Source organism: Apium graveolens, chromosome 11, assembly GCF_009905375.1.
Source record: "Apium graveolens cultivar Ventura chromosome 11, ASM990537v1, whole genome shotgun sequence".
Classification (NCBI taxonomy): Eukaryota; Viridiplantae; Streptophyta; class Magnoliopsida; order Apiales; family Apiaceae; genus Apium; species Apium graveolens.
The window spans coordinates 151,800,788-151,872,876 of NC_133657.1; the positions used below are offsets into that span (position 1 = coordinate 151,800,788).

The window sequence follows — 72,089 nt, forward strand, 5'->3', positions numbered from 1 at the left end:
CCACAGGAGGTGCTAACTCACCTCCTATTCTTCTATATGGACTACCATCGCCATCTGGAGCGATTGGAGGAGGAAAGGCGGGAAGCTATCCGTCAGCAAGAGCAAATCATACGACTCACCATCTTGTTCGTCGAAGATAGGAAGAGGAAGATGACTTAATCTCGTCTTCTTCCTGTTCTTCTTCATCCTCAGCTTTGTCAGGCTTCTTAGCTAGGACTAAAGCTGTTGACGTTAGGATTAGAAGCTTAGGGAAAATCTTGTCTTGATGTAATTTCTATTTCATATATGTATTGACTTGATATATTAATGAAAACTATTTTTACTTCAAGATTTTGTCTCTGAGTTATTTTATCTTGTGTTGTTAAATCCTGCTTGATATTCTGATGACCATTTAAATTTTGTCTTTATTTAAGTTCTGATTCTCTGTCAGCACTTATTCATCGAAATTATCTCGGTCATTTTTAACATGATTCATTTTCAGAATATTAATGTTGCAGTGAAAAATAATTCAATCAGTGCTAACGGTTTAAATTTTGAATTAAAACTGTGTCTCTTGATAAATGGAACAGTTTTTTCCTTGAAACAAAGCAACTGGGTAAGTAATCATTCCTGTTTTCTCGAGCCCAGTAACTATCCGTTATTACTGCATGTCTGACAGGTGTCCAACGGTAACATTTTTTTTCAGAGTATAAGAACAACAGAGAGAAGATTTCTTTAATCTTTTATTTTCTTTATACTTTATCTCTCTTCTTACTTTTACTCTATTTCTCATTCTTTCTCACGTTGGTTTTTCATACAGACATTATCTCAAACACCTAACAGGCATACTTGAATCTCAATATTTTTTCACATGGCACCAAAGGATTTAATCATTGATGGAGCAAAGTTTGTTCCAAACAACTATGCTGCAATTCTTGATCATGCTGAAGCTCCATCTGAATTGCACTTTGTGCAAGATCTTCTTGCACATAGTGAGGTTGGGTACGCCTTAACTCAGCCTGAATTATTTTCAAGTCAACAAGTTCTACGGTTCTGGAGGACTGGAGTTTTTGATGATGGTGGTAAACGAGGAACTCCCAGTATTATCTTCCAAGTGGGTGATTCATCCTATGTAGTCACTCCTGGTACAGTACGAAGAGCATTACATCTTCCAGAAGATTGTACCTTCTCTATACCAGAGGAATCAGAACTTCGGGGGTTAATGACTGATTTGGGATATGAAAAGAGTCTGACGAAACTTGGACAGTTGAAACGGGCTAATATCAGAAGAGAATGGAGTTTCTTCTTCGATTGCATCACCAAGGCTTTTGGCAACAAGTGTTCAAATTTTGATGCCATCCCAATTCTGAGTCAGCACATCGGGTATGCTATTATCCATCAAACTCATTTTGATTTTGCAACTGGAATAATTGGTTTTATTGGGGATAGGATGACAGAGGATCGAGATGTTGTTTATTTTGCTAGATTCTGTCAACTTATTTATACGTATTGTACTGCTGAACCCCAGTTAGTCAGCACTCAAACCCCACCTTTTGAGGTTGCAAAAAGGTACTTTAACGACCTGATAAATGCTGACATAAAGAAATCAATGGTGAGACAATTACAGATTCCTCAGTCTATGAAACAGATTCTGGTAAATGCTGATCCTGCTACTTACAAATCTGTTTACTCAAATGTTCAACCAACTCACCATAACCAAAATCCATCAACCTCAGTACCTACCTCTCATTCTACTCAACCTACCCTCAGAACTTATCTCATATCCTATCTCTCCACTTCACAGACTGCTCAACCTTCTTCTTCAGCACCTACTGTGAAGCCTACATCCTCTAAGCCAAAGAGAACAAAGACTGTTCCTCAAACACCTCAAAAGAGGAGAAGCATTACTTTGAGAGATGAATCAGATTCTGAGGATCAGATTCCCTCTTCAGAACCTGTGGTAAATGAAGCTGAGAAGGCAACTTCTCAGAAGGATTCTGCAATTGGGGGTTCTAGGCTTCTCAAGAGGCTTAGACGTATGACGGTTCCTGAAACTCCCAAGGAATCCAAATTAACAAGGAAGTACAAGAAACAGAGGGCACAAAGGCCAGTTTCAGATGATGAGGAGGAAGCAACTAAGGAAGGGGATCAGGAATCTCTGATCTCACAAGACAAGGAATTTGCTCCAGTCACTTCTTCTCCATAACTCCATCTCAGGAACCTGTATCTGACAAGGCTAATTCACCTTCTGTGTCTCTTGTTGATCCAGGCACAAGTGCTGAAATTGATATTCAGAACCTGGTTGTGCCTGAAATACTTTTCTTAGAAGCTCCAACAGCAAATAATCCTTCCACAACACCTGTTACTGATGCTATTCAAACTCCTGAGTTATCACTAACACCTTCTCTGCATCAAGATGCTGATGATCAGATTTTAGGTGAGCATCAAGATATGGCTGTTGATCAGAACTTAGTATCAGATCAGCAATTAGAGGATGCTGAAGCCTCCATTGCTACTCACACTGTTGTCTTATCAGAAGATACTGATTCTCTAAGTTCTGATGCTGCAAATGTTGGAGATACTGGTGAGGCTGCTACAACTGTAGATGCTGATGAAGCAGGTCCTTCAGGACATACTCCTCCACTGACTCTTCCTAAGTCTGAACTGGTAAAGGAGTTTGTTATCAGGGATGCACCAGTACCTTGGAGTGAAACTCCTGCAGGTCAGGAGTGGACTAAGGAATGGAACTCAGTTTTATGTGTTCCAAATGCTTTACATCTTGCTGAGCACTTGACTAAAGCTGATGAAATGTTACATTCTGATGATTTTAAAACCCAGCTTAGAGTCACTGCATTGAGTACTAAACATCTACAAGGTCTTCATTCCAACACTCATGCAGAGCTACACAAGATTCAGGAGAACTTTATCAAACAGGAACAAGTTTGGAAAATTGATAAGAAAAAGTTCTTCCAACCTACCATTGACAGGGTTGCTTATATTGAGAAAACTCAAGAGAAGCAACAAGCTCAGATTGATCAAATTCTGACAAATCAAGCTTCTCAGCAATCGCAACTTACTGAAATCCAGACCTCAGTGGAACTACTTATCTCTCTTTTATTACCTGCTGATGCCAAAAAGGGGGAGAAGGTAATTAAGTCCAAATGCAAAACCAACAAGACACTGCAAGGAAAGGATGATGGAAAAGATGACCAAGGAAACTCTGGAATGGGTAGTGGTCATAGTCAAGGTAGAAGGTTTACATCAAGACAAGCTAGTCACAGAACAAGTTCTGATACTGGGAAAAAGAATAAGTTCTGCTGGTGGTAAAAGGATAAGTTCTGATGAACTTCTAGATCTTGATGAGGAAATGTCAAGACAGTTATTTCTTCAAGAAAATCCAGGGATGGACTTGGAAAGTTTAAAGGAAGAAGAAGCCAGACTTAAATCAGAGAAAGTCACATCTAAATCTGAAGCTTCTGGTAAAAAGTTACTTCCAAAACCTAAAGGCATTGTGATCAAAGAAAGGATACATACTGAAGAAACTTTGGCTAGATCACAACCACAGATAGATCCAAGATCCAAGGGTAAAGAAAAGGTTGGTGAACCTATCAAGCCTTATGTACCTCCTGAGGAAGAAGAAATTACTGATGGAAAAGATGATCTTGCTCTGACTTCAAGAAAAGTTCTTAAAACAACCTCTGACATGGCTCAAGTTGTTCAGAGTCAAGAAATTGTAAGTTCTGATATTCAGAAGAAGCAAGTAACCTCTGACAGTGCTCAAGTTAACTTGATATCAGAAAATAGATCTAAAACACTCCTACCAGGATTCACTAAAGCAAAACAGACTCAATCTTTGAAGACTACTCCAAGTGGTTTTGAAGCAAGAGTAGTTACTAGAAAGGAAGCTAGAGATAAAACTGGATTGGGAAGTGCTGATGAAAGAAGAGTACACAACACTACCGATGATCCAACTTCCTTGAGTGAACCAGGTATTGGAGCAACTCCTGAGAGATTGAATCAACTAGAATCTGTACAGATGGTTTACCATATCTACTTGAAAGAATACATCATGTTGTATTTCATGACAGATGGTAGGGTTTATCATATAAGACAAAATGCCATTCCTTTGAAGTATTTTGAAGAATTGGAGCATGTACTTTTCTTACTTCAAGTGGATGACAGAATAACAGAGACTGCTGCAAACTACTTAAAAGAACAGATTCAGAGACAGAAAAGGCTTTATTCTGTTAAGTCTGACAGCAGATATGTTCCAAAGTACAGAGATCACAATGGGGATATTGTTGATATGAAGCCTAATACTGCATAGATCAGAACGTATCTTGGTATTAAGGGACTTGAATTCAATCTTGAATCTGACAAAGCTTATGTCATAAGACTAGACCAGGAGTTAAGGAAAGCAAAGATTAATGATCTCAGAGCTGCAATCTTTCAAACTGGTGAAGATACTGCAGAGCTTAAAGGTGTTAAAAGGAGAATGATTGATGAACTAAGATATGCTGAGAAATGTTTGTTGAAGAACTATCTCAGAACAACTCCTGACATCAGAGAGATCAGAAGATGATGAAGCCAAGTCAAAGATCTACAACTGCTTAAATTCTGATATTTATGCAGATTGAAGTTGTTATCAGAAGTTGAAATTGGTAAAACTTTAAGGACTGTAAGTTGTAGTTATCTAGTCTATTTCTCATGCATTTGTACTTAATGTTTTTGACATCATCAAATATCTGTTTAACTTGTATATTTTGTTAATTTACAAGTTGGGGGAGATTGTTAGATATATTTGATAATGTCATGGCTAATATGTTTTATGTTAAGCTTTCAGATCTTGTGTGAACAGGATAGATCAGTACTTAACTGTTGATCAGTACTTATACTGGAAGTCAGGACTTAAGGATATCAGTACTTATATTATCGGGAGATAATCATCAGAAGATAGATATCAGAACTTAAGTGCTGAAGGACAATCAGATAAGGACAGTAGCTGATTAAAGGAAAGAAGATAGAGATAAAACATAAGAAGAGATATGCATGAAGAAGGAATTCCGTGAAGAATGGAATACTTGGAATAGAAGATATCTGATTGATATATTTTAGGAAGCAGAATTATATTCCATATCAATTAGCGATTATCTTGTAACTGTGTAGTATATAAACACAGGCATAGGGTTTACACTATAAGTGTTATCATTATCGAAGTTATTATTCTTTATAACCCTAGCAGCTCTCGTGATATTTGTTCATCACTGAGAGGTAACAGTTCTATATTGTAACAGAGTTTATTGTTTCAATAAAGGTTGTTTTCTGTTACTCAAGTTCTTTAAGTTCGATTTGAGTGTACTATACACTGTATTCACCCCCTCTACAGTGTGTGTGTGACCTAACATGGAAGATGAAGGCTGCACTGTAGGTTCTGAAAGTTGAGGTTGAGAAGTTTTTGGTATTTGAGTAGAGGTGGTAGATGCTGATGGATGAGGTTCAGATGGTTGAACATCAGGATATAATGTAGTGTACTTAACAGGATCATAGGTTATTAAAGCTTGTTTGACAGATAAAGAAATTAAGAGGGGTCTTAACACAACCTTCTTATTATCAATAGATAATGAGTCAGTAAAAGCTCTTTTAGCTATTCTGAATGATGAAATTAATTCACCATAACCTTGGGGCTTATTATCATAATAGAAACTATAAATAAGCTGACAGAATCTAGCAAAATAAACAGTAGATCTATCTTCATGCATTCTATCTCCAATAAAACCTAACACAACACTTGCATAGTCAAAATCAGTTCGATTTATGAGAGCATACCCGATTTATTGGCTGAATATGGGAATTGCATCAAAATTGGAACATTTGTTTGCAAAAGCTTTAGTTATGCAATCAAAGAAGAAACTCAAAAATTGTTTCACTTACCAAGTAATACCATTAATCAAGGTTGTTCAGTTTTATTTTAAATTTTAAAATTGTTCCCACTTAAAATTATTACTGCCTTACCAATATTCTGTAAAATTATAACCAATGAGAGAATGACCATTAATAAACCAAGTAAACAAATACTGTCATGTCAGAATCAGAACTTGATTTGTATCAGAGCTAAAAAGGTCATCAGAATATGGTTAGTATCAGGATTTAAAATGTTATTAGAATATCAAACGACTCAGAGATAAAATCTTGCATAAATATAAAATTTCATTAATATATTGAACAAATACATTTCATAAAATATAAATTACAAGCTTAAAAGTACAAGATTGTCCTAAGCTACAATTATTTCTTCTTCCTACTCTCAACAAGAAGAACAGCGAGATGAATGATTCACTCCTGCTGTCCGAGAGCTTCCCTCCATTCCTCTTCCAGACGCTCAATATGGCGATGGTAGTCCATGTAGAAGAACAAGAGGTCTGTGAGGACCTCTTGGGGAACTGAGTCCCAGACATCATCAGGAATGGCAGTGACATGCCATTCCTGCTGCCATTCAGTACACCTCAAATCTATAGTGAAAGTGTCATAGTTTAGAACTAAGTTAAAGTGAACTATGGTTGTGATGAGTGAAAAAGAAATGAGTTTGAGAGTTTGAGAGAAAATGAGAGATGTGTTGGCTGGAATATGGTGTTGGTTTATATAGCCAATAGAATTCCAAGAGACGCAAGGAAAATTGAATGGTTATAGGTAAAAATAATTCTACCTCGTGTCCCTGGACTGATGAGAATAAAAACAGCCATTGGAAGTTTAAAACAGGATTTAATGCGCACACGAAACAAGTAAAAATTACTGTGCATAGACGTGTACCACTAACCCAAATTATGTTGACTGTTAATATCTCACCCAAACATATTCTGATTTTAAATAAGACTATTTCAGATTTTAATCACAAATAAGTCAAGTAAAGAATCAGAGTTTATTATCAGAACTTAGACTTATATTAGAACTTAACAGTCATCAGAACATGATTCCTTAACTCGAAAAGTGAATGCCTGTTTCTGTAATTCTTCACACAAATTCTGATTTTGTTTCTTCAGAACTTAATCATCAGAACTTCCATCAGAACTTGTCCTCATAATTTATGCAACTGACACTTAACGTTCATCTAAAACAACATTTATCACCACAGTAATTTTCATCATTCATATGGAGTGTATGTGTGTGCAGTAAGCTAAATATCAGATAAAGATTAAAGTCTGATTCACTTCATTACATCTTACAGATAAGGCATAACTAAGAACTTTACTCAAAATCTGTCATGATTCTGAAGTCTACTTTAGAATGAGTTCATGCATGAGTCCACCTCAACTGTTTTGTGCTCATTTTATACATCTTTTAAAATTCTATTTTACAGTGGCTTCTCAGTGTAAGTGAGTCACGACTGCTTATCAGAATTTATGCTATTTATCAGAGTATTTCTCTAGTAATCATAGAGTGTGAAAAGTCACCAAGAAAAATATTTATTTTTGCTTTTCTGATGCATATTACTTAATACCAGTAATGCACTTGGGTCTTCCCTTCCACATTTTTTACTCTAGATCTCAAAGGAGTACCTGATTTTTATTTCTTTTTCTTTTCCTTTTCTTTTGATAAGTGAGGCTTATCAGCACTTAGTACATTCACCAGATTTACTAACATCAGAACTTAACAGATAAGAAGCATTATTCTAGTTTTTGACTTAGTAATAAGATAGACAAAGTAAACATAACTAAGCTCAATATCAGAATTTGCTTGTGTCAACAGATTTCCACATAAACAATTACTTCAAACATGGGATTTGTTGGTATATTAAAGACTACTAGGTCATCATCTAGCATATTTATCCTCATTGGATTGAATAATCACATAAATATTTATATCACTATCAGAGTTTAGAAATTCACATCAGACTACAATCAGTACTTAAGCAATTTTCAATTAAGCACAGAATACACAAAGATAGTAATATCTGTAAATACTGATCATAAAATCTGATGCATCAGAACAAAAACTAAGCAGATTTAGAGAAAGAACCTGAAACCATGCCAAGTTCATTTACCAATCTTGTAAAAGTAGCTTCACACAGTGGTTTTGTGAAGATATCTGCTAGTTGTTGATCTGTGGGAACAAAGTGCAAATCCACTGTACCTTCATCCACATGTTCCCTTATGAAGTGGTACCTAATGCTGTTGTGCTTTGTCATTGAGTGTTGAACTGGATTACCTGTCATAGCAATAACATTTTGATTATCACAGTAAATAGGGATTTTATAATATGTTAACCCATAATCCAGTAACTGATTCTTCATCCAAAGAATATGTGCACAACAGCTTCCTGCAGCAATGTACTCTGCTTCTACAGTTGATGTGGAAATTGACTTTTGTTTCTTGCTAAGCCAAGAAACCAATCTGCCTCCAAGAAATTAGCAGCTTCCACTTGTGCTTTTCCTGTCAATTTTACAACCTGCAAAATCTGCATCTGAGTAACCTATTAGTTTAAAGTCTGATTCTCTGGGATACCACAATCCCAGATCAGCTGTTCCCTTAAGATACTTAAAAATTCTTTTCACAGCTGTTAAGTGAGGTTCTCTTGGATCTGCTTGAAATCTTGCACAAAGACAGGTAGCATACATGATATCAGGTCTACTAGCAGTTAGATAGAGTAGTGATCCAATCATACCTCTGTAATCAGTAATATCTATTGATTTACCAGTATCCTTATCTAATTTTGTTGCAGTGGCTATGGGAGTGGATGTACTTGAAAAATCTTGCATTCCAAATTTCTTCAGCAAATTTCTGGTGTACTTGGTTTGACAAATAAAAGTGCCTTCTTCATTCTGCTTGACTTGAATGCCCAGAAAATAGCTAAGTTCCCCCATCATACTCATTTGATATCTTGACTGCATCAGTTTGGTAAACTTCTTGCAAATTCTGTCATTTGTAGAACCAAAAATGATATCATCAACATATATCTGTACCAAAAGTAAGTCATTTCCATGGTTGAGGTAGAACAGAGTTTTGTCAATAGTTCCTCTGTTAAATCCAATTTCTAGAAGAAAATGAGCTAAAGTCTCATACCATGCTCTCGGAGCTTGCTTAAGGCCATAAAGTGCTTTATCAAGCCTGTAGACATGATTTGGAAATTTGGAATCTATAAAGTCTGGAGGTTGTTCAACCTATACTTTCTCTTCCAATTCTCCATTGAGAAAAGCACTTTTCATATCCATTTGAAAGACAGTAAACTTTTTGTGAGCAGCATAAGCCAAAAATATCCTTATGGATTCCAATCTAGCAACTGGTGCAAATGTTTCATCATAATAAATTCCCTCCTGTTGAGAATATCCTTTTGCAACCAGCCTTGCTTTATTCCTTGTAATTATGCCATCACTATCAGTTTTGTTTCTGAGCACCCACTTTGTACCAACAACAGATCTGTTCTTTGGTCTTGGCACTAGGGTCCAGACTTTGTTTCTTTCAAATTCATTTAACTCTTCCTGCATAGCTTACACCCAATCAGTATCTTGAAGAGCTTCTTCCACTTTATTTGGTTCAGTCTGAGAAAGAAAAGAATTATAGAGACATTCACTTGAAGTAGCTGTTCTAGTTCTGACACCTGCATCAGGATTTCCAATAATTAAGTCAGGTGTATGTGATTTAGTCCACTTCCTTGCAGATAGAAGGTTTTCTCTAGAACTGGATGCTCCCCCATGATCCATGCTATCTTCATCAACATTTTATGATGCTCCCCTGAAACTATGCTCTCTGAGTTGGATCCTTCAGAAATTGAGTTTTCAAAATTATCAGAACTTGGCTTATCAAAACTTGATGAATCAGAACTTGAAGAGCCAGTTGTATGTTCTGATGCTTCTTGAGATGTGGTTGTATCTTCAGTATGCGTCCCCTACACAGGTGCATCTTCATTTGGCGTAGTCACCACAGTTTCAATAACATCAGAGTTTAATCCATCAGAGTTTTCAGTATCAGGATTTAGACTGTCAGGATTTTCAGTATCAGAATTTAAGTCTTCATTTTTATATCTCAGCTGATCATGATCATTGAAATCTTCAAGTCCAGTAATCTTCTTATCATCAAAGGAGACATTGATAGATTCCATGACAACCCTTGTTCTTAAATTTTAGACTCTGAAGGCTTTTGTGGAAAGTGGATATCCAACAGAAATTTCTTCATCGGCTTTTAAATCAAACTTGGATAGCTGTTCAGGGTGAGTCTTAAGAACAAAACACTTGCATCCAAATACATGAAAATACTTCAGATTTGGCTTCTTTTTCTTCACCATCTCATATGTTGTCTTTCCATGCTTGTTAAGAGTGTTGCATTCTGAGTAAAACAAGCAGTCTGCACAGCTTCAGCCCAAATATAGGTTGGTAGCTTTGCTTCATCAAGCATAGTTCGTGCAGCTTTAATAAGAGTTCTATTCTTTCTTTCAACAACTCCATTTTGCTGTGGAGTTCCAGGAGCAGAAAATTCCTGCTTTATTCCATGGTCTTTGCAGAACTCTTCCATGATCAAATTCTTAAACTCAGTGTCATTATCACTTCTTATGATCTTCATAGAATCTTTGACCAATTTATCCAGTTGCTTGACATGATCAATCAAGATAGATGCAGTTTCACTTTTTGTGTGCAAGAAATATACCCATGTGTATCTGGTGAACTCATCCACTATGACCATAGCATATTTCTTCTTTGCAATAGACATGACATTCACTGGACCAAGATCTACATGCAGTAGGTGATAAGGCTCAAGAATTGATGATTCAGTCTTGCTCTTGAATGAAGATTTTCTTTGTTTTACCTTCTGACATGAATCACAAAGGCCACCAGGAGCAAACACTGATTTTGGCAGTCCTCTCACAAGATCTTTCTTGACTAATTCATTTATATTGTTGAAATTTAAATGAGAGAGTTTCTTGTGCCAATTCCAGCTTTCTTCAATTGATGCTCTACTCAACAGACAGATTGCAGAACCATCAGTACTTGTTGAAAGCTTGGCTTCATAAATGTTACCATGCCTGTATCCTTCCAGAACAACTTTGCCTGTAGATTTGCTTACAACTTCACAGTGTTCTTCAAAGAAATCCACATGATAACCTCTATCACAGATTTGACTAACACTCAGCAGATTGTGTTTAAGTCCTGAGACCAGAGCTACATCTTTAATGATGACATTCCCAAGATTGATATTGCCGCATCCCAGTGTTTTTCCAATGTTTCCATCATCATAAGAAACACTTGGGCCATCTTTCTCCACAAAGTCTGATAGCAGGGCTTTATTTCCAGTCATATGTCCTGAACATCCACTGTCCAGAACTAGTATATTTTTCCTATTGCCCTGCAATCACAAAGACCACTAATGATTAGTTTTAAGGACCCAGACTTGCTTGGATCCTTTGGCCTTATTAAGTTTGTTAACATTTGCAGCAGATTTAGCATCAGAGTTTATGTTAACATTTTTCTTATCAGCATTTACACTATCAGACTTTGTATCAGAACTTACACTAGAAGGAACAATGCTAACTTTTTTTAAAGAAGGTTTTATTTGATAATAATCATACTACAAACTATGATATTCCTTACAAGTATAAATGTAATGCCATAAGCTACAACAATGAAAACAAGGATTTTGTGGCCTATATCTAACAGACTGACTCTTAACTCCTGACTTTGAAGATAAGGAGTTTATGTTCTTATTTTTCCTGTAAAAAGAAGCCAGATGGTTAGAACTTCCACAGTTATGACATGTTATTCTAGGAGCATTAGGGATAGGCTTATAATCATTGCTTTTATTCACACCTTCCTTTCCATTCCTATTTTTCCTAGGTGACTTTACCTTGTTTACATTCTTAACATCTTTCAGCTTATGCTTAAGCTGCTTCTTTGTCATTAAGCCTACGTTTACTTCAGTTGTCTTTTCCTGTTTTAGTTTGTCAGAAGTTAATTCCTCTTTAACTTCTGATTTCTCAGTATCAGACTTTACAGCTACAAACTTAACAGGTTTTAACTTTGGCTTTTGTTTAACAACTATAGGCATAATTTCTACAGTTCCTTTATCATTCTTATCATCTCCATAACCTAAGCCCTCTTTCCAGTTTCCACTACTTAACAAATTTTGAGTTGTTCTGCCAGAGTTAGTCCAAGTCCTGATAATCTCTCTTTCTTTTTCTAACTCAGTTTTTAGAGATTCATTCATTTTAAGTACTTCATCCCAAACATAGAAAGCATCATCTCTATCTTTCTGAGTTTGATGGAACATGACTAACTCTTTTTCTAAATAATCATTCCTCTTTTTACAGGCAAGATTTTCAGAAGTTAATCTTTCACATGTTAAAGTTTGATCTCTATAACTAATGAACATGGTTTTAAGATATCTTCTCAACTCATTAATATCATTAGTATGAAAGGCATAATTAGTTTGAGGTACCTTTAACTCAGCAGCTTCAGAACTGCTATCAGCATTTGCCATCAAGGCATAGTTCACCTCACTTTCAGAATCTGAAGTATCTGTCCACCTTTTCTTCTTTGTGACAAGAGCCTTGCCTTTGTCACTCTTCACTTTCTTGCAATCAGGAGATATGTGGCCTTTCTCACCACAGTTGTAGCATTTGACATTTATGTAATCTCCTCTGTCAGACTTCCCTCCTTTGCCTTCAGATTTTCTGAAACTCTTCTTATCAGAACTTGAACCTTTCCTGGAAAACTTCTTTCCCTTCCTGAACTTTCTGTGTGCAATCCTTGTGATTCCTTTCACCATAAGGGCACACAGCTTCATCATCTCTTCATCAACATCCATCTCAGGCAAGCTTTCAGTTTCTGAGGCATCATCACTATCAGAACTTGATGACTCAGTATCAGACATTGTGATGAGGGCTTTTCCCTTGCCTTTCCTTGAGGTAGCTGCCTTGGGGGATTCTTTTTCAGCCTTAAGAGCAACTGTCCTTGTCTTTCCTCCTTTCCTCTTGCTTCTTTGTTCCATCTTAAGTTCATGAGTCTTGAGCATCCCATAAATTTCATCAAGAGTTGTTTTTCAAGATTATAGTTGTCTCTTATAATTGTGGCCTTCAAATCCCAACTTTTAGGAAGAGCTAACAGGAATTTAAGGTTTGAATCTTCAAGATCATACTCCTTATCAACTAGTGACAAATCATTCAAGAGTTTGACAAATCTGTCATATAAATCAGTCAATGACTCATTAGGCTTTGAGTCAAAGTGTTCATACTCTTGAGTGAGTATTGTCTTCCTGTTCTTTTTAATCGAATCAGTTCCCTGGCATCTTGTCTCCAAGGCATCCCATATCTCCTTTGCAGTCTTGCAGTTAATTACCTTGTTTGACATTACATTATCAATGTCACTATGCAGCAAGTGTCGTACCTTAGCATCCTTAGCAATTGATGTGATATCTTCAGCAGTGTAATCACTCTTCTCCTTTGGTACAGACTTTGCTGCTTCACCTGCAACTACAACAGCGAGTTTTGCTGGCTTGTGAGATCCTTCATTGATTCTGTCAAGATATTCTGGATCTGTAGCTTTCAGAAACATAGTCATCATCACCTTCCATATGGGATATTTAGATGGTTTCAGTATGGGAACTCTAATAGCCTCATATCGACTATGGATTTGAGCCTTTGGGGGTTCTTCAGTTTTGGTGGGCTTGGTTGGAGTTTCTGCTTCAGACATGATTGTTTTTGGATCTTAAACTGTTTGTGTGTTAACATATAGGCTCTAATACCACTTGTTAAGTCACACACACTGTAGAAGGGGGTTGAATACAGTGTATAGCACAATCAAATCGAATTCAAAGAACACAAGTAACAGAAAACAAACTTTATTAAACTCTGTTACAATGTAGAACTGTCCTCTCTCAGTGATGAACAAATATCACGAGAGCTGCTAGGGTTACAATGAATATTATTCTCGATAATGATAACACTTATAGTGTAAGCCCTATGTATGTGTTTATATACTACACAGTTACAAGATAATCGCTAATTGATATGGAATATAATTCTGCTTCCTAAAATATATCAATCAGTTATCTTTTCTTCCAAGTATTCCATTCTTCACAGAATTCCTTCTTCATGCATATCTCTTCTTACATTTTTCTTGATCTTCTTTCCTTTCAATCAGTCGCCTTCCTTATCTGAAAGTTTCCTTTAAGTCCTGATATTATCTCCTGATAAATATCTCATGAACCTTAAGTACTGATAACTTAAGTTCTGACTTCAGTATAAGTGCTGATTTCAGTTAAGTACTGATTTGTCATGTTTAAGTAAGATCTGAAAACTAAACACAAATCATATTAGATATGACATTATCAAATATATCTAACAAATAATAATAACACGAAACAATGATTATGGAATGAATCATAAACTTTCAAAACCGAACTCTTGATATTAATACTCATTTTGTTGTCATATCAAATTAGATATCAATACGAACTTTGATGCTCACAACATCCCATACCGAAGTCAACATCAATCATCTATACTAATACCACCTTTGATATTTAACAATAACCTAAATATCCACATCAAGCAGAAACTGAATCCAAAACTGCATTTCACCATTAATCCAAAAATAGAAGCAGTTGATAAATCATTTATTCTATGATTATCAAAAACAATATGATAATTTAGATTGGAATCCTCGAACGACGGTGTGTTGCCGTCGGTGATCAGCCGTGGAGCAACACCGGTATGCCGAAGCATATCCAACTAAACAAAAGGTACCCAAGGCACATATCGGCCTAGCAAGGTGTTATATCCTGTATAACACATAGCTCACGCTGGACCGCCGCCACGGCCTCTTACGCAACCATCCAACCCATAAAATCAATTTTCCGTCAAAGGAGTCGAATCAAATGACATCCTTAACCACATAACTCCCCATTTCTCATGGTCCGGAGTTATCTCAACAACCAATGGCGAAATAACCAGAACAATTAGTTATTCCCTAATCTCAATTCAAAGCTTCACTGTATAAAGTAAGTTATAGCGAAATGTAGAAACATTTAACTATTCTGAACTTAGAATAGTAGAGAAATTGAAAGAATAAAATTCGGAGTCATTATCACTTGAACGATAAATGAAGATATAAATACTTGCATAATATGATTTGAAATAAACGTCACTTGAACGATAAGTGAAGTTAGGGTACTTGCCTTTGGGATTTAGCTGCTAGTCACACTCGTAGAAACGCATCTATTCTGACATTCTGTGTCAAAACATCTCTGTCCTTCTTTTCAACACTTTACTGATATGCTGCTCCTACGATTGGTAGAAGCCAGACATCCCATATCATTCCATCTCATTCTTTATCCAACATCTTGTCCCGATCAACTCGAGAGATCCGCATCTTTAATTAAAAGATACAACTTTAATCGTCTAAATGATAATCACTCGACGAACTGCGCATCAAAAGCCTATCGTCTACCCATACGATAGCTCATACATAAATATAACAGACAATCACAGGACTCTTGACCAACATACCCACATAATTCACATATCACATAAGCACATAACTCATGTATCACATAATTCATATCACATATGACTCGGTTCATCAAAAGGTCCGACTAGGTACGTTTAAAACTGAAATAGGGTCAAAAATATGGTTTATCAATCAAAAATTGACTCAGAATGACTCGCAAATCAAACGACCTTTCAATACAAAAGAAATTAGGTCTCAAAAGTATTTTTATTGAAAGCGGGATATTTTTCTGAGTCTATACGCGTTCGTTTCGTATTAAACGGACGAACGGTTTATTTATTACGAATAAAATAAGAATAACTGGAAATAAATCAATTAATAATAATATTAATTGATTTTTAAATACTCAAACATATTTTTTTAAGCTCAAAATAATTTTAGAATATTATTTGGCTCAATTATAAATAATTACACTCCATTTAACTATTTATAAATAAAATTAATTGATCAAATAAATTAATCAATTAATTAAATGAATAAATAATTAATCAAAATAAATTATAAATAATTGAATCAAATTATGATTTTCGAAAATAATAAAAGATAATAATTTGAAATCGAAATAAATATTTTAGAAAAAATTTGAAATAACGTCTTTGTAAAACGGACTTTTCCCGGGGTCATACCCCTCAAAATCAATCCCAAACAACACAATCCAACTGTACTCTAATAAAATCAATAAATTTAAAACATACAATAATTTCTATTTGCACATATAAACACGCTAGAAACGAAAAACACGGCCAAAAGCGACTTCCACGAAAACTTCTAAAAATTATGAAATAAATATATAAACACTGACATGCTATAATATACTCAAATATGAAAGCGGAATTTCGAAATCGTTACCCAAAATAAATTCTCACTCCGAAGAGAATATCTGATGTCCGGAAAATATCTCTAAAAAAATCCGAAATTAATAGTCATAGACATATGCATGCTGAAATGTCATGTGGAGTAATTACCGCCTCTAAACTCTTTTTCTACGCCCCGAAAATAAATTAAAACGGAAAATATGGTCCGCAAATTTTCTTCTCAAAATCTTGCAATATATATACCTATGCGTAGGTATCGAAACGCTGATCGTTTATATATATAATAATTAAAATTTGGACAGACGGTTTGAGATATATGAATTTTTGAATATTAAAAGTATATTAATATACAGAAAGAAAATAGAATAAGGAGATAGAAAAGGGAAGGTGGGTGAAGTCTCGGGGAGAAAGCAGGTGGGGGAGGGGAAGTGGCGCAAGTGAAAGAGAGATAAAATCGGAGAGAGAGAATTGGTAGAGAGAGAGAGGTGAGAGGAAGGAGAGAGAGGTGAGACAGATGCTTGGTTCTATACTTTTGTTTCATTATTTTTTTTATAAAAGCACCACAACCTGACACGTATCATAATAGAGATAATAAATAATTAAGGAAACTGCTACGCATTTTTTTTCTCATTCCAAGTCCGATTTTGTCCCGTATTTTGTTGTATTAACGAACCAATGTGCGGGTAAATAAAACACGAAAAATTACCAAAATATTTTTAAAATTATCTTAATATTTAAAAACTAATAAAATATAAATTTCGTAATTTTTAAAATATTTTTGAATCTAATATCAGTCTCGCATTTTGTGATTTAACGAACAACTTGCGAGTGAAACTAACTCGAAAAATTACCGAAATACTTTTAGAATTCTGGGAATATTTAAAAACTAATAAAGTAAAATTTTTATAATTTTTAAATCATTTTTGACTCACAACTCATACCCGTATTTAGCGATTTAACGAACAAACGTGCGGGTGAATATAATCCGAAAAATTTCCTAAACAATTTTAAAATTCTCAAAATATTCAAAACTTAAGAAAATATGAGTTTCATGATTTTTGAAACATTCTGAAATTTAATACTAAATTTACACACACACACACAGATATATATATATATATATATATATCAAAAAATAGATTACTTAGCCGCTAAGTAACTATAAAAATGATACAATTTAATATCATATTTGGATAAATATCAAAATCGAGCTTCTTATAAAATACCCTATGAGAAAATAATGTACAAATATCCCGTCTCTCGAGAATATGGGTTTTACTGATCTACCGAAATGATTATCGTATCGGAAATTGTACGCCAAGACGCGTACGGGTCAAACCGTAATCCGGATCGAAAAAGTTAAAACACGGAAAATGTTCAGAATATCCAGATTAGGTTAGAAAAGAGTTTTTGGAAGAGTTTCGAGTTGTAAAAACACAAAAACGGTTGAAATTGGACGATTCCCGGCTTTATAAAATAGTTTTATAATTACTCAGAAATTAATTAATAAATTCATAAATTATTATAAAATCATATAAAAATCCAAAAATTACCAGAAAAATATCACAATTATCTATATTTTATTCTGGACATATAAAAATTAGTATACTCAAAGAATATCATATATAAACATCCAAAGCATCAAATCCAATTACCAGATAATTCCCTAAAATTCACATAAAATCACATAAACAATTTCAAATAATAATATTTGAAAATATGGGATATTACACTTGGCATTGTCTTTTCTTCATTCCTGGCTCCAATTCTCTCATTTTCAGCTGCAAGTGCAACTGATCCACCTTTTCTCTTTCCCTTCTCCAACAGCTCATCTTGCTCCATCTCAAGTTCATAGGTCTTCAAAATTCCATATAATCTTTCAAGTGTGAAGTCCTTATAATCTTGAGAATTCCTTAGTGAAACAGTCATAGGCTTCCATTCCTTTGGCAGAGACCTTTGAAATTTTAAGTTGGAATCCTTGACTTGGTACACTCTACCATACGATCCATTCAACAGTTTCTGAAATCTATTGAAAGTATCATTCAATGATTCTCCTTCTTCAGAATGAAAATATTCATATTGTTGAATGAGAAGCTGCATTTTGTTTTCTCTAAATTGCTCAGTACCTTCACAGATAAGTTGTACAGTATCCCAAATTTCCTTAGCAGAGAGGCTGTTAATGACATTATCCAACATATCTTTGTCTAGGCCATTAAACAGAATGTTCATGGCCTTCTTGTCCTTGTGAACCTCTTCAATATCTTCATCAGTCCATTCTGCTTTTAGCTTGGGAATAGACTGTCCAACAGTAATGGTGGCAGTAGCAGCTGTGGCCACTTTATGAGGGATGTGAGGACCATTCTCAATGCATTTTATGTAGTTTTCATCTTGAGAGAGAAGATGTAGATGCATCTTCACTTTCCAGTGATGATAATTATCCCTTTTCAGGATTGGAATCTTCACTCCAATATCCTTCTTACTCATGATGTTAGTATAATAGATCTTTAAACTATTTGTATGTCAAGATATTGGTCTGATACCAATTGTTATTCCCAAGGAACTAATAATGAGATTTACAGAAGGGGGATTGAATGTAAATCTCAAAACTTTTTAAAGTTTTGAGCAGTTTCAAAGGCTAGGTGTATAATGAACAGATGTGTGTGAATTGCTTTAAGCAAGTGTAGACAGATGTATATTCAAGAACACAAATGTAAAGAACACAAAGGCTTTAAAAACTTTTCTGGTGGATTGTTGTTCCACCAGAGATGTATATTTCAGAAAATCTGTGATACAAAGAATTGTACACAGTTGCTTCCTAGTACAAACTAGATGATTTTCTCTCTAAGTTTTTCTAAACAGCACTGGAAAATTCACACTAATTGCTAGCTGCAACTTGGTTTATATATCACCAAGTTTTACAAGTGAAGGCAAAGATAAAATACAATTATAAAATAGTCCTTCACTTGTTTCTTCTCCATTTATCTATCCAATGCAATCTAAGATAATCTGTGAATCTTTGAATACTTCCTTGTTTGCACCAGAATGGAAATGCCGCTTTTTCTTGATTCCTCCAAGAGGCTACCACATTCCAATTGTCTCTGTCAACCCATGTGCCTCTGTCAGCTTAAGAATTGTCACTATCAACTGCTATGGAACTGAGCATCCATCGAAGCTTTCATCTATTGGTAGCTTTATCCGTTGATGCTCTTATCCATTGATACTTTAGCAGTTGAAGCTTTATCCGTTGATGCACTCATCCGTTGATGGATGTTATCCGTTGAAGCTTTAGAGATATCCGTTGAAACTTTATTTCTCATCCGTTGAAGGTCTTTAATTTACCAGTTGATAATACTTCATTTATACAAAATTACAAGGCATGAAATATTTACAATTAGCCCTCCTATTTGCATATCCACTAGTAGTCAACATGACTTATAACTTCCTACAATACTAAACTTATTTTTAAGTAAAGCTACTCCATCAACGGATAGCCAAAGTGGTCTTATCCGTTGAGGCTACAAACACTAGTTTTCTACTTAAGTGTTTTGTTTAACTTATCATCAAACTAATACACATATATTCCTAACAACTTTTCACAGCTCAGTAGCTACCATTCCATTAAGAAGTGAGTTCATAGCTTTAGCATTGGAATTCATTGCATTCACTTCTTCAGGAGAGAGATCCTTGAGAGATTTGGGCTTCCCATCTTTCATTGGAATTGTAAAGCCATTTTCTACATCATCCCACTCGAATGCATCACGCTGGAGAAAGATTTTCATCCGAAATTTCCAGTCATTGTAGTTTTCAGCACCTTGAAGCAGTAGTGGATAATTATTTGAATACCTATCCGGTTGAGTCATGGATCGCTAGAAAAATAAACACTAAAAAGATAATTAAATTCACCTGCTCTGATACCAATTAAAATTTAAAGGCTCGATAGATAGTATTATATTTCAACTGTCAAAGCAAATGGAACAGTCTGTTTTGCAAATGGGACAGTCCCTTTATAAATGAGACATGGTATGGGACAATCTCTTTTAACTGCAGAATGAAAATAACAGAAATGGAAATATAGTATGCTGAAAACTGAATAAGTAAAAACACCAGAAGTTTTCACTTGATTCGGCCCTTAAACCTAGTCTATGGCCTACATCCAAGTCTGTATGCCAACTAGCATAGAGAATATATTATATCAACTTTAATAAAGAACTTATAGTCTTTACTTGATTATAAATATAGCACTTGAAAGAAACCCTTTCCCAAGCTAATCTTGCTACCTAGCCAACTGCTATTACCGAGCCTTCTAGCTACCTTGCTATACTTTGAAATCAAGTTTTGCCACAACCCGGCACAAAGTCGATATAAATACACGCAATGAATATCAATGAAATATTACAACTCAAACTAGATCTTGTTCTACTGGATTTGTATCTCGGGAATAATGAACAAGAAGGTGTTTTTTAGATGAAGAGAAATTGACGTGAAAGTGTTAGTTCAATCTGAAATACTAGAGTTGTATTTATAGACAAAGTCTAACAGATATTTATTTTCAAAAAAAGATAAGATAAATGATATATTCAAAGTAGTTTTGTTTGAAAGAGATTTGAATTAATCTGTTAGAGTGTTTGTAGAAAGCTAAACTTAGTTAAAGATAGAGATTTGAAAGATTCAAACTAAGTTTAAGATAAGGTTTGTTTGAGAAGAGATTTGAATCCAGTCAAACTAAGATATACATTAAAACCCTAAACCTTATCTGCTAGACTTGCATTAATCTCGGATTGATTTTGTTGAATCATTCTGTTGCATTAATATATTCCATTCTGTTGTAACATCATCAGAAACCATGAAGCTAACATACTTTGCTCATCTATTCACTACTACGACTACTGAATGGAACCACGTGACCGGCTGTGTATTAAACAAAGTAACTAGAGCCTAGAATAATTAGATGCTAGTTGAAGTTACGGAAAAGAAGTCAAGGCAACATTTTTTAACAAGCATCTAGATGAATCCCCGAGTCTAGATGGCATGAGCCCGGGGTTTTACTAAAAGTGTTGGAACATTGTGAAAGCATACGTGGTATGTATAGTGAATTGTTTCTTCCAAACTGGATGATTAATGAAATGGTACGACCATTGCTTTCATTCCAAAAAAATTACATCCTATTTTCATGACATATATGCGCCGCCCTACATCCCTTTGTAATGTAATTTATAAAATCTTTTCCAAGGTTTTGGCAAATCGATCGAAAAAAGTCATCGATTCAATCATATATGAATCATGTAGTGCTTTTATACCTAGACGTGTAATTAAGGACAATGTTATGAAAGCCTTTTAGGTCATACATTACATGAAAAGAAAGGCGAAAGGGAAAGAATGTTGGATAGCATTAAAGCTTGATATGTTTAAAGCGTTCGATAAAGTGGAACTACTTGGAAGCTGTTTTATTGAAGGTGGGGTTTGATCAAGATGTGGTTCAACTGTTCATGAGCTGCATTTTTTCTCTGAATTAAAAAATAACTCATGCTGGCAAGAGTTTGTTGGGTAATAAACTAACACTATGCGCAACAATGAGGCAGTTATATATAATCACGATTAACAAAAATAGGCAAATTAAACCAAACAACGAAAAAAAACATGAAAGAAAAATAACAAGATATATCAGTAACTGAATTGACAAAGAGAGAAAAGAACACTTAGTTCTAACAGAAGTTTTAAGAAATCTGAAAGAACCAATAACAGCTGAGGTTTCTAGCCTTCGAGAATACCAGACTGTTCTTGAAGAGATTATTTCCCCACTTACGTTGTGTTGGGTTGCAGCAATATGACTTTCAGGATACAACAGCACAGAGCAATTCATCCACAGTTACGTAAAGTTTAACAGCGACGCCCAGAAAACCTATGTTATATTCTCTATATTATTGAGGAGAGAAAAAGAGAGATACTTACGCTATGTTGGGTTGCAACAATATGACTTCCACGATACAACAGCACAGAGCAATTCGTCCATAATGAGAAACGTAACAGTCAGTATCAATCATGTGTGTCCGCGCGAGTCACACAATAACATCATGCACACCCACATGTCTCAGTAGTTATATAATATTCTTGCACATGGTACTATATAAATCACTCCACCCCTTTATATCATATCAATGTGGGACAAAACTCACAAACTCATTTCAAACTACTAAATTCACCTCAATTTCTATATGGATTATATTAAGAAAATGACTTAAATCCAAGTATAAAAATTTAAATCCTCATTACAAGAAACAAACTCTAACAATTAATTTTAGAAAATTACATCGAGAACCTGTCTCAAACTTTCCATTTTCTAACATAATTTTGGTAATATCTGATAACTCCGGTGAGCGGATGGCTCCTTTCGACGCCGTGCCTGGACCTTCCTTCTTGGTTTGGAGTGTAGCTGTTGTTGGGTGCCTACAAAACAACACCCGAGGGGGGTTTTGACCCCGCGACGCCTCCGGTGTAAGAATAAGAGCTTGATCAGAGAGGGTCAATAGATACTGGGCTAGGGGTGGTTGTGTGTGTATAAGCCGGTGTATATGAGAGTGTGTGTAAGAAGTGACTAACTCTTAAACCCTTCATCTTTGGAGGTATATATAGCCCAAAGGTAGGGTTTAGGGGTGGGTACCTTTAGATCAGGACCGTTTCTTGTTGGAGGCGGAGGACGCCTGATTTGGGTAGATCGCTTACACGTGTCCAGGTAAGGGTCATCCTTGGGGTGCACCATAGGTAGGCTGACACGCGTCCCGCTTGTCTGAGATGTTAGTTGTGGGTAAATGTCATCGTCACGTGCCCACGTACCCCTCCCTGACGGGTTGTGCATGTGCTTTTAGGGACCCCTTCTGGTTTTTCTCTCCAGGAATGGATCCTGGTAGGAAGGGTGATCCTGGTTGGGTGGTGATCCAGGTCTTGGGTTGGCCTTGGACCTGGGTCTCTCCACCTGAAAGTTGATCAATATCATTCCAGAAAACCGTAATATTGTTAGCAGTCGTACATGGTTCTGATCTGAATTGAAGGCCTTACAGTTTTTGATTAATTATTTTGAAAGCCGTAATATTGTTAGCAGTGTGACTTCAGTTGCCCAATTTTCATATTGAATACTCACACTATCACACAGTATTTTCAATTTTGATTCGAAAATATTCAATTATCAGAGGTTGTCAATGAAGACTACAACATAGTGACACCCGCTCCAAATGGTAAAATTCTATGAATCAGTCTGTCAGAAATTCTTTGACACGTATTTTTGCAAGTGTCGTTTATTGTTCTGGGTTATGTTCATGTAACCCGTATGCATATCACAAAATAAATTTAGTTGGTGTTTGCCTTTAAAATTTAGGTCCTGATATGTGGGTGGGTGTATATTGTAGTTTACCATAGGCGTGTTAGTTAATCACAATTACTTGAGATAGAGATTTGGTGGTTGACAATATAGCAGAAAGGTTAAAGGTGGGCTAATAGATAATTGACATTGTTTATTTTTTTCACCGTAACTAAACATATGATGTGTTGGAGATATATATGAGAGATGGAGTTTATATTTTCTTAATTATTAGACACCTAATTAGAGAATTATCAGCTTTGAATTTGGTCTTTTTATATATTAAGGCCATCTGGAGTTCCAGATTTTCTAACTAGAGGGGGTATGTGACTTTATAAATCAATTAGTCCCCACCAGTCCACCATGGAGAACTAGGTCCTCTCCGCATTAGCCTTAGGAATCCTATCCTCATTTCTCTTTTCATCTGGAAGTCTCTGCTGTGTCTTATTCCTCTTGAGGATCTACAAAGCTTTAATAGCGTTGATGATTGTAGGGTCTAGGTATATTACTCCTGGGTTTTTCCGAGCCCAGGTAAACTTTTTTAAACTCATAATGAAATTATCGAATTTTAGCAAAACATAGTAAGAAGTATAGGAATTGTTTCTGTTACATTGGGATGGAAAAAATTACTGATGTATGGGTAGTTACTAGTTTACTAATGGGCACAGGTTTCGTTTAGTTGTTGTAAGAAATGAGAAATAATCTCATGTACTTCAACTACATTGTATGGGGATGAATTTGTAGAATCTGGGGTGAACAAGAATTTTTCTAAAAGTCCAAGTTTAATTATTTTTGCCAATATTATGTCTTTTCGACTGTTTCATATTTGCAAGGATTTGTTCTTGTGTTTGCACAGGAATTTATTTATGTGTTCGCCTTTCACATGAATTTATTACTTATCTAATTTATGATCTTTAAACAACAGCCAAGTGTTCATGTCATTTCCATAGTTCCGATACATTTTTAGCAAATTAATTTGAACACATTCAAAATCCATCTTGTTTTTTATAGGTACTAAACTCTCGATATCTTATAAAGGAAACCAGACGGATGCGACAAGATTAAAAGGTTATTGGTTTCCCCAAATACTTAATACAGTAAATTTTAGTCGGCAAAAAGTTGATGTTATAGTAAAAAAAATGTACCAGAAAGTAGAAATAAATTCACATAATTCAGTAACAAATGAGAATGTGTATGCTTCTGACTATAATGTCCATATGTTTTGGGACTATCTGTATCTGATCACCTCAAATGGCTTCAACTGCCACTGCTTCAACTCCTCCTTGTCTGCTCAACAACTCCTCTACTCCCCTGTTTCATAAAACCAACACCAAATCTTTGACCCTTTTCACCAAACACAAAAACCCATTTCTCAGTTTAGCCTCTTCATCATTTTCTAATCCTCACTTTTTCACATTTCAAAAATTGCCCAACTATCCTTCTGCTGCTGCTCGCAAACCCATTTTCAAGGTCAGCCCTTTAACCCCTTTATTATGCTTCTTATTAATCACATACATTTGCAATGATATGTATGTATATCTTGTTAGGTTGGAGCTTCTTCTACTTCTTCAAGTGAAGAAACCTCTGATGATGATGATGATGATGCTCAGGAGGTTTACAATTGGCCCTCTGTAATTTTGCCGTAAGTTCTTTAACTTCTTAGCTTTTCCGCTAATGATACTTCAACATCTTGTTTTATGTACGCATGTATGAATATGTATAATGTTTACAACATTGGTCAGTACTAATGGTTACATGTCTAAGTAGCATTTTAGCAGTATTAGTATTGTTAGGTTTCGAGAGATCTCTCTGATCTCCTCCTACAAGAATGTTTATTTTGTACACTACGGTGAATATTGCTCCAAAGATGAAATTCTAGTGATTTAGTTCTCGACCCAAAAATGGGCTTTCGTTTGGAGAATTTTAAGATTAAGATAAGATCCTAATAAGTCCTCCTAACATCTCGAGATTATCAGAAAAGCTGGTAATGTAACATTCATAAGTAGCAGTAATACTCATTTGAGTAAAAATCTATTATTTTGTAGTTGCTTTTGTTTTATATCTCTTACAATTTTCCTAATTTTGAAATTTACTTTCCCTAGTTTGAAATTTATATTTTCCTACACTACGGTGTATATTGCTCCAAAGACGAGATCCTAGTTGTTTTTTTTTCTGGACCCAAGAATGGGCTTTCATTTTGGGAAGGTTGAGATTAAGACATGATCCTAATAAGTCCTTCTCCTAACATATCGAGATTATTAGAAAAGCTGGTAACTTAACATTCATAAATAGCATTAGTACTCATTTGAGTAAAACTCTACTATTTTTTCCCTGTTTTGAAATTTATTTGTCTGTTGTAATTGTTATGTATGCACAAATAATCTCTGATTGTTTGCTTGGATTGGCTACTTTTGCTCGGATATTTTTCTTTATATGTTCTCTTCTAATTGTAATAACCTAATATTCTGTTTGGTTGGAAGCAATGAAATGTGATAGGAATGGAGTGAATAGATATGAAGCCAACTAATGGTGGAAGAGAAGGATGAAACATAGAAGATTAAAAAAAACGGGTGTAAATTATCAGCTTTGTGAAGGATATGAGTAGGAGTGAAAAATGAGCATTATTTTTTAGACGAAATTCGAATCTATTTTAAATTTCTTCAAATAAATTGGGGGAGTGTTTGGGATCATCCATATATGACCAATAGATAATAAAAAATTCATTCCTTCCGACCAATTTGCCTAAAAAATTAAACAACATACTAGTGCGGCACTTAAGTAGCTCACTTTGAGGACCTGCATATATCTCTGGTGATTACTGCTTAGATTTGTTTTCGCTTCTTTATCCCAAACCTTACTAGCTTGTCTTCTATTAGGGATCTGTGTAGCCTTATTGCGGAGCATGATTGTCCTCTACATGTATAACTAAGTGTTTCTTGCAAGTAGCATTTAGTTTTTGTTTGCATTCTTAGCATACCACTCCTCTGTTTCTATTATGCTTGCACATAAACCCCTGAACTGTTCCATATATCCTGACCTTAAGTCTGTTGCATATTTATCAAGACTCAAGAGCCCTTATACTGAATTGCTGATCAGTTTGTCAAATTTTGTTCCTTCCGACTAAAATACGCATAAGAGGTGGAACCGAAAAAAACATACTAGTGCAGTTGTTGGGTAGGTCACATGGAGGAAACACATAAATATCAATCTGCTGTAATCACTGCTTAGAGTTGTTTACACCTCTTTATCACAAACAGTACTAGCTCATCATGGATTAGAGATCTGCAGCCATTCTTCTTAGCGCGATTCTTTTCTATAATTTTTGCTGAGTGTTTCTTGCAACTAGCATTTGATTGGTGTTAGCAATTTAAGCATACAAGTCTTCAATTTCTATTATGCTTAAACATAAATCCTTGAACAAAAGTTTTTTATATCCCCAACCATTTAAGGCTGTCAAACTTTATCCCGACCCTTAAGGCAGCCAATTTGTCCAAAAAAATCATTATGTGCTGAAAGTTATGGCTGGAAATTATATTATGTTTAAGCTTCGAAAGTATCATTCATATTGTTTTTATAGTTAGTACTTTTATTCATCAGATAAGAGATAAATAAACAATATTTTCCATTTAAAATAGATAATAATATTTTCAAAAAAAAAAAATTGTTTTCACGGTTTGTATTTTCTCCCCTCCCTCTCTCTCTCTTTGCCTCCCTCTCTAAACAAATCGAGTTATTTTGCTAGAAAACAAAGGAGTTAAATCGTAACTTGATATAAATTTTAGCTTAGTGCCTTTAACATGGTATAGGTCATTCTACAGTTTTCCAAATAATAGGGTCTTCCATATCAAATAAAAACATGTAGCTGGTTGCTAAATGTTCTATTTAATAATGTATTGAATTGTATGAACTGAGAATCCGCAAAGAGCTTAGTTGGTTTCCAGTTTATTGAAGAATGATGCATATTCAATGAAGTTTGAGAAAAGGGTGTCCCAAATGTAAAGTTGGCAAAGAGCAAGAATACAATTTCTATACATATCTATAAAGATAAGCATGTACTCAGTGGAATATGTTTATGAAAATATAGTGTTAAACTTATAGAAATTAAATCTTTACTGAGCTTCTTTCTTATTTTGCTTAATGGAGGGTTATTTATTTTGCTGCAATTCTGAGCAAGTTTCAGTTGCACACATAAAGTTTGAATTATGAGCCTGAATGACTGTCTTAGAATTGATGGATCTGATATGAACTAGTAAAGGGGGATAATTTATAAATTTATACACATTTATAATCTTTCATTGTGAGGACTACAATTTTGCGTCTTCAATGCAGCTGAATATTATCTCCTCTTAGAAGTACGGGGATTAGTACAGCATACCCAAATCTCAGTATCAAATTTGAAAAAGAATCTCTGAGTAGAGTCAACAACTTTTAGCTAGTTATCAAATATCAATTGCTCCTTTACAGTTTCTAACTTTTCTCTGATACATATGTTACAATTTGTCGCTTGTTTATTCAGGTTTCTATTTCCAGCTTTAGGTGGTTTATTATTTGGCTATGACATTGGTGCAACCTCTGGTGCTACCATCTCATTGTTGGTACATTTCTAGTCTATATACATGCTTTTCAAGTGTTCTTGCAACTTTTGTTTAACCGAAATCCTGATTCTCTGAGAAGGATTCTTGCTGAACTAATTAGTCTCTAAATGGTTTGCAGTCACCTGAGCTTAGTGGCACCACTTGGTTCAATCTTACATCCATCGAACTTGGTCTTGTGGTACATGCTTTGTTCTGAGTTTACCTCAGTACCTGTAGTGCATTATTTTTATCAGTGGTAATTAAGTTAATTTTGATACTTGAATGTAGGTCAGTGGTTCCCTTTATGGAGCTCTACTTGGTTCCATCCTTGTCTACCCAATTGCAGATTTCATTGGTTAATCTCACCCCAGTAATATATTATCCTGAATAAGGTGGACGTTTTTGCACTACGCTGCTCACCTTCTTGTTTTATTTCCATTTGTTTAAAAACTTCATGAAGGGAGGAGGGGTGAGCTTCTTATAGCAGCAGCCTTGTACCTGCTGGGTGGTTCAGTAACAGCCTACGCTCCAGGTCTTACTATCTTATTAATAGGCCGCCTACTCTATGGCCTCGGTATTGGTCTGGTAAGCTCATATGTTACTATACACTGCTTTTATAAATTAATTTTGTTCACCCTGAAAATTATTAGCCCCTGCAGTCTTCAGTTTTAATTATATCACATTATTTAACAGGCCATGCATGGGGCTCCCCTTTATATAGCAGAGACTTGTCCATCTCAAATTCGTGGTACTCTAATTTCATTAAAGGAAGTCTTTATAGTGTTTGGAATTCTGGTACGATATATTAAACATTTTAGATTTTTTCTTTACGTTTGATCAGAAAAAGTTTAGATGCTTTGGGTAATTTAAATGTTTTGCAGTTGGGATATTTTGTAGGTAGCACTCAGATTAATGCAATTGGAGGATGGCGTTACATGTTTGGATTTAGTGCGCCAGTAGCTGTAATTATGGGATTTGGTATATGGAGTCTACCACCATCGCCACGTTGGTTACTTCTTAGAGCAGTTCAAGGTGTAGGCTCACTAGAAGAGTACAAGAAGAAGGCTATACTTGCTTTGAGCAGACTTAGAGGCAGACCTGCTGCTGACAGTGTTTCTGAAAAACAAATTGACGAAACACTTGTTTCATTAAAGTCTCAATACAATAGTCAAGTATCTGAGGGAAATTTCTTAGAAGTAATTCAAGGGCCAAGTCTGAAAGCATTTATAATTGGTGGAGGTTTAGTCCTTTTTCAACAGGTAAATCTGCTATTGACCGGCATTTATTTGTATTTCCTTTTCTGGGTGTTAAACTGAGTATTGTTGAGACATATGGAAGATTTTTCTAGATTTAAAAGCTGACTATTGTTCTTATTGGAACAGATAACCGGGCAGCCAAGTGTTCTGTATTATGCAGGTTCGATCCTTCAGGTAATCAATGTTTGAAAGGCAAAATTTTGACTTTTTTTCATTTATCATCTTTGCGACTTTCTATATTCATTTTATATTCATTTCCTGAAGACTGCTGGATTCTCTGCGGCTTCAGATGCAGCACGAGTTTCGGTTATAATCGGTGTCTTTAAGGTATGTGCTCCAAATATGATTTCAGAGTTTGGAAAAGTTTTTTCATACTGCATCCTTGTCAGTTACAATTATTTAGTTTATGGTTTTCATATTTCATGTGTCACAAGTGTCATCATGCATCATACATTAAATAATTTTTCTCATTATGTTTCTGCAGTTACTGATGACAGGAATAGCTGTATTAAAAGTTGACGACCTTGGGAGAAAGCCTCTGCTAATTGGAGGTGTCAGCGGAATTGTATGTGATATTCCCTTTTATACTCCTAGTTTCTTTTGGCTTTCCAGGTCCTTTTATTGTTTGCACTTAATGTTCTCGGTCTTAATTATAATCTCTTTTATTCACCACAGGCTATTTCTTTAGTTCTCCTTTCGGCTTATTTTAAGTTTCTTGGAGGCTTCCCCGCTGTTGCTGTTATTGCGCTGCTTCTATATGTTGGCTGCTACCAGGTATATTCTACTTCAATTGTGTAAACTTTAAAAACAAAAAAAAAAGATCTTGATGGTATTGTAATTAAAATCAATGTAAAGCATATCAGAAAACTTCATACTCTAAACATAAACGGATAATTACAGGTCTTCCTTGTTTGTCTTCTTCAAGAATTTCTGATTTGCTCTTTTTGTTCTCAAATATAAAATGTGGTTGCAGATATCTTTTGGTCCAATAAGTTGGCTTATGGTATCAGAAATATTCCCACTTCGGACACGAGGAAAAGGGATTAGTCTTGCAGTTCTTACAAACTTCGGTTCAAATGCCATAGTGACCTTTGCTTTTTCCCCATTGAAGGTATGGAGCATAATACTGTATACTTATGAAATCTCCGTAAACTGCTAATTCTATAAGTTCATCCATCTTACCGTATTTTGCAATGCAGGAACTTCTTGGTGCAGAAAACCTTTTCATAGTTTTTGCAGTAATTGCTTTAATATCTCTGGCGTTTGTAGTGATATATGTCCCAGAAACCAAAGGTCTGAGCTTGGAAGAAATCGAAACCAAAATCTTGAAGTGAAAGCTTGTCAAACAGAACTGTGAATAACTTAACTAACTTCCAGTCATTCTATTTGCGATTAAAGTAGCGACTTTGATTCAGTAAATGCCATTTCATCAAGGCCTAATATACATTGATGCAGTTCTCTATGTTCCTTTTTTCGTACTTGTATCACATTACAGTTTATGTCCAGTATATAGTTTACAAGGAACTTTATCCGATGTCATAAATCATGTACATTATAAATCAAGATTGCTGTTGACATGTACATTACAAAATTGTAACATTGCAGTTTATGTACATTACAAACCAAGATTGGAACATAGCCGCCGATTATCGATAACACTAGTGATTTCAAAATTATATATTTATTCTAATGTTATATGTATTAAATTTATTCTAATTTTAGATGTATTACAAATACTACGTGAGTGTTTAACTTTTTAACCATCTCACAATGTGCTTTCATAATATAGTCAAAAATATATGTTGTGTTAGAAAAAAAAAATTAACAAAAACATAAATTCACATTCTTTACTTAATTTCTTTTACAGTATTTTTAATTTTAGCTATATATTTATAACAACTTGAAATGTGCGCAAAAATTAGCAGCTGTTGGATATTTCAAACAATTATATAATAAAATACATAAAAACAAATTTTACTTAATCTATACTATACTATATTATAATAGCCGGAATAGAGATAATTTGGTTCAACGGTTTGGTTCAACGATAATTCCCTAATTTTGATTATTACAAAAATAGATAAATAGTGTTATATATCTAATAAACTACTAAATTATTAAACTATTAGAAATAGTCTATTTATTCTAATAAATTACGACCACATGTTATTCTATTATTTTTATTATAAATTTATAATCATTATATATTTATATAAATATTTTAAAAATATAATATAACTGAATAAATAAAAATTTAAAATATTAACGAGTATTATTTAATTGGTAAATTCTGTTTATCAAGGTAATATCTGTTTAAAAACTTTAAATATTCATTATCACCAGGGTCTTGTCAATTTGTCACTATAGAAACTGCATTATTTACCCATGAATTTTCCTTGCATTATCTTGTCTTGAAATTTCTAAATTGCTAGAATAGGACTGTTCTTTATGAATTGTAAGGAGGAGGCTGAAAGGTAATCAGAGAGTGCCACGTGTGGCTCAGGCAATCCCCATTGTGTGGCCTTAGAGGATTTGGCAAAGCAGTCCACATAATCTTTAGCTCTAAAGATTAAACAACAATGGCATGTAATCCACTCTTATATATATGTATTGTTTCATCTTTAAAGTCTCATATTTGCTTATATAAACAGTTGGTTGAGTTCAACTAAAGAAGACTCTCCAGCCCCTTAAGTTTCTTCCATGGCTTCCACCATTTCCCATGTTGGAGCTGTCAGCCACAACATGGTACTTCCATTTCCTCATTTTTTTCAATCTTTTAGTTACCCTTTTGTAAATTTATGTGCATGATCTGAATACTATTTAGTTGATCAACAACAATGGTATGTAACTAATACTTGCGATAGATAACAAACTAGGTGTATCTTGCTAGTATGGTAAGCTAGTGCTGCTACTTATGATAGTATGACTAGTAAAATATATTCTAGTACTTACCGTTGAAGTTCATGTACATTTTGGAACAAGTAAATTTCAATAGATTAGGTTTGGATTTGAGTAATTAGTCTAGTTTTACACTACCATGGGTTAATTAATCCACACTTGGTCCTTTAAATGATACCATGTTATTTTTTGTCAGTTTTTAGTTCATTTGAGGGAACTATGTGATCCCATATATTCCATGGGACTAAAGAGTGTCTACACTTTGTGCACGGGAGAACTTAAAAGGATTGATTTTGGGTTCAAATAGAGTATGTGATTTTTGTGTAAAATTATAGCAATTAATCATATTCCTAATTTAGTACCTGGAAAGGGCGAAGATTTGTGAAAAAAGTAATAATCCTTAATGGTTTATATGTATATTTCTTGATTACAAGTCATGTTCTCCTGTGTTACTAAACAGATATATATTCTCTTTTGAAATGTTAAGTACAAATAAATCTTGATATACCAATTTAATTACGTCAACTTTACGGTAAAGTATTTGGTTAGTGTTATTAAAAAAGATTAATAGCCTATATATTTTGATGCAGTTGAGCTTGAACAGCTCTAGTGCTGGAGGTTCAGCCCCTACTTCAGCCTTCTATGGCAGCAGTTTGAAGAAGTTAAACTCCCGATTCACTCACCAGAAGACTAGTGACACTAAAAGCTTTAGGATTGCAGCTGAGATTGATCCAGGGAAGGCTAAGACAAAGACAGACAGGTGGGCAGGACTTGGCAACGACATTTCTGATGACCAACAAGATATCACAAGAGGAAAGGGGCTGGTTGACTCCCTTTTCCAAGCTCCATCCGGTGCAGGAACTCATGATGCTATCATGAGTTCTTATGAATACCTCAGCACCGCACAAAAGACGTAAGAAGCTTTGTAATAGGAAAAAAATGTTCAAATTTCTTGGTTTGTTCAGTTGTGCTTCATTAGAGAACTTTAAATACTCACACACACCGAAGCTTGAAGCCTTAACATCTTGCAGATCAAGTTTCTTGTCCATATATTAGTTGTCACGCTCTGGATCTGTTATTGATATATGATGTTTCTCTTATAGATATAGCATGGATAACAATATGGATGGATTCTACATAGCTCCAGCATTCATGGACAAGCTTGTTGTTCACCTTACCAAAAATTACATGACCTTGCCTAACATCAAGGTACCTGCTTAATTTCACATTTTCGTAGAATCATTAAACTTTATTATAATTGTCATATTTTAGCTTGTGCAAAAGAGTTGAGTTGGTTTTACAAAGGAGCTAAGCTTCTGCAATATAGGTCGAGTCTGACGTACTCAAGGGGGCAAATTTCTTTTTGCATACATCTATTATAAGCTTGAACTTGTGAGTAGGGTTTAGGTCATTATGAGTTGACTGAAGTTTAACTTTATTTGCATTATTGGCGAACGAGCTGAGCTTAAGTACGGCTAAATTAAATTCTAAAGATCTAGCTCAAACACAATTTAAAAGTGGACAATTTTTTTCTTGTTCAAGCTTGGCTTAATACAACTTCAAGTTGAACTAAACCAAACATAAATGAGTTGCAGGTTTGCTCTCTTCTATTTTCGTGATTCTTAATATTGATACGTGTACATGGCAGGTTCCTCTTATTCTTGGTGTTTGGGGAGGAAAAGGTCAAGGAAAATCATTTCAGTGTGAGCTTGTCTTTGCCAAGATGGGCATTACGTGAGTGAAGTTGAATTCTTGTCTTCGTATCTATTTTACATATTATACTTGTGACAGTCATAATGTACAGTTTGCTAAATTAATTTCAGCCCAATCATGATGAGTGCTGGAGAATTGGAAAGTGGAAATGCAGGAGAACCTGCAAAATTAATCCGACAAAGATATCGTGAAGCATCTGATATCATCAAGAAGAAAGGAAAGATGTCCTGCCTATTTATTAATGATTTGGATGCCGGAGCTGGTAGAATGGGTGGAACCACCCAATACACTGTCAACAACCAGATGGTTAACGCAACGCTCATGAACATTGCTGATAACCCCACCAACGTCCAGCTCCCGGGAATGTACAACAAGGAGGAAAACATGCGCGTACCAATCATAGTCACAGGAAACGATTTCTCAACATTGTATGCCCCTCTTATTCGTGATGGTCGTATGGAGAAATTTTACTGGGCTCCAACTAGAGAGGACCGTATTGGTGTTTGCATTGGGATTTTCAGGACCGACAATATTCCCGATGAGGCCGTTGTCAAGATTGTTGACACCTTCCCTGGCCAATCCATTGGTAAGGATAAGTATGATAAAATTTGCAAACGATTAAATGTAAAACACGGGTTTTTGATTAACTTATTTAACGGCGTCATGCAGATTTCTTTGGTGCTCTTAGAGCACGAGTGTACGATGATGAAGTGAGGAAGTGGATTTCTGGGATTGGAATTGACGGTATTGGAAAGAAGCTTGTTAACTCCATAGAAGGACCCCCAACTTTTGAGCAACCTAAGATGACCGTCGAGAAACTTCTTGAGTATGGCCATATGCTTGTCCAGGAACAGGACAATGTTAAGAGAGTTCAATTGGCTGAGAAGTATTTGAATGAAGCTTCTCTTGGATCGGCAAATGAGGACTCCATCAAACAAGGAGAATTTTACGGTTAGATACCTTCACCTTTACCTCCACATTTCAGTGGATTTCTAATCTAGGATGAATGTATGATTTACTACATAATACTCCCTCTTTTCAAAATTATAAATGCACTTTTCTTCTATACATAGTTAAAAAGTTCATAATATGTTATCAGTTATACACTACAAAGTTTAAAATGTTTGCCTCAAACTACAGTTCTAAGCTAATGTTGGATTTTACTCGGCATTGTAATATCCTTGCTAAATTTGAAATTACAAGTAGTTGAATTCTCCTTCCTCTTTATTTTTGTCGAAATTTTTTTATTTTTCTGGATACAGGAAAGGGCCAATGATTTTTTCTGGATACAGGAAAGGCAGCACAGCAAGTTGGTGTTCCAATCCCAGAAGGTTGCACAGACCGGACCGCAGAAAACTTTGATCCAGCTGCTAGGAGTGACAATGGTACCTGCGTGTACGAATAGTAGGGTTTACTATATATTTTTTTAGGACCGTGCTCTTTCACTACTATGAACAAATATCATATTGTGACTCTGTGTACTGAAACTTTGTTTGGGTTTGATCTTTATGTTTTTCACATAATCTCCCAATAAAATTTTATGTTTCTCTTGTTAATGTTGACCTCGTATCATTTCATACATCACTTTAGGGGGTTAACTTTAAAAGTCACAACTGTGAAATTACTTGAGAAAAACTGTCATTACTTGTATTTTGAAATCCCGATGATCTTCTGAAGTTCAAACTCCCGTTGCATGACAAGCAGCGCGACGATATTACTGATGTTAGTTTTGTTTTTAAGCTGTTGCTACAAGGATGGATAGATTGCACGTTTGTGCATCTGCTTGAACTTTATAGCTTGCACCTAGCAACTGTTCTTTTACACAAAGTTGTTCTCCAGCCTCACAACCGTTAAGTATGCACTAATTATGAAATCTGCTCCAAGACAAAGTACATAATGTAGAAACACAAAATTATGGTGGAGAAAAATGTCAGCATTTATGAGCAGATAAGCATGTTATACATATCAAGTCCTTGATACCTGGTATTTTCACCCAACTTAAATATTCAATTTGGATAACAAAGTTAAATCTTGACCTGCATTCGGTAAAATACATACATAACTTATCGCACACAGTAGCAAACCTCATTCAAAAGCGATTTAGTTGGCTTGAAGTATCATTCCGTTGTTGTCGTCCTCATGAACTACAGCATAAATTAGCGGTATATGTTGTCAGTTGTTAAAAGCATGAAAAAAAACTATAAAGTTAAAAAGCTGTAGATATATTTGCATTTGCAGCTTCCAGTACTGCCATGTGGCTAGTCTTAGTATTCGAGCATCCCTAGTTCCAGCGTCCATTGGCCCAATGGTGCTAAAACTTAAGTCTGCAAGTCTAGAATCAATTGTTTGAGTCGCGTCAGATGCTGTCATGCTGCCCGATATGCAGTGCCAGATTCATGGTCACTATCTCTGTCATTCTTTTATCAAAACTAGTACCTCCTCTTCTTTCTTGACTTCATTTCTGATTCTACTTTCTAAGACATACTTCTCAGATGACACATGAACTGCACGATCGACAACGATCCTAATTTGCAGGTCCCTTTGTAGTTCTTAGGTGCTACCTCTGACCTGTACACTGAACACGAAAAACTACTGAGGTCAAACTAACATCCAGGAAATATCTGATCATCTATTTCATCCCAGTAAACATTTGAGAGATACAAAAACAAAACCCGACTACATTTGATTACATGGAAATCCAAGAAATTCAGAATTCTCCTTTTCATCTTAATGATTGATCATCCAAGCTAACACCCCAAGAAGGGTAAATTAACAGCTAGGTGAGTGTGTAGTTATTGTTAAATTTAGAAAGTGTGTAGTTATTGTTAACTTTCTTAAGATTTTAGAAAGTGTGTAGTTATTTTTAAATTTTAAGGGCTATATTATAAAATGGCAACAAAATAGAACACAACATGACCTTGTTTTGAAGCAACTGCCTTCCTTTCCAAAATAATTTTCTTTGTTAATGAAGGTCTGAGAATTACATTAATATGTATTGCTTGATATATCTAGGATACTGATTTGGCATGAATTGTACATAATAGTAGGAATTTAGTTTATATTTATATAATAACACTCCAGCCTTAGTCCGCTCAAGTCATCCTTTGCAATTAGGAATCTTCATCTTCAGTCCAGCATCGTCAAATCACGCACTGCAATTTTGTTTACCAACAAGTTTAATGGAAGTTTAAGTCACAATAGAACTTAATATCTGCCTTGTTTCTTTATCTTCCTTGTTTCTTCACCCTGCACCGTGCTTTAAACAATGCCTTATTTCGTGTTCGTCCACTAAACTTGAAGTAGAGAATGGATCTGCCTTTTAAGAATGGAGACACCGCCATAAAAATAAGAATTTTATGGTAAAGAGGATTTTCCGGGCTTCTACCAATGAAAACACTGCTATAGTACCATGTAAAAGAAATCTGTCCTTTTCAAGAACCCATAAGTATAAAGCTAGTTGTCTTGTATGCACTAACCATAGCTAGCTGTATCATCTTTCATCCAGAAAATTATGATTATCTTGAGTTAGTTATTGTCGGAAGAAAACGTACCCACATCTTCATCGCTCTTCACCTTAAGATCAAGCATCTCTAGCTGTTACTAGTGAAACGGATTCTCAACTGCCGATCAACAACTAAGAAAAATCTGAACTTAACTCATGACGTAATATCAACCCATGATTATACGAGTTGACGTTAGCCACAAATTCTATTGCTATGGGGACGGAGTTCACTTTTGTTTGATAATATCCAACTATAAGCAGGTTGCTTCTTTACACCCTGATCATACATAAGATTGCGCAGTCCTGCAGCATCATCCCAATATCCTCCAGTTGCCAAAACATTCGAAATAAGTACATAGGTTGCATCATCGTTGGGGCAAAGCTCTTTGAGCTTTGGTGCAATACGTATCACAATTTCCTTGTTTCCATAAAGCTGACAAGCACTTAGCAAAGCTTTATAGACTGTCGGTCCTGGTCTTATTGACATGCTATTTATAAAGGATTCTGCTTCATAAATATAACCAGCTTTAGCATATAGATTCACAACACAAGCATAGTGCTCTATTTTAGGTGGATCAAGGGAATCGTCATTTCTCATCATATCAAAATACTCGAGACCCTTCTCTAGCAATCCTTCATGACTACAAGCAGTTAGCACTGCAAGATATGAAATAAGGTCAGGTTTAATCACGGTTCTTCTCATTTGTTCAAACAATTCTAGAGCTTTTCGACCAAATCCATTATGAGCACAACCAGAAAGTAATGAATTCCATGAGATTATATCATGATCAATCATTGAAAAGAAAACCTTTTCTGCATCGGCAATTCTTCCACATTTTGCATACATTGAAACAAGCCCATTTTGTACACACAAATTAGAAGCATAACCAATCATAAAAACTAAACCATGAGTTTGTCTCCCCTCATCAAGTGCAGCCATATCTCCCATAGCTTTTAAAATAGCCACTAATGTAAAGACATCGACATTAATGCCTTGGTGCCTCATCTTGTAAAAGCAAACAAGAGCTTCCTTGCCCTTCTGCAATTTGGCAAGCCCGGAAATAACACCATTCCACGTTATTTGGTCCCATATTTTTACAGTTGAATAAATTTTGAGAAAGTCCTCGGCATTGCTACTTTTTGAATACATGGTCATCAGGCTAACTGATAGGTAATGATTAGATTCCCAACCTTGTCGAATTACATGACAATGTACTTGCTTGACATGATCAAAATCACCTGGAAACGAAAATGAACTCAACAAACAATTGTACGTCATAAAATTAGCTCTAAAACCCAACCGTAACATATTTCTAACCAAAATCATCGCTTCATCAGGTTGTTGCGCTAGTGAATACCCACTAATCATCGTAGTCCACGTAACTACAGTCTTATCAATCACTCCATCAAACACTCTCCTCGAAGCCTCAACATCATAACTTTTCAGGTACATATCAACCAAAGTAGTCCCCACAACAACATTCGACTCAAACCTCGACTTCAAACACAACCCATGAAACTGAGCCCCAAGCCTCCCATCCTTCAACTGTGCACACCCCACAAGAGCAGCCGAAACACTATGTACCGTCGGACCTCGACGCATATTCAGCATTACAATAAAAATCTCAATAGCCATTTCAGGATCATGAGCATTGACATACCCAGTAATCAAAGAGCTAAAAGTAACCACATTTCTGTGAGGCATTTCATCAAACAGCTGTTGCGCACACAAAATCTCCCCACATTTACCGTACATATTAACAAGAGAAGTGGTGACATACACATTTGAACAAAACCCCATTTTGAAAATAGTGCAATGAAGTTGAATGCCCAAATCTAAAGACCCCAATTTGGAAGCAGAAGATATGAATTTAGTGAAAATATAAGGTGTATCATCTTCAGGTTCATGGGGTGAGCCTAAATTATCATAATTTGAGATTTTTTCATAATGGGTAGATGGGTAGTGAAGAATCTTGGATAATGAATGTTGAGATGTGTAGAACAAGCGGGGTGTTAAAGCCAGGGAAAAGAGGTGATTGGTTGGTATTGTAATGTTGCAGAACCTTAACAAGGGTCGAAGCATTTCAATGTTTTAAAATTATGGTTGCTTTTCGGTTTTCAGTTTTCATACCAGGCTTGTACACAGACAGACTGCAGTCGCGATACCCTTGCAAAGACGTCAGGGGGTGTTTGGTTCAATAAATCTGGGTATGAGGTATGGGGTTTAGAAACCCATGTGAATAGGTGGGTATGAGCTAAATCAAACTCTTGGGTATCATTTTCATTATTTTCTCTAGTCTTTCTTTTTAACTAAAGTATAATTCTTTTTTTAGCTCTAATTTTAATATTGATGAATAAAAAATGTGAATGTATATTTAATTTTCTTAAATACTACGTAAAAATATTTATAAACTCATATTTTAATAAGAAAAATTATCAAAAATACTAGCTTTTTTATTTATTTCTGTTATTCCTAGTGGACTAACAATGAGATTTACAGAAGGGGGGTTGAATGTAAATCTCAAAACTTTTTCAAGTTTTGAGCAGTTTATGAAAGTTGTGTGTTCAAGAAGAACAAGTGTGTGAATTGCTTTAAGCTAATACAGACAGATATATATTCAAGCACAAATGTAAAGAACACAACAGACCTTAAAAACTTTTCTGGTGGATTTGTTGTTCCACCAGAGATGGTATTTTAGAAAATCTGTGATTAAACAATGTTGATCACAGCTGCATCCTAATACAAACTAGATGAATTTTCTCTCAATATTTTTCTAAACAGCTCTGGAAAATCTCTCATATAATTACTAGCTTCTACTTGGTTTATATATTACCAAGTGTACAAGTGAAGAACAATATAAAATACAGTAATAAAATAAGATCTTCACTTGCTTCTTTTCCTGTTCACTCCAGTACTTTGTTGACTATTGCATCTTTGTACTAGAGAAGAACGGCTGCTTTTTCTGTTGTTCCTGAAATTCGGCTACCACATCTCAGTTGTCTCTATCAACCCATGTGTCTCTGTTTGTAGGTACAACTACCCCTTATCAACGGCTAATCATCAGAACATCCGTTGAAGCTTTCATCCGTTGATGCACTCATCCGTTGAAGGATGTTATCCGTTGAAGCTTTCATCCGTTGATGCACTCATCCGTTGAAGGATGTTATCCGTTGATGACTTTATCCGTTGAAGCTTTAGAGACATCCGTTGAAGCTTAGCTTCTCATCCGTTGAAGGTCTTTAAGTCATCCGTTGATACCACTTCACTTATACAAAATTACAAGGCATGAAGTATTTACAATTGGCCTTCCTATCTGCATATCATCTAGTAGTCAACATGACTCATAGTTTCTCTCAACTTCCAAGAATTACATTTTAAATACAGAGACTGAAATATGCTACAACACTAGACTTATTTCTAAGTAAAGCTACACCATCAACGGATAGCCAAAGTGGTCTTATCCGTTGAGGCTACAGACACTAAATTTCTACTTAAGTATTTTGTTAAACATATCATCAAACTAATGCACATACATTCCTAACAATCTCCCCCTATTTATGTCTATAAGAATTGTAGGCATAAATTCAGGGTTAACTTGATGATAACAAAACACTTAACAGATATATGAATTGAAACTAAGTAGAAATTTAAAAATGCTGCAAAAGTGTATGTACTAGGAGATAATTGAAGATTTACAGTGTTTCCAAGGACACTCCTTTAGTCTGAGCAAATCATCTTTTTCTTCTTTGTTCCCTGGTTTTCTTTCCTAGCCTTTTGTCATTTTCCTCAATTTGGAGTTGGAGTTGTCTGAAGAATTCAGCTTCATCTTCAACACTGACATCCAACTTAGATTGCATTTCTTTGAGAGTTTCATTGCTGGCAATCTTGAGTTGGTCTTCAAGTCTGAAAAATCTTCTGACTCCTTTATCATCTCTAAATTCCATCAACCAATGAGGTGATTTGAGAATTTTCATTTCCCTTTCTTGAATGAGTAAAGTCCTGGGTAAAGCATTGGGCTCCCTCCAAGTTTTCCTTATATTGGCTATCTTGTTGAGAATTTCAGTCTTGGCAGTTCTGGTAAAGCCAGAATCCTTTTGTATAGCTGAATAGACTCTAATCAAGGTAGAGTAGCCTTCATCCAGAATCCTGTGGAGAGGCCATGTTCTTTCCCCAGCTCCTTTATATCTGAACACTAATCTCTCTGGTAACTGTCTGTAGGCAGCTATTCCCCTTACATCCTCCAGCTCATCCAGATAGAGTTCAATGTCTGAAATTTCTTTTATGTCACAGATGTGAACATAATCATCTTTAGAAATGGGTGACTTAGGCTTAGGTTTTTGTTTTTGAGTGAATTTCTTAGAGGTTATGGGAGGTGTAGATTTTGGTTTTCTTTTCTGTTTCTTTGGTAGTGGAAGAGTGGTTAGAAAGGTAGGCAATTTGATAGTGTCCCAATCAATAGGTTCCTCTTTTGGAATGATTGGTTCACCATGGATGTTTATTGTGGGATCAGCAACAAGGGGTTCAGGTATGGAAGGTAGTGGTTTAGATATAGATTTGGTTACTTCAGTGTTATCTCCACTCCTTCTATGTGCCTTGGCCTTTCTTCTGTTTCCCTTTTGCCATTCCTCTCTTTCTTCCACACTCTCACCAAATATACTCCCTAAAACCTCATCTAGGTTTGTAGTCTTGTCTTCACCCCTGACTTCAATCCCTTTTTCTTTTTCAACTAGACTTGACTTTAGCTGTTGTTCAAGCTTTGCTTGTGCTCTTTTGTCAGCCTTTAATTGCTTGTCTTCTTCCTTCTTGGCTATTGAGAATTTGGGATGTCCTTGCATCACACATATGCTCTTTCCCTCTCTAATGATAATAGCTCTATTTCTCCTTACAGCCTCATCCATGGTCTTTTTGAGATAAGCAATACTTCTGCCTAAAATCTTGTTCTCATCAGCTTTTGGAGGAGGAAAGTCCACTTCTTTTAAAGGATTCTTTGTTGAGTCCTTATTGGATCTTTCATTGGGCTTGAGAATTATAGCTTGTAGTTCTTTGGAAGAAGCTTCTCCATCCTTATGACTCCCTACTGGCATGAGCTCCATGTTGATTGGTTCAATTTTTGTGCTGTATTTCACAGATGTTGATTTGTCTTGTGTAGAACCAAACAACAGTTGCAACCTTTCATCAATTCTCCTCCTTTGCTCTTTCACTTGAATTTCAGCTGCTGCTAGCTGAATCAAATCAATTCCATCAGGCTTGCCCTTGATTTGAATGATTGGAGAAGTAGTGATGGCAGGAACTAGCACTTTAGATATGTTGACTTTTGTAGATGGCTCTCCTTCCCCTTCCCTTTTACTCTCCCTCTTTTTGTTATCATCAAGGAGAGGGGTCAAGCCTTGTGCTTTTGCCAGCTGCATTAGGAGACTGGTTTGAGATTGTTGATTGTGAAGAATGGTGGCCACAGAATTTTCAATAACTTGAACTCTGTCTTCTAACTTGGCCAACCGTTTTTCAGTAACAGATTCTTTCTTCAATCTCAAAACCAAGTCCTGCAATGTACCATAGGGCATGACTGAATCCAATTTTTCTGAAGTATAGGTTTTCAAGTCAGCAATATCCTTCCTGAGATCATCCATACTCAGATTCTGCTTCACTTGCTGCAGCTTCATGAGATGCAGTGAGTCCAGGTGAGCTTGAAGGATAGCCTTGATACTTGCATGTGAAGTATTCTGAATGGCCTGTTGAATAGTGTTGATTTGTTTGACTAAAGAGACATTGAATTCCCCTGATCTGTACTCCTTAGTCAAGGCCCATTCAGGTAGATTTGGAATTGAACTAGGGCCTTCATCTCCCCCTAAGTTCATGCTTCCATCAAAAGAAATAGAGTCATCATCATCAGAATTTGCTCCAAATTCCTCAGATGGCTCACCAGCTGTAGAAGGCATTTTGTTAATGGCAGCTTTATCCCTTTGAAGAGATTCTGTTGTGTGCACTAGATGTAGTGACCTTTCTGCTTTCTCATTGCCCTGAGCAGCCAACAGTTGATAGGCTGTCACAGGATGAGTAAAAGTGTCAGCATCCAAGGAAATGTTATCAATTACAGCTTTGTAATGTTGCTGAAATTGTCTTTCCTTTTCAGCATCATCCACAATCATTGACTCATTAGCAATGGCTGGTTCCACCCTTGTATCTACTGTACCTGCTTTTCTCTCTTTTTCTCTATGTTCTTGCATCAGGGGCTCCCCCTGGCTCACACAACTCACTCCCTCACCTTCACCTACTAAGGTGGTACTCCACTCACTTACTTTTGCCATGCTGGAAGAAATAGCATGCATTTTTGAGCTCTCAATCTCTCCTTTTGCCTGGGAGCAACCCAGCCTCTCACTCAAATTGTCACTCCCTTCCCTCAATCCTAAGAGTGATTGCACAGTATTCATGTCTTCTACACTTGGGATTAATTCAGTTATTTGTGTAGAGACTGTCAACGGATGTGGAATATCCGTTGAAGGTGAAACTGATGTTATCAACGGATAACTGCTGTTAAGCTTATCCGTTGAAGAACAACCACTTGTCAACGGATGAGTGATATCCGTTGAAGAAGGAAAAGAAGTTGAAATTGAAAGTGATATAACTGTTGAATCTGTGTAGATTGATTTGAGATGTGGTGACACAGATCCTTCAATTATATCTGAAAGAATTTGCGGGTGATCCAATAAATCATCCAAGAGATGATGATCACCTGTATTTGAGTGGGGCTTCTCCCTGAGTTGTAAAGAGGGAGAATCAGGAATTGATGGGAATAACATATCCACATCCAGAGATGGTGATGAAGTGTTTGGTGATTGATGTGTGATTATTGTGAGAGAATGGGGCTGTGACTCCACATTTATTGGAGTCACATCAAACTGAGTTTGAGAAGGCATAGATACAGATGGATGTATCTGTGCAGTGTGTGCACCCTGTGTAGAAGATTGGGTTCTAGCCTTCTTTCTTCTAATAAAGGCTTTTGTTGGTGAGTGTTTGGCTTTAGTGTCCCTCCCTCGTTTGTTCTGTGTTCCTGGTTTGGAACTATTTTCAATAGTAACATCCTTTTGGGAGGATGCTACTAGGGATGTGCTAGATACCTTTTCAACCACCACAGCTTTTTGAGAAACTGTGGCTTGGCTAGCTTGGGAAGCACTCAACTTTCCTTCCTTATCCTGGGGGTTTCTTTGATGTTCACCCCTCCCCTCACCACTCACACCCTGTTCACTCACCTCAGGGTTAATAGTTGGTGTTACAACTGTTGTCTTTTGAGAAACAACAGAGGTGGATTTCTTTGTCTTTGATTTTGAAAGTTTAGTTTTGGTGACCTTGGTAGAAATCTGTTGGGGCATCACAGATTTCATGGCCACACTAGAAGATAAAGAAATAGAGGGGTTGGAAGAAGTAGGAGTTGTAGAAGCAATTACCTCACCTACCTGAGGTGTATTCATGATTGGTAAATATACCAATGACACACTGCTGTTAAGATCCATTCTCATCAAGTCTGCAAGAACTCTTTTCTCTTGTGCCCAGCACTTGAGTTTATTATTCTCATTGATTATGACTAAACCTTCAGCAACATGGTTAGCCAATAACATAAAGAATCTAGCATAATAGATGTTATTAGGTCTATTAGCTTTGTTACCTAATCTAGTACCTAATTCTAGCATCACATAGTTGCTAAAGTTAAAATACCTATCAGAAACAAGCATATAGAGCATATTAACCAGAGATGAAGTTATGGCATCAAAATTACTAATTTTCCCAGAGAAAACCTTTATAAAGGCATCCCCAAGGAAACTCCATTCTTTCCTAAGGCCTTTTCTTCTAATACTCCCTAAATTAGCAGAGTTAAGAGAATAACCTATGGAATCTAACATGCTGGATACATCACTATCAGTGTGTGGTGTCATGGCATTGTTCTCAGGCAATTTAAAACATGCTTGTAAATCATCACAGTTAATACAGTGAGTTTTACCTTTGAGAGTGAAGGAGATAGTCATATCCATGGAGTTGAACTCAGCAGTTGTCCAAATCTCCTCAACTACTTCACAGAAAATTATTGGGGCTTCCAGCATTGCATAGCTAAGTTTACAGTTTTTGATGAAGTCCATCATTTTGTGATAGTCTGAGTGGGCTTCATTCTTTTCTACCAAAGCTATGAAATTGTTCTTTTCATAGATGAACCCAGATTGAGACATAATCTTCACGACTGGTGCCATTGTTGTGAGTAGAAATTGCAGAGAATAACTTGAAGTTTTTGCAGAGAGAAAATGGTAAATGCTTGAAATTTTAAGAAAGCGTAAAGTAAAAATGAACAATCAGAAGGACTTATATGCTTTCTCAAATTAATAAACAAAAATATAAAATAAAGATTTATCAATAAATATGCGTTAGTGAATTTCAGCCGTTTTAAGAATAAACTGTAAGTATTCTAAAAACTACCTTTAAAACCAATACATACAGATGTATGTATGAGTATCAACGGTTAAGAGAATAGAATCAACGGCTGTTAAACACCTGAATCGATTGATGTGACATTTCAACGGATAAGGCAAATTGTCATCCGTTGAAAGGTACTTCAGTTTTATCCGTTGACGGATAAAAATTCCAGAAATGTATTTGTCTTTCAACGGATAATGATTATCCGTTGATAGAGCAATTTTGACTTTTAACGGATAGGGAACATCCGTTGATGGAATAAACTATGTTAAAAGTCAAATTTGTTCTTAGCAACTAATATATTTCAGGCTTCAATTCAAATTGCAATAAAGACATGAATTTTAAGAGTAATTAAGCATACCTAGCTCACTTACCAATCTTGTGAATGTTGATTCATCAAGTGGCTTGGTAAATATGTCAGCAATTTGTTGTTCACTTGGAACAAAATGTAGTTCCACTGTACCATTCATGACATGCTCCCTAATGAAGTGGTACTTGATATTAATGTGCTTGGTCCTTGAGTGCTGCACAGGATTCTCTGTTATGGCTATGGCACTTGTGTTGTCACAAAAGATAGGAATTCTATCAACATGAAGTCCATAGTCAAGGAGTTGGTTCCTCATCTATAACACTTGAGAACAGCAAACTACTATACAGACATTCATCTTGAGTGGCTTTTCTTGTTTGCACTTTAGATGATGCATCACCAATGATCAGTTCAAAGGGATGATTCTTGGTCCATTTCCTTTGTGGTGGAAGATGTGCTCTAGATGAGGTGGCCTCAGTATTGTCATGATGTGAGACAGAGTGTTGACTAGTTGAAACTCCCCCTGAGTTGTTGGTCCTTTGCAGGGAACTTGGAGTTCTATCAACTGATGATGTAAATCGATTATCCGTTGATGAACTATGATCAACGGATGCTTTATTTTGTACTTCAACGGATGATGCACTATGTCTTTCAACGGATACTGCATTGCCTCTATCAACGGATGCAGTATTTTGTGCATTATCCAAGGGCATGTTTTGAATCCCTTTTGAAGTGTCATCTCCATCAGTCTCCTCTTCACTATCATCATAATATATCTCAATGTTGTCAAATTTGAGTCTCTCATTATGTCCCTCATCTGTTAGTCCATCAATCTTTTTATCATCAAACACAACATGCACAGATTCCATAACAATGTTGGTTCTTAGATTGTAGACCCTATAAGATTTTCCAGCTGAGTAACCAACAAATATCCCTTCATCAGCCTTTGCATCAAACTTCCCTTTATGGTCAGATTGATTCCTCAGTATAAAGCATTTACATCCAAAGACATGAAGAAAGTTTAGAGTTGGTTTTCTTCTCTTGAACAACTGATAAGGAGTCATGCCTTTAGCTTGATTGATCAAAGAAATATTCTGAGTGAAGCAGGCACAATTAACAGCTTCAGCCCAGAAATATGTTGGTAACTTTGATTCTTCAAGCATTGTTCTGGCAGCTTCAATTAAAGATCTGTTCTTTCTTTCAACAACCCCATTTTGCTGAGGTGTTCTTGGAGCTGAGAACTCATGCATGATTCCATTTTCTTCACAAAACAGCCTTAATGTCAAATTCTTGAATTCAGTTCCATTGTCACTCCTGATATTTCTAACCTTCAAGTCAGGATGATTGTTGACTTGCCTGATGTGATTGATAATGATTTCACTTGCTTCATCCTTTGATCCAAGAAAATAGACCCATGAGAACTTTGAGAAATCATCTACAATCACTAAGCAATATCTTTTTCTTGCAATAGACAATACATTGACTGGTCCAAACAAATCCATATGTAGCAGCTGTAATGGTTCATCAATTGTTGTTTCAAGCTTCTTTTTGAATGATGCTTTCCTTTGTTTGCCTTTCTGACAAGCATCACACAAACCATCCCTTGAGAATTCAACTAGAGGGATTCCTCTAACTAAGTCCTTTTTGACTAGATCATTCATTGTCTTGAAATTCAAGTGAGATAGCTTCTTGTGCCATAGCCAACTTTCAACTGTGCTTGCTTTGCTGAAGAGACAAGTAATGGATTCTGCATCTGTAGAGTTGAAGTCAGCTATGTACACATTTCCTTTTCTAACTCCAGTTAGAACCACTTTGTTGTCTTTCTTACTAGTGACAACACAGGCTTCAGAATTGAAGGAAACTGTATTCCCTCTATCACATAGTTGACTGATGCTCAGTAAATTGTGCTTGAGACCATCAACTAATGCAACTTCATTAATGATGACATTCCTTGTTGAAATCAAGCCATATCCCATAGTAAACCCTTTGCTGTCATCTCCAAAGGTTATGCTAGGGCCAGCTCTCTCCTTGAACTCTGTGAGCAGGGAGAAATCTCCTGTCATGTGTCTTGAACAACCACTGTCCAAGTACCATAGATTTCTTCCATTTCCCTGCACACCATAAAATCAATCAATTTGATTTTGGTACCCAAGTTTCCTTGGGTCCATTCTTGTTAGCCTTTCTCCTAGACTTCATTCCTCCTGCATCTTTAGACTTAGGTAAGTTTGAGTCAACCTTGGTCTTAGATGTAGTTGGTTGAGGTGTAGGGTTAGTCACAGAATCATTTAGCACATTTGTAAAATTATTAGGCATTGATTGTGCAAACATGTTATTCCATATGGGCATATTGTATGGCATTTGAGGCATACTAAATGCAGCAAGATAAGGATTGTTAAAATATGGCATGTTTACAAAATGTGCATAAGGATTTTGTTGAGACATAACAGGCATAGCATGCAGAGGTGATGCAGACATATTAGGCATAGAAGAGGGTACATTTATGGGAGTCTTCTTAATGGATTTACAACTAGCAGATAGATGATTAACACTACTACAATGCACACAGCTTTTTCTAGGAGCATACCTATCAGGTGTGTAATTGTTGTGTTTATTAACTCCTACCTTCCCATTTCTGTTGGATTTTCTTTTAGATTCCTTTTTATCCTCAACCATCTTGAGCCTATTATTTAACTGTTCTAAGGTCATGTGCCCTACATTCACCTTACTGACATCTTTGGATGTGCTTGCTTCTTCTTTGACAAAGTTCTTTGAAGTTGAACCAAACTTTTTGTTGAGTTTCTTTAGATTCTCTCTTTTAGAAACATCTGCCTGTTTTGATTGAGGAACCTTCAACGGATGCTCCTTTTCTTCCTTCAACGGATAACTTTCATCATCCGTTGATTCCACATCCGTTGACAGCCCATCAATTAATTCCAGTTTCTTTTTATTTTTATCCCAGGCAGTTTCACAGAATGATTCAATTCCTTGGACCTTAGCAATTTGAGCACTTACATCCCTAGATGTCTTCCAGGCTTTAATCACCTCTTGCTCTTTCTCTAATTGATTGGAAAGTATTTCTACTTTCTTAACAGATTCAGCTAGTTCATTTTCAACAGATATACAATGCAACTTTGTTTTCTCTAGGTCAATCATCTTATCTTCTAACAAAGCATTTCTATTACTTAAAAACAGATTGTTCTCTCTAATCCTACTATTTTCTTTAGCAAGAGATTTAAGAGACACACGCAAATGATACAATTCGGTAGACATGTCATTAAAAGCATCATTGCACTCTTCTTTAGTAAGCTGTGTTAAGTCAGTAGTGATTACCTGATTGCTTGATGAACTAACTTCATTTTCTTCAGAATCAGCCATGAGAGCAAGGTTGACATACTCCACATCTTCATCCTCTTCATCTCCATTAGCTGCCCAGTCCCTTTCTTGAGTAATGAAAGCCCTCTCCTTTTGCTTGAGTAGATCAAAATATTTCTTTTTGTAATCTACTTGTTCAAATTTCTTCTTTTCAGAAGTTGGCTTTCTGCACTCACCTGTAAAGTGTCCACTTATACCACAATTGAAACACTTGAACTTGGATTTGTCCACAGTGTTTTTGTGAGGTTTAGTGGCTCTAGTGTTTTTCTTGAATTTCATCTTTGCAAATCTTCTGGACAGAAATGCAAGATGCTCATCAATACCATCTGAGTCATCTTGGCTGGAGTTGTCTTCATTTTCAGCAACTTGCTCTTTCCCCTTGCTTGATTCCTGATTTCTTATACCATCTTTGGAGTTTGATGTAGATCTCGCAGTTTCTTGTCTGCATTTCCTCTCATCTTCAGCTACCAATGCAACTGAACTTCCTTTCTTTCTCCCCTTCTCCAATACCTCATCCTATTCCAGCTCTAGTTCATAAGTCTTCAAGATTCCATACAATCTTTCAAGAGTGAAGTCCTTATAATCTTGAGAGTTTCTTAAGGAGACAGTCATGGGTTTCCATTCCTTTGGCAAGGATCTTAAAAATTTAAGATTCGAATCCTTCACCTGGTACACTCTTCCATACAGCTTCAGTCCATTCAACAGCTTTTGGAACCTATTGAATGTTTCATTTAAAGATTCATTTTCTTTAAAATGAAAATATTCATACTGTTGAATGAGAAGCTGCATTTTGTTTTCTTTCACTTGTTCTGTACCTTCACACAGTAGTTGAACTGTGTCCCAAACCTCTTTGGCAGTTGTGCAATTTATCACATTATCAAACATATCCATGTTAAGACCATTAAACAAAATGTTCATAGCCTTCTTATCCTTGTGGACTTCTTCTGTGTCTTCCATTGTCCATTCTGCTCTAGGTTTTGGAATGGATTGACCAACAGCAACTGTGGCTGTAGCAACTGTTGCTACTTTGTGGGGAATGTGAGGACCATTCTCAATGCAGTTTACATAACCTTCATCTTGGGAGAGTAGATGAAGGTGCATTTTCACCTTCCAATGGTGATAACTGTCTTTGTCAAGAACTGGGATCTTTACTCCAATATCATTCTTACTCATCTTTGTTAGATTCCAAGATCTTTAAACTCTTTGTATGTCAAGAGCCTGCTCTGATACCAATTATTATTCCTAGTGGACTAACAATGAGATTTACAGAAGGGGGGTTGAATGTAAATCTCAAAACTTTTTCAAGTTTTGAGCAGTTTATGAAAGTTGTGTATTCAAGAAGAACAAGTGTGTGAATTGCTTTAAGCTAATACAGACAGATATATATTCAAGCACAAATGTAAAGAACACAACAGACCTTAAAAACTTTTCTGGTGGATTTGTTGTTCCACCAGAGATGGTATTTTAGAAAATCTGTGATTAAACAATGTTGATCACAGCTGCATCCTAGTACAAACTAGATGAATTTTCTCTCAATATTTTTCTAAACAGCTCTGGAAAATCTCTCATCTAATTACTAGCTTCTACTTGGTTTATATATTACCAAGTGTACAAGTGAAGAACAATATAAAATACAGTAATAAAATAAGATCTTCACTTGCTTCTTTTCCTGTTCACTCCAGTACTTTGTTGACTATTGCATCTTTGTACTAGAGAAGAACGGCTGCTTTTTCTGTTGTTCCTGAAATTCGGCTACCACATCTCAGTTGTCTCTATCAACCCATGTGCCTCTGTTTGTAGGTACAACTACCCCTTATCAACGGCTAATCATCAGAACATCCGTTGAAGCTTTCATCCGTTGATGCACTCATCCGTTGAAGGATGTTATCCGTTAAAGCTTTCATCCGTTGATGCACTCATCCGTTGAAGGATGTTATCCGTTGATGACTTTATCCGTTGAAGCTTTAGAGACATCCGTTGAAGCTTAGCTTCTCATCCGTTGAAGGTCTTTAAGTCATCCGTTGATACCACTTCACTTATACAAAATTACAAGGCATGAAGTATTTACAATTGGCCTTCCTATCTGCATATCATCTAGTAGTCAACATGACTCATAGTTTCTCTCAACTTCCAAGAATTACATTTTAAATACAGAGACTGAAATATGCTACAACACTAGACTTATTTCTAAGTAAAGCTACACCATCAACGGATAGCCAAAGTGGTCTTATCCGTTGAGGCTACAGACACTAAATTTCTACTTAAGTATTTTGTTAAACATATCATCAAACTAATGCACATACATTCCTAACAATTTCTTTTTGCAATTTTACTATCCTTTAATTTTTTTGGCAAAAATATAGAATCAACCAAAATCAAGCAGACATACAATTAGTTGAATCAAGTTTTTTTTTGTTGCATTTGAGGTTACATGGAGTGACATAAATTCGTCGAAAATTGCATCTAATTGAATCAAGTTGCATTAAACAGTATTTTCGTAAAAAATTTGGAAAATAGCATTTTTTTTAAAATAAAAAAGTATTTTTTCAATATTTTAAAAAAATTATAGTATATTTGTAAAAATATCTTTAGCCTTAGGTATTTTTCAAAAAAATTATATTTTTAGCCTTACTAATTATGATTGTCAAGTGATCGTGTATAATTTTAGATTTTAATAATAAAATAATGAATTAACAAAAAATAATAATTAAATGTCTTTTGATTGTTAATTCCAATTAATTTATCAAAGAGATATATTTTTATCCTATTTTGAACCAAACAGGTGATATCAAGTATCAAGTTCCAAACCCATACCACCTTAACCCGATTCCTGATTTCAACCCGATACCAGCCAACGAATCAAACGACCCTAGGAGAGTTAGACAATTAAAGTCAACAAACATATATTTGGGGTGTCGTCAAAATATAGGGTGATTTTTCAATTTTAACGATTCTATTTGTTTTATTCCAGAATTTTGGTTCAAAATACTCAACTGTCATTTCGTTTATCTATTAGGTTGACGTACAGTTTCGTTTGCAGCATGATATGACATTTTTTCTGTCATATCTGAGAGGCCGTTCAATATTGTGTAAGCGTGCGATGCAGAGGTCTTGATTAATATTTATATATTTTTAATTATATTTCATATAATTTTATTAAAATTTTATATAAATAATTAAATACTAAATAATGCTTATATAATTATAATTTCAAGTTAGATTCAAATAGTACAAATAGTATATGATTGATGAGATCCTATTTATAAATAATAATGTAGATGTTTGTTGTTAGTGAGTGAGATTTGAATCTGAAAACTTATATATATCTTTATAAATAATATAAATGTTTATTGTTAACAGGATTCGAACCTGAAAACTTATATGTATCTTTATAAATAATAATATAAATATTTGTTGTTGATGTGATTTTAACCTAAGAACTTGTGGAGTGTATTTTTTAGTATTTGCATACAATCGTGATGGCAAGAAATAACCAAAATGAGGGTTAATCAAACTACAAATTATACCCCATTCCGATAATTATAGTATACCAGCATAAATCTCATGGGATGCACGGGTTCCCATTAATATTTTAAATTTTTATTTATCCAGTTATGTTATATTTTTAAAATATTTATATAAATATATATATAATGATTATAAATTTATAATGAAAATAATAGAATAACATATGGTCGTAATTTAGTAGAATAAATAGACTATTTCTAGTAGTTTAAAAATTTAGTAGTTTAGCAGATATATAACACTATTATTTATATCTTTTAATAATAGGATAAGTTGTATTGGTAGTTTAGTAGGATAAGTATACTATATTTAATAGTAGTTCAATAATTTAGTAGTTTATTAGATATATAACACTATTTATCTATTTTTGTAATAATTAAAATTAGGGAATTATTGTTGAACCAAACCGTTGAACCAAATTATCTCTATTCCGGCTATTATAGTATTGTATAGAAGTATAGATAATATAGATTGCATTAGTCGAAAATACGTGACAATCGCTTTTTTAAAAAAAAATGTTATAACAAAAAATTTAACGCATTTAAAGGATACAGAGGGTACTTATCTGGAAATGGAATATTTTAATAATTATTTTCAAAGAAATATAAATTTATTACTGATAATATCAAAAAATCTAAAATAAATATGTTTCTAAAAAAAATTGACATTTTGAGACTAAAGAACATCACAGGGTCAAAAAATGACATTAAAGTCCTATGTACCATAAAGAAGTAAAATTTCTTAGAAAAAAAAAAGGTTGTTAAATTTGATAAGAAAACAAGACTACAAATACCAGCACCCCGAATAAGAAACCTATTTAAATTCGAAATCAAACAAGACTAGGGTAGTCCTGTAGGGTTTGAAGGGAAAAAAACCCTAACAATGGCCACGATCGGTGCTGCAGGAAACCTAGTTTCACTTCCCCTCGCTCCTGTTTTTCCTCCTCCATCCTCCCACCGCAACTCCTCCGCCGCAGACCGTCCTTCTCTCCCCGTCGTGCGTTGCTCCCGTTCTAGCCAAAACCCTAGCATTCCCTCCTCAAACCAAAAAGCTAGCACCCCCTCCAACAAATTATCTCTTCCTCTCAACTCTCCCTTGGCTGTCACCGCCCTCGTTGTTGGCTCCGGCTTTCTCATTCATCGCTTGACCAATGGCGGCTTTGGCAACTTTGGTGGAGGTGGTGGTGGAGGAGGTAGTGGAGGATCTGGCGGAGGGGGTTTCTGGTCTAGGTTGTTGTCATTTTTCGTGCCAACGGCAAAAGCTGAAGAATCACAGGCAGAGGAGTGGGATACTCATGGTTTATCTGAAAATGTGGTGCTAGAGATGAATGAGCTTAGTGAATTAAAGAAGTATAAAGTTTCTGATGTTACATTAATTGATGACTTGACTTCAAAAATTGTAGTTAGTGATGATACTTTTAATGATATTTTAACAATTAAGCCTGGTGGTTTTTATACTAAATTTCAGGTGCAAGAAAAGCTTGAAGAGTTATCCAAATTAGGTTTTTTTGAAAAGGTAAATATAGGAGGCAAGACTAAGCCAGATGGGACGATTGGGATCGAGGTTTCTTTTGTGGAAAACACTTGGTCTGCTTCTGATAGATTTAAATGTATAAATGTAGGTTTAATGGATCCATTAGAATCTAAAACGTACGATAATAAGGACGATCCTAGGGAGAGTATGAAGAATTTACTAGCTTATATGAGGGAAAAGTGGGATTACAAGAAGAGGATAGATAGGTCAAGGCCTTGTTTGTTGCCAGCTACAGCACACAGAGAAATTTTGGATATGTTAGCCGGAGAAGGACAGCTGAGTCCCAGGCTATTGCAGAAGGTCCGAGACAAGGTTACTAGGTGGTACGAGGATAATGGGTATTTGTGTGCTCAGGTAACCAATTTTGGGAATTTGAATGATAAGGAGGTGGTCTGTGAGGTTGTGGAAGGGGATATTACACGGGTAATGGTACAGTTTCAGGATCAACATGGGAATGCTGTGTGTGAAGAAAAACCTCAGTACGAAGTTGTCAGGGGAGAATTGCGCAGATATGTAAGGTTTAATGCAGTTTCTATAATTTTTCTAAATTTATTTTTGCTTGACATGATTTTCCATATTGTTTACTAATTTTGGTTTTCTCCGTTCATCTCATTTTTCTGATTAATTTTCTATAAGAGATTATTTTAGTAATCGGTCATCGATCATGTACAAGAGTAACAATCTGATTAATGTTGAGGGGGAACTAAATTAAGACAGGCCGGGGAGGATAGAGATTCAATTTATTCTGCCCATGATAACTTTGCACACGTGTTCTTGTTCCTAGGCAACATTGGAAAACTATAAATTTCTTCTTACTCTGTTCATGTTAAATATTTTTTCTCTAAATTTATCAAGATAAGATTGACGTATTGAAAATACCTCTCGAGAGATTGTGTTATTTTTCTAATAACATTACATAAAGTGAATTTTTTTTTGCGTTACAGCTTTCACAAGGCAAAGTTTTTAACGCAGAAGAGGCGAAGCAGGCCATGGATAATGTTAACTCCCTAGCTTTGTTCTCCGAAATTGAAGTCAAGCCAAGCCCTGATGACGATAATGTGGGTGGGGTTGTGGTTGAGGTTACACTCAAAGAACTGGAACAGCTACCTAACTAGGTGAATCCAACAGTTTCCTGGACCTTGAGGCAGACAGTCTATACGCTGGAACTTGTTAGAACTTTTTTAAAAAAATTTGTTGAGGAAGACTATATGACAGTAGTAAAATAGCATATTATAGCCTAGCATACGTAAAAGACAGATAGTTAAAATAAGGTTTTCGTTTTCTGTCAGAAATGCTTTTCTTTGAGATATGGTAGAAGTTAAATACAATTTTATGAGGCAGTATTTTGTTTGGTTTGATCCTCTGTTTTTTTGCTAGTTCTTCATTGTTCTTCCTATAATTGATATTATTAGTTCAAAGTTTGCAGGAATTTTTTGGCTTTTTAATCTGTCCAAATAACTTTTTTTACATTTTTAACAATTGATGTAGAGAAATTTCAAAAATCAGATTAATGTATGGGTTGGAGTGTTTCTGGAACAGAATGCTCTAGATCTGTATGTACATTATGGAAAAATAGGGAAAAGGTGATAGTAATCCATTAAGAGTGTTTGGTTGAACCAAACATGTATATTTACGTGCTTCATTGAACTTAATACATAGATTTCTGTCCCTAAGTAATTATTGTAGTTGTTAATTAACTATTGCTCCAACAGACTTGTAAATGTTTGTGGTAACAATTTACACCAACAGACTTTTAAGTTTGAGAAGTTTTATAAGTTTAAGAGAAGAATTTAAGAAGAAATTGACTTTGTATACACCAACAGACTATTGACTTGGTATACACCAACAGACTTGTAAATACTGGTCACAATTTTTTTATATGTGCGAGTATATAAAGCCCAACACTTATCCTGGGGTGGCCTTACAATGGGGTCGATAACCAGCTTTAGTGGCGTTGGCCTAAGGAGTTTCTTGTCTAAATTCTTGTCGTTTTTAATGCCTATGACAGGAGAGTGGGATCGACACGGTTTATCTGACAATATTGTGCTTGATATAAATGCGCTTAGTGAACTCAAGAAATATAAAGTTTCTGATGTTACATTGATTGACAACTTGACTTCAAAAATTATTGATGGTGATGATCCTATTTATAAATACTGTACACTTGAGCCCTGTGCTATTTATACTAAATCTCAGCTTCAAGATTTAATCCTCCTGGACGGATTTTTTGAGACACTGGATAACGAAAGCAAGACTAAGCCGGATGGAACAATTGGAATTACTGTATTTTTTGTAGAGCTTCGTTGGTGTGCTTCCGATAGTATTAAGTTTATTAATGTAGGTTTGATGGACCGAGAAGAATGTACAACGTCGGATAAGGAACCTCAGGGGACTGAGTATGAAGAAATATTTAAGGGAAGAAGGTGGTTACAAGAGGAGGATGGATATGTCGAGGCCTTGTATGTTGCCGGCTTCAACACAGAAAGAAATTTTGGATATGTTAATTGTAGAAAGGCAGGTGACTACTCGGCTTTTGATAAAGATTGAAGACAAGGTATATAGGTGGTACGATGATAATGGGTATGAGTGGGCTTGTGTGGTAAATTTTGGGTATTTGGATTCTAGAGAGTTGGTCTGTGAGGTAGTGGAAGGGGATATTACACATGTAGCAGTACAGTTTCAGGATGAACTTGGGATTGCTTTGAGTGAAGAAACGCCTCAAATTTCGAGTACTAATTAAAGTTAAAGAGCTCAAATCAATTACCAACATTACTTGATAGTGAATTTAGCTGTGAGGAGATTGTGTCGTTATATTTACATTACATAAAACTGGCATTCCTTTTTAGTATCTAACTTGTTTGAGAGTTTCTGTGCATGGTTGTTGAACTTTTTAAGTGTATGTGTTACAGCTTTCACAGGGTAAAGTTTATAACAGAGAGGAGGCAAATGAGGCCATGGATTATGTAAAATCTATCGGTTTGTTCTCTGAAATTGTAGTCGAGCCAAGTCCTGATAAAATGAATGAAGGAGGGGGTTCTAATTGAGATTATACTCAAGGAAATGGAATAGGCGGCTTGATTTTGATACTGTTTATCATGGATGTGAGCAGTTTTATCCCCATACTAGCAATCTTGCCCGTTCGCACACGTAACGTGATCTCTTGCAAGTTATATAATTATTTTAAACATAAAAATATTCCCAAAGGCTTAAAAATTGTTAAATTTTGAATATGTATGATATATTTGAAAAACAAAGAAAGTACTGTAAAAATAAGATGTATATTGCTATGCATTGTATTTTATTTTGGCTATAAAAATTGGTTAAGTTCCAAGTTCGTCTACTTTATGATGACATTGCAGTTCACAGTTTTAGTTAGTTCCAAGTTCTTATGGAGCCTGTTATGTCCATGTTATGGACTTACTTCTCCAGGTCTGTTTGTTTTAGTTTGATTGTAGTGCCAGGTTGTGTTCGAGTTCCCTTCATACTATAATTGGAGGGTTGAGTTTATTAATGGTATGAGTTTTCAAAATACTTAACAAAAATTGGTTGAGCTAAATTTGTTATGACAGGGAGTATATATTGTAATGGTAATCTATTAATTAGGACTTGCTTTAGTTGGATGCAAATCCAATTCCATGTTAAAAATTAAGGTCTAGAATTGTAAAATACAGTAGACACATTGATTCATGGTACTATGAAAATTGATTGTACTATGGTTCATGTACTAATGGCTTTCACATTATGTGAATTTGGTAAATTGGAAAAAATGTTGACCTTATTTGTCATTCTTCTAAAACGGGTTACAATAATGTGCATATTGAATAGAACTTGCTCCCAATATAAGCTGAGTTTCCAGCCTTACTGATGATCCAACTTACTAAAAACTATAGATCATGCTAATTTATCAATAAGTTCCTCTACAACAGGGATAAGGAACTTATCCTTCACTGTTTTTTATTCAAACCCCTGTAGTCAATACAAAGCCTCCAAGTACCATCTTTTTTCCCAACAAGTACTACATGGGAAGAAAAAGGACTTGAACTATCCTGGATAATACCCCTGTCTAACATTTCTTGAACAAGTTGTTCAATTACATCTTTCTGTTTTAAAGGGTATCTATAAGGTCTAATACTGACAGGACTAGCATCTAGTAACAAGGGAATTTGATGATCAAACACTCCCCTACTAGGAGGTAATGCAGTTGGTTCCTTAGAAACAACAGCATATTTTTGTTTTAACAATTCTAACTCCTTAAATTCCTCCTTGTTTACTGAACAACAACTTATACTACGCGGAAAATATTCAACAAGACATATTTCAGCATCACTAGAATCAGTGTTCACACTGATTTCAGTGTTCACATATATAGTTGATCTGACAAAGTCAACAGGTCTTACTTGCAAGAAACACAAATGAGAAGCAGTTGAGAATAGTTTTGCTGAAGGTTTGCCCTCAATGATTTTAAGTTTCTGAACATGAATTCCTTTCAAACATTCGAATGAGAATTCCATCTTAAGTTGCTTGAAATTCCACTGTACAGATCCAAATGTACTCAACCATTGAATACACAACACCATGTCACAACTGCCTAGTGAGGTCAACATTACCTCTGTACAAAATTCCACACTGTTCATTTTCCTGGAAAATTGTTTACAAACATGAGTACACGGAATGTGGTTTTCATCAGCTACAGTGACATCTTGATGTGGAATCTCACTAATTGAACACCACAGTTTCCTGGCAAATTCCAAATCCAAGAAGTTATGTGTATTTCATGAATCAATGAGAATATGAATGACCTGTTCTGGGCTATTCATTTAATTTTCATAGTGTGAAAGGTATTACTACCTACTAATGCATTGACTGAAAAACAGGGTCCATCCATCAACACTTTTTCTTCAATATCAGCTCCTTGAACCACTGTATCACTACTTCCAGAAACCTCCCCAGTGAACGGTTGAGACTCTTTGAATTTGCACTTATGACCTCTTTCATAAGCTTGGTCACAATAGTAACATAGACCTTTAGTTATCTTTTCAGCCCTAACATCCGCTGGTGTGTACCGTGTAGGCCTATTATTATGATGTTTTGGTATGTATTTGAGAACAACAGACTGATTATTAACATTAGGTCCTGTACTTGGAGTATGTAGTAATGGCTCCTAAACATTTTCCAATAATGGAACAGATGTTGTAGGCTTATGCACAGAAGTAGAAGAATAAAAGGATTTTAAAGATTTGGCACTATTTACTACTATAGACTCTTCCTGAAGTCTAGAAAACTCAATTGCTTCTTCAATTGTTGTTGGTTTGAAAGCCTTAACAAAAGGTTTCACAAAAGATTTCAGTCCACCAATGAAACTATCTAGCAAATAAGCATCTGGGAGCACATAGGCATTGTGTTTCATAATTGACCGAATATTCTCGAATTCGTCAATGTAACGTTCAAGATCGGAATGCTGATACAGCTTATTGAAGGTCTCCACCATATTAAAACTATTATCATCTCGAAACCTAGCAGTTAAATCCACAATAAAATCATCCCAATCCACCTGTTTCCTAACCGATAAGTAACTACTAATCCAATTTTCACCTTTATCAGTCATATAAAGTGAGGTTAAATCAACCTTTTCATCATCAGGTATTTTACATAAATCGAAATACCTGCCAGCCTTTTTCATCCGAACCCTAGGGTTACGACCATCAAATTTGGGAAATTCGAGTTTAGGCACAAATTTGAGCGAATTAGGGTTACCTGCTTCAAGATTAGTGCGTCCTGTGGCATTTCTTGAACTAGATTCTAGATTTCTAACAATTTGACCTTCAATTAGTGCCACTGCAGTCATCAGTTGAGCCAAAGCATCATCAATTTGAGTTAATTTTTGCGTCTGTACTACTTGTTGTTGTTCAAGAGATCGAACTTGACTTTCGATTGCATCGCGGTTTCGTGATTGACTCCCCATTGCCGTATTTTTTCTAGTTTTCGCCATGATTGATGAATGAGAATCTTGCAAAACTGTATCTATTCGTTGAAATCGTGTGTATTATTTAACAAACAGAGTACATAATCGTTATCGCTTTGATACCATTGTTACAGGATACTTGTATAGTCCTGTAATTTGATAGTTATTGGTCATTGAGAGATATAGTTGAGAAATTGAGAGAGAGATGAGAGAGATAAGAGATAGAAAGAGATGAGAAAATCAGAGTATTGTTATTAATTTCCAAAATCTACCATTACAAGATGAATTGATCAAAGTTATGCTAATGGCATCCTGCCAGCTGTCTAATCCTAACAACTTTTGCCGCCAAAATCCAATATTTGACTCTATTTGATATTTCAATATATTTTATTATTTATCTAAATTCTCCACTAACAGAATCTGAAACCGAAAAATGAAAAACCTAACCGATTTAAACGGCTCGGTTCCGGTTATGCATTCTAACCGAACCGGTAACTTATATTAATAAATAAATATTATATTTTACATATATATATATATTATTTATAAATTTTATAAATGTATAATTATAATGCAAATCAATGTCGATGTTGTCAATACTTAGTCCCTGAATTATAACCCGCTCTTAATCAGTTTAATCAGTGTCTCTGACTATGTTCTTTTTAATGAACAAACTCACTCTTATGTCTTTTGTGAGTGCTACAAGTAAGTTGTTACCCCCTGTTTCAATTTCCTATTTAGGCTAATTATAATCTGTTAGTTTTAATTGTGTGTATTAATTTGAAATCTTTTTAGGCTAATTTAGGCTAAAATCAGTAGAGAAAACAAACGGAGAAAGATTGAACTAACAGGCTGGTGAGGGAAATCTTTATTTATGTCTTGTTGTAAAAAGACTAACTTGATTTTTTTTGTTAGAACATAAAATACACTTTCTAGGAATTTATGTTGAACTGCAATATAATATTATTTAATTTTATATCTATCGGTTTTGTAACCGTAACCGAACCGATGACAACCGAGCCGGTGTTTTTAAACCGAAATCAAATCTGAATCCAAACCGGCGGTTGTGATTTTCAATTTTAAAAATCGAATATATATGGTTGCGGTTCCGGTCTTATACGAAAATCGAGCCGAACCGGCCCATACTCTCCCCTAGCTATTGGAATTGAAGGGTGCCAATTTTAATATGAATGAGAGATAAGTTAAAAATTAAATATTTTAAGTGAAAAAGTAAATATTTTACTCTAGTTTACATTGGTTTTCACCTCTTGAGCCTTCGGAGATGCTCTTAGTAGCATAGCATATTCATAGCGTAACATACAAAAGACAAAAAGTTAAAATATTGTTTTAGTATCGTGTCCAGAGTGCTTTTCTGGGGGATAAAAGTTAAAGACGGTCTTCTGAGGCATAATTTTGGCTGGTTTGATCCTTTTTCTTGCTAGTTTTTCATTATTCTTCCTATACTTTATTTGATTACTTCAAAGTCTGCAGGAATTTCATTTCTTATTTATCCGTCCAAATAACATTTTCTTAATTAATTATTGTCAACTAATTTAGAGAAAAGTTTTGTTTTTTGCTAAATGATGTAGAGAAAAGTTCCAATTTATTTAATGTATAGGTTCCAAGGTTTCTATAACAGAATTCCCTAGATTTTTAAATACATAATGACAAATTTGACAACTTTAATTGGCATCTGGGATACTCCTTCTGTCCATTATATAAGTAACTTTGACTTATTTGCACCTAACTTTAGGTGCTTTGACATTATAATGAGAGTTAATATTTTTTTAATATTTCTTTTTCTGAATAAAAATATTAGTTTCTAATTTTAATTCATAAAATAAAATTTGAAAAGTAAAGATTATAACTATGTGATCAAAACACTTAAAGTTACGTGTAGATAAGTCAAAGTGACTTACATATTGGACCAGAGGGAGTACATTATAAGGTACGGAGTACTCTAATTTATGGTTGTGCAATGGTCGGTTTGGTCGGATTTTGACGATCAAATCGGATCAGGCCATATATGACGGTTTTATAGAGTATCAAATCGGACCGAGCTTTTTAAAATTTGAGACCGTACCAGACCATACCGCAACTTAACGGTTCAGTTCGGTGGGCAATGGTTCGAAACCTAACTAAACACATAAGTGTTAAAAATTATAATTTTTAAAATTTATATACAACTATTACACATAAAATACTAATTTGAAAATATTAAATTATAAAATAAACTTGTGCAATTAATTGATATGTATGTATATCTATAAAAATGGTATATAATTCTTATAAATATATTAATATACATTAAAATGATCCTGTTTGACCTTAACGGTCTGGTTTGGAGATGAAAACTGGATCGAACCGCAAAATAAGTTTTTATTTACACCAAAACTTAACCAAGTCAAAGCGTCGAAAAAATCGGACCGTCGAAAAAATCGGAAAAGGCGTGTGGTCGGTTTGGTCCGGTTCGGTCGATTTGAATTTTTTTTTTGTTCAGACCTACTCCAATTAGTAATTCAAGAGTGCATTGTTGAACTGAATATGTATATTTCGGTGCTCCGTTTAACTGAATACATATATTTCTGTCATAAGTAGTTAGTCTTTAATTAATTATTACTCCAATAGCCATCTAAATATTTGTAAAAAAATTTTAAAAAAAACATTAACCGACTTTTAAGTTTAATAGAAGAAGAATAATAATAAGAACAAAAAAACAGAGAAAAAATTAAGAAGGAATTGACTTCTATACACCAACAGAGTTGTAAATATTGGTTACTATTTTTTCCAGTAATTCGTGTTTAATTAATTACTAATATATAACTCGTGCGATTCACGAATTACTTTTAAGGCTTCAATTATTTTTAATAATAGTAATATAATTATTTATATATAATCCGTGCGATTTACGATTGTATTTATCTTTATATAGTGTAAATTATAATTTTAATATGTTGTTGGTAGGATTCAAATCCTATACCCTTTATATAAACATTATTAGGATTATATAATAAATTTAAGGGAAATGCTAACAACAGTCTTAAGGGCTATATTTAAGCATTAAATATATTTGATCCTCATTAACATAATTAATAGCTACTAACTAATGGCACTTATATCAACTATAGTACCGCCAAATTATAGTATGTTTTTTCCCGCTCAGAATGCAAATCGTCAATTTTTTATTCCTTTTATTCCCACAAATCATATCTCAACTACCATAATCTCTCCTGAGTATCTTTTTACCATATTTTCTTCTTCTTCCATCTGGCTGCATACTATAATATCCTTAGTAAGTTTATTGTCTAATTTCATTATTATATATACGTAGATCTTGATTGCAATTTCTTTATACCTCCCATTTTTCATTCTTCAGTATCTCCAATTTGTAGTCTTGTGACTATGTTTTTTTTCTAAATTATAATCTCTTGTGCTCAGAACATGTTCGAGAAAATTATCCACAGAGATACTCATAGTTTTCTATCAAAAAAGAGTTTAATTTGGTTGTCTACATAAATAAATTTCATCTTATAGTTGTCTGCTTTTTTTCTATCGTGTAAAACAGGTATTGCAGATGACTCTTCAAGACTTAAATGAACCTCCGATCGAAGCGGAAATCGAACCTTTTGTTGGTCAAACTTTTTCAAGTTTAGAAGAAGCATATATCTTTTACAAAAATTATGCCCACACAAAAGGCTTCACAATTCGAAAAGATCGATCAGCAATAAGAAATGGAAAGTCAGTAAGACGTGATTTTTATTGTCACCACGGAGGGAAAAAACCTATAAAACTGATTTGTCCTTCAAAAACTCAAAGAAATAGAGAGTCTTCGAAATGCCAGTGCAATTCTCATCTGCGCCTTACACTGAAACGGACTTCGGACATATTTCCGGAAGAATGACATGTGACGAAATTCATCAATGATCATAATCATTATTTATTGTCACCCGCTGAAATGCGTTTACTTCCTGTAAATCGAATCATCACTTTGGAAGATGAAAAGCAAATTTTGTTGTACAAAGAAGCAGGACTTAGTATTAGACAAACAATACGAGTCATGGAGCTTCAGAAACAGGTAAAATACGGAGACCTTTTGTTACGACCGACATTTTATGTAATATTATTTGTGGATTTGGTATAATATTTAAGTCAAATGAAAATATATTCAATGATTGTACGCTAGAGTGAGTGAAAATTTCTGCGTTATAAATTTGCTTTGTGTAGTATATGATTTTTCAAAGCAAGAGTTTATTTAATTTCTTTATTTTTGATTTATAAGGAATATTCTAAACTTTGAAAAAAATTTCTTTTAAAAGGAATTTTGTTCACAAATTTTGAAAATGATTTTATAAAGTCTCTAAAAATCCAAGTTATTTTATGATATAAATTTTATAATTTTTGAACTTGTATTTTATTTTATAAAAATAAATCTTTATAAATGTTAGTTGTCATAATTATCAAATTACATGGTTGTCCTTGCATGCAAATCCTTCCCTATTCAATTCAAAGGGCTAAAGAGACAATTCCAACCCCACTAACTCTTAATTTTCTAGCCAAATTCCTTCTTTGCCCTTGCATGCAAAATAAACCAAGTAAAAGTGGAGGGATAGTCTTGTCAATTCTCATTCCCAATCACATTTGCCAAATCAAAAACCATAAAGCAAGCAATTGATGTGATCATCCACTCCACTCACCATCACACTTTCTCCTCCCACCCTCCTCACTCTCTCACTCTCGGCCCTCCCCCTCCTTCTCTCGGTTTTTTAGCCGAAACCAACCCCCTCCCCATTTTCTTCATTCCTCCACCAAGTTTTCACCTTCTACACAAGTAAATGTTACTTACCATACCATGATCACATATATTCCAAAGAGTTTTGAGTAGAAAGTTTAAGTTTTAAAGTTGCATGTTAAGGTTTTAGTTGAAACTCAAAATACAATCTTGATTCTTATGGATTTAAGGTTGTTTTTGAGAGGACTACAATGAATGGATAAGTGCCAAGTCTTGAGAAGAAAACTCTTCATGATTTAATGGCCATTTCCATCCATTTTATTCGGCCATGACCATATGGGAGCCGAATAAATGGTCCTTGAAATCATTCTTGTTGTTTTGATCAATTTTTGCATGTATATGTGATAATGACTTGAATTTTGTAGTGAAAATTTGATAAAACTCCTTGCATGCTAAGTGATCATCTAGGTATACCTTATGCTAGGTTTGCATGTCAATTTTAAGATGGAATATATGTAGAAAATATGTTGTTTTGGTTTGAAAAACCCGAAGGCATGCATGCATGAGGATTTCTCTTAGAATGTTGTAAGATTTTGATCATTTGGAAAGATTTTGTTAGTGAGCCTTAATTTCAGTAGGTATAATGTGTTAATATTGATTTATGCTTCTTGTTGCATGGTAATAATTCGTGGTTATCTTTTATAAAAATATATATATATCTTGTTGTTTTAAAAGCATGAAGATTTGTGATTTGTGAAGAGTAGTCTCTTTTGTTTTGCCATAATTGTACCTTAGGTAAGGATGATCTCACCAAGGTTATTTTGAGAAAAAGGGAGTTAGTTCAGTAGAATACCATGTATAAGTCTTGGTTTAAGTATTTAGTTGTTGTTAGTTGAGTTTGTCAAGTCAAAAACCTTGGAAAATGAGAGTTATAGTTTCTGCAGAAAAATCAGTATAGCACCCTGAGGTTTAGAGTGAGTTTTGACCATGTCATTGGTGTGAACTTTGAGGCCCAAGCTACCAGAAGTTAGTATTGGGAGTATATAATAGGTTTTAGGAGTTGGTTAGAGGTTTGCATGTCATTTGGTTAGGTGTACAAGTAGAATCACAAAATCTGTCCAGCAGGGGACAGTTTTGTTGCAACTTGGAAAGAGGGAGATTTGACCATGTCATGGGTAGGCCCTCATTAGGCCCAATTGGGCCTTAGTTAGAGGGTATGTCAGAGAAGTTTTTCCAACCATATTTCATAGGATATGAGCTAGAACCATGTGTCACAAGTTAATTCAAGTCAGGGCATTTTCTGCCCAGAAAAACAGGGGAACCTTGGACTTTTAGCTTAGGCCCAAGAAAGCCCAAGCCAGGCCCTTGAGCCACATCAAGTTTGTGAGATGCCCTTAGGTCAGGAGAGTCTTGTGTAAAAGTTTTGAAGAAAAAATTGTAGTTTAAGAATGTCTAATGTACTCAAGAAACCATAGTTGTCATTCTGAAATTTGCACCAGTGAGCACTATCACTTACCACATAGTTTTAGAATACTTAGAAGTGAGTATTAGGTCAACCACCATAGTTGTAAGATAGTATAAGGTCAGTAGAGAAAAAGGCACAAGTGAGGGTCAATAGGTTTTGGATAATTTAGGAAAGGCACATCGAGTTAGAAAGCCGAAATTAGAAGACCTTGTCTAGTTTAGCGACCAAGTGACTTAAGTCGCGAGTCGAGATCATCCAAGCCTAGTGTTGCATTATGATATATATGGTGTTATTTGGTGTTAATATATGATATGTGAATATGTGGCTATGTGTGTGCAATTATAATTTAAAAGTGAATATAAATTAAGTGCATATAGGCCTAAGTGCCATCCGTGTTTAATTTCGAGTTGTAAATAGGTTAGGTTGGTGAGAATATATTATAATGAGGATTATTATTATTTATGTAGGATCTCGAGACGAGGGAAAACTTGCCATAAAAGTCGAGTGAAGCTCCAGTTGTTGCTCCTACCAGTCAGACCAAACCAGCCTATCTCAAGGCAAGTGATTCAACTTGACCTTCGTATTTACTGCAAATTCATATATATCGATGCAATTATCCTGAGTCATTTTGACATACTTAAATCAAGCGTATCTTTTGTTTATCTTTGAGTTACATAGAGATGCCATGAACCCTCGAGTACGTATTGCAAGTAGTTCAAAAGTCTTTCATGATTGTTTAATGCCATGATAAAAAGAAGAATTGATATATTACTTGAAGGATCACCTTGATTAACATGTTGATGTTTCCTAAGTATTAATATCTCATCCTGATACTTGAACCCCTATAGAACCTTACTTTGAATTCTGATAGTCAGATACTTACCAGCTTGATTCCTCATTGATTGATACCCTCTTTCTTATCCTAAAGCTTGACAATTCTGATATGTCCCGAGTTAAAGATCATTCTTCACACCTTAACACCCTTAGTATTCTTGAAGCTTACCTTCTTGATGATCCAGCACTTGAACCTTGATGAGAAACCATTGCTTTGAGCCCAAATTAGCATTACCCTTCATATTATCCATTAGTCTCACTAAATCCTCTTGTCCAATCCTTGATATTTGAAAACCATTCAATTACTTGAATAAATAATAGTTTTGTGAATCATGGCTCTGATATTCAGTACCTTGTTTCCCGTGTTTCGAGCTGATCTATAATCCCTTGATAAAAATGTTTACAGTCAAAAGAGATTTTGTCATAAACCGGCATCAGTTTTTAAATAATTAAAATGTGGGTTTTTAGTCCCAAAGGGGGATAAATGTTTTCTTGAATAGTGGATCTGGACTGAGACGCGAGTCCTTTCCACACTTATATTAGGCTTAAAAGTTGCCTAGGGATTCCCAATAATGTTTTAGAACCCAGCGAGGTTCGGGATTACTTCGCGGCTGATCACCGGCTGTAATCCGTAGCGTCATAAAATGATTTTGATTAAGACATGATTTTTAAAATTATTTTGATGCAAGCAAAATGATGCCATCTCACATAGTTTTTATCTCTCGTTACCTTTGGTTATGTCTTTCCATTATCATTCTTAAAGGTATATCTCAATTTATGTTCTGTGTCGTACTGTTAGCACTTGTTGAGCATTTGGCTCACTTCTTGCTTTACCCTTATATTACAGCTAGCAGCTATGGTTAGATTCAAGCAGACTGCCCGTAAGACCTGTGATGCTGATGCTTATGTTCGAGCTCAGGTAGAATAAGTAATAATAGTTGTGTGAGGACTCGGTATTTGTAATCAGATGTAATAGTTGGTAGTGTTGGGCTGTTCCAAACCCTAAACTGCAAGATCTTGGATTTTAGCTGTGAATTCTTCATTAAAATGATGTAATAGCTATATTTATTTTGTTATTTAAGTTGGGGGTGTGACAGGTTTTGGTATCAGAGCTACGGTTTAGAGTCCCTGGACAGCCCAAATAGGTTATAGGATTTGTGTGTAGGTTATAGATATTACGCGAGAGAGTAGGTGAAGTAAATTATTATTAATACTCCTCTTATTGGTTGTCAGCAAAGGGCGCATTCCTCGTCATCCTCTGGGTCGGACGACACTATTGCTTTCTCCGTGTATGCTGAGTTGAGGCGCGAGTTCGACATGCTTCAGGGCAAGTATGACCGACTGATAGACCGACTGAAGAACGTGTATCCGGACAGCCGAAACTACGAAGGGAAGCCCAAGGAGCAGATGACTGCGAGACTTGAGACCTTGGTTCGGTACGTCAACACTAAGCTTGAGGAGATGCCAGCGCACCGGGACCGTACCAGCCAGTATGTCATTCAGATGGTGGCAGATGAGCTCCAAAGCATTGTGAAGATGCTTCGAGAGGAAAAGACTACCAAGCCCCGTTCAGATGGAGTGGAGCCTTAGTTCTTTCCATTTACCTTTCATGTTGTTGTACTATCAGACTCTATGGAATCCCCAGTTATTTCCATTTTTCCTTTAAATAAGCCTGTTAATCCTAGAATCAGACTATGTCCCAATCTTATGTACTGTGACCTTTAAAATTTCAATAATTATGTGCTATTGTTCCATTTGCTCTCAATTGTTATTTTATGTTTTTATCATCATATCTGCTTAATTTGGAAACTTGACCCCATATGTAAATGAGAATGCCATGCGATACCCTCGAATCATTTTATCATTCATATCTGTTTTGACACAACTCTTATTTCAGATCATGCCTCCCAAAAAGAAGAACCCAACAACCACCTTCACCACAGACCCAAATATTCTTCGACTACTGGAAACCTTGCAACAGCAAACCAATGCTATAGCTCAACGACAACTAACTCTTCAACAACAAATTGAAAACCAAGATAACCGTGAGCCACACCAACCACCTGAACCACCAGTACCACCTAGACAAATTGTCACTTTTAAGGCTTTTCAGAATGTGAATCCACCTGTATTTCATGATACCACTGATCCAGTGATAGCTAACACATGGATCAAGGAGATGGAAAGGGCTTTTGAGTTGGTGCAGTTAGGAGACGATCAGAAGACGCCGTATGCTACTTACTTCTTGAAGGGAGAAGTCATCTATTGGTGGGAATCAGTAAAGGCTATGGAAGTCACTCAGCAGGTTTCTTGGGAGAGATTTAAAAAGTTATTTCTGGACAAGTATTACCCTAAGTACATGCAGAATCAGATGGAGCTAAAATTTCTGGAGTTGAAGCAAGGGAATATGACTGTATTGGAGTATGAGAAGAAGTTCACTGAGTTGTCAAGGTTTGTGACAAAGTATACCAGCACTGAGGAGGAAAAAGCAAAGAAATTTCAGCAAGGATTGGAGCCTTGGATCAGAGATAGGGTGGCTATGTTTGAGCTTGAAACTTATGCGGGAGTAGTACAGAAAGCTGCTCTGATTGAAAATAATGGGATGCAGTCAAGGAAAGAGAGGGATAACAAGAAGAGGAAGGTTCCGTTTTATGGAGAAAAGTCTGAAGCTGGAAGTACGCAAGATCGGAATGTAAAGAGGATTGGCTTCCAGAAGGGCGGAAATTTTCAAAAGAAGGGAAATTTGGGAAAAAGGCAAGAATCAAAAGGGAACCACCAGGCAAGCCAAGGGCAAGTTGGAGAAAACAGGTTCCAGAGACCGGAATGCAAGCACTGTGGAAGAAGGCACCCCGGAGTATGCAATAAGCTGAGTATGACCTGTTATAGGTGCAATCAGAAGGGACATTTGGCAAATGAGTGCAAGATGCCGAAGCCAGGAGTTACGTGCTACAAATGTGGGAAGACTGGACACATGGCTAGGGAGTGTAAGACAACAGGACCAGTCAAAGCTCTGATGAACGTGGCAAGTACCAGTGCAAGCGTGCCAGCTGAGGTATTGGCATTACCTCCACCACCCGCACCAACCCCGCAAGCAACATCAAGGACATTTGATCTAAAGATGAAAGATGCTGTTCAGAATTCTGAGGTGATAGCAGGTACACTTTTACTCAATAATGTCAAGGCTAAAGTATTGATTGATTCGGGAGCAACAAGATCTTTCATATCAGAATCTTTTGTTGATAAGCTCCAATGTGATAAAACGGTTATGAGTGAGGTAGTAAATGTGGTAATTGCAAACCAAGAGAAGATTCCTGTGAAACAATTTTGTCCAAAGTGTGAGATCGATATTTCGGGATATAAGTTTTCAGCCGACTTGATACTCTTCAAGTTGGGAGAGTTTGATATAATTTTAGGAATGGATTGGTTAGGAGAGAATAGCGCTCAGATTAATTGTAAGACCAAGAGAGTGTATTTAAAGACGAAGAGTGGAGAGAAGGTAATATTTAAGGGGCAGAGGCAAGAGCAACTATTTCTTACAATCGTTCAGGCTAAGAAGTTGCTTAGAAAAGGTTGTGAGTCGTTCCTAGCATATGTAGTGGATTCAGAGAGAGGCAGCCTCAGCATGGAAGATATTCCTGTAGTTAGCGAGTTTCCCAATGTGTTTCCCGACGAGCTACCAGGCTTACCACCAGATCGACAAATTGAGTTCGAGATCAACCTTGCTCCAGGCACGGAACCAGTTTCAAAGGCCCCCTATAGGATGGCACCAGCAGAAATGAAAGAGTTGTCGAGCCAGCTACAAGAATTATTGGATAAAGGAGTGATACGACCAAGTACGTCGCCATGGGGAGCACCTGTTCTGTTTGTAAAGAAGAAAGATGGGAGTGTGCATCTATGCATAGATTACCGGGAGCTGAATAAGGTGACGATCAAGAACCGTTACCTAGCTACCAAGGATAGATGACCTTTTTGATCAGTTGAAGGGAGCAAAATGCTTTTCGAAGATTGATTTGAGATCGGGATACCATCAATTAAAGATCAAAGAAGAAGATATTCCTAAGACCGCATTCAGGACCAGATATGGGCATTATGAATTCCTAGTAATGCCATTTGGATTGACCAACGCTCCAGCCGCATTTATGGATCTGATGAATCGGGTATTTAAGAAGTATTTGGACAAATTTGTCGTGGTATTCATTGATGACATCCTTATTTATTCTAAGTCGGAAGAAGAACATAAGCAGCACCTCTGGATAGCATTGGAGATACTCCGACAAGAGAAGTTGTATGCCAAGTTTACCAAATGTGAGTTTTGGTTAAAGGAAG

The 72,089-nt window shown here is 35.5% G+C and overlaps 4 protein-coding genes across 5 annotated transcripts; 3 read left to right on the forward strand and 1 right to left on the reverse strand.

Moving 5' to 3' along the window:
• Positions 1-24,824: 24,824 nt before the first annotated feature.
• LOC141697946 (D-xylose-proton symporter-like 3, chloroplastic) lies at positions 24,825-31,171 on the forward strand. The gene is made up of 14 exons (XM_074502516.1): positions 24,825-25,105; positions 25,183-25,277; positions 28,152-28,230; positions 28,349-28,408; positions 28,498-28,564; positions 28,670-28,794; positions 28,903-29,004; positions 29,091-29,468; positions 29,592-29,639; positions 29,730-29,792; positions 29,950-30,030; positions 30,141-30,239; positions 30,439-30,576; positions 30,665-31,171. The coding sequence occupies exons 1-14, from the start codon at positions 24,887-24,889 to the stop codon at positions 30,797-30,799; spliced, it is 1,689 nt and encodes a 562-aa protein (XP_074358617.1). The 5' UTR covers positions 24,825-24,886; the 3' UTR covers positions 30,800-31,171.
• An 880-nt stretch (positions 31,172-32,051) lies between these two features.
• On the forward strand, positions 32,052-35,632 carry LOC141697111 (ribulose bisphosphate carboxylase/oxygenase activase, chloroplastic-like). Of its 2 annotated transcripts, none has more exons than XM_074501332.1 (7): positions 32,052-32,210; positions 32,954-33,276; positions 33,467-33,572; positions 34,012-34,097; positions 34,187-34,662; positions 34,746-35,027; positions 35,339-35,632. In XM_074501332.1, exons 1-7 carry the CDS (start codon positions 32,166-32,168, stop codon positions 35,350-35,352), a joined length of 1,332 nt encoding a protein of 443 aa, XP_074357433.1. In that variant the 5' UTR covers positions 32,052-32,165; the 3' UTR covers positions 35,353-35,632. The 2 variants fall into 2 exon arrangements, with proteins under 2 accessions (XP_074357433.1, XP_074357432.1); XM_074501331.1 differs by having other exon boundaries at positions 35,369-35,632.
• A 1,371-nt stretch (positions 35,633-37,003) lies between these two features.
• On the reverse strand, positions 37,004-39,807 carry LOC141696797 (pentatricopeptide repeat-containing protein At1g11290, chloroplastic-like). The gene has a single exon (XM_074500920.1). The coding sequence runs from the start codon at positions 39,659-39,661 to the stop codon at positions 37,772-37,774; it is 1,890 nt and encodes a 629-aa protein (XP_074357021.1). The 5' UTR covers positions 39,662-39,807; the 3' UTR covers positions 37,004-37,771.
• Positions 39,808-54,080: 14,273 nt separating this feature from the next.
• LOC141698425 (protein TOC75-3, chloroplastic-like) lies at positions 54,081-56,127 on the forward strand. The gene is made up of 2 exons (XM_074503115.1): positions 54,081-55,286; positions 55,718-56,127. Exons 1-2 carry the CDS (start codon positions 54,123-54,125, stop codon positions 55,886-55,888), a joined length of 1,335 nt encoding a protein of 444 aa, XP_074359216.1. The 5' UTR covers positions 54,081-54,122; the 3' UTR covers positions 55,889-56,127.
• The last annotated feature ends 15,962 nt before the right edge of the window (positions 56,128-72,089 follow it).

Excerpts from the sequence above, each read along its gene's own strand:
- LOC141697111 (XM_074501331.1), top strand. The coding sequence starts at position 32,166 with ATGGCTTCCACCATTTCCCATGTTGGAGCTGTCAGCCACAACATG. Across the intron at positions 33,277-33,466 it reads CTCAGCACCGCACAAAAGAC|ATATAGCATGGATAACAATA; the intron begins GTAAGAAGCTTT and ends TTTCTCTTATAG. Across the intron at positions 33,573-34,011 it reads TGACCTTGCCTAACATCAAG|GTTCCTCTTATTCTTGGTGT; the intron begins GTACCTGCTTAA and ends TGTACATGGCAG.
- LOC141698425 (XM_074503115.1), top strand. The coding sequence starts at position 54,123 with ATGGCCACGATCGGTGCTGCAGGAAACCTAGTTTCACTTCCCCTCGCT. Across the intron at positions 55,287-55,717 it reads GGGGAGAATTGCGCAGATAT|CTTTCACAAGGCAAAGTTTT; the intron begins GTAAGGTTTAAT and ends TTTGCGTTACAG.
- LOC141697946 (XM_074502516.1), top strand. The coding sequence starts at position 24,887 with ATGGCTTCAACTGCCACTGCTTCAACTCCTCCTTGTCTGCTCAACAAC. Across the intron at positions 29,005-29,090 it reads TTATAGTGTTTGGAATTCTG|TTGGGATATTTTGTAGGTAG; the intron begins GTACGATATATT and ends AATGTTTTGCAG. Across the intron at positions 30,031-30,140 it reads TTGGAGGTGTCAGCGGAATT|GCTATTTCTTTAGTTCTCCT; the intron begins GTATGTGATATT and ends TATTCACCACAG.
- LOC141696797 (XM_074500920.1), bottom strand. The coding sequence starts at position 39,661 with ATGCTTCGACCCTTGTTAAGGTTCTGCAACATTACAATACCAACCAAT.